The following is a 72089-nucleotide window of genomic DNA, read 5'->3' as shown; positions in this document are numbered from 1 at the left end:
ATTTTTAACGAGCTTGACACAAGACAAGGAACTATGCTCTAAAAACCTTGATTCATTTTTTAACGAGCTTGACACAAGACAAGGAACTATGCTCTAAAATCCTTGATTCATTTTTTAACGAGCTTGAAAAGACAAGGAACTATGCTCATGACTTCTCTCTACAATCTACCTATATAACCTATGACTCCTTGTTTCATTTTTTAACGAGCTTGACACAAGACAAGGAACTATGCTCATGACTCCTTGTTTCATTTTTTTAACGAGGTTGAGACGGGAACAAACTATCCTCGCTCACTGATTCATTTTTTAACGAGGTTGACACAGGAAAAGAACTGTCCTCAAACCTTATTCATTTTTTAACGAGGTTGACTCAGTAACAGGAACTATCCTCTAACCAACTGATTCATTTTTTAACGAGGTTGACACAGGAAAAGAACTGTCCTCATGGCAGCCTATTTCATTTTTTAATGAGGTTGATACAGGAAAAAACTATCCTTGCAACTCACTGATCATGGCTTCCAACTGGAAGAAAGACATGTCAATGGACACACCTTGATCATGGCTTCCAAGAGGTCTTCATCAGAAGGAAGAATAGTTCTCTGGAAGGAAAACATGTCAAGGGACTCAAAAGGGATAAGAACATCACATTCAAGTAATCCCATAGAGTTTTCCATGTCAATTACCGGATCTAAATCAAAGGAAGATGAGCAAACAGTGAGAGGCTCACTTACATCGGTAACTGAAAACATGGGACCAGTTGCCACATAATTAACCCATGGTGGGGTAGATACCACTTTAGAATTAAGAACATTTAGGGGTGTCATATTATTTGTAGTTGAAACAGGACTAGGGAACGAAAGCTGGTCTATAGTCACAATATTTCCATTGTGAGAGAAAGACATCACACGAAAGAGTGTCGATACGACAGCTTTCATTGCATAAACATAGTCTCATCCAAGGAGTAAATTGAAATCCAAGGGACCTCGAACTACCATAAGATCAATATAAATAGTTTTACCTTCCAAGGTAATAGAAAACTTAGGAAGGATCCCTAAAGGTTCACTAATGGTTCTGTTAAAAGCTTTCAGATTCTGCGTAACAGGCGCAAACTGAGGGGAACCCAAAGCTTTCCAAGCAGTTGAGGATAAAATACTAACAGAAGCACCTTCATCTACCTGTGTGCGGTGCATGTCCCTACCACCAACCTTGGCAATGATTTGGAAAGGGATGGAGGAAGGAAGACGAGGTTCTGTCAGTCTATTCCAATCAAAGGAAAAGACCTCAGTACTGGGAGGGGGTTCTGTAGAAATAGGTGAAATGCCCCCCGGCGTAGAAGAATCTGATGTAACAAAAGGAACCTGAGCGGTATGAAGTTCACTCTCTAAAGGGAAAGTGGGATCGACCGAATGTGAAATTGAATCGACCACTTGATCAACTAATGGATCATCAACATGAGTGACATGAGTTTCACTCTCCAATGGAAGAGTGTGATTGAGTGTACTTGAAATTAGATCAATCACTCTGTCAGTTGACGGTAGGTTGGGAGAAAGTTTACAGTAACTAGTTGGAAATTCTTGTTGTGGAACAGTAAGGTTTTCCAACAATTTTGAGGCTTCATCCATGTGAGGGAAAATGTGAGTTTGATGACTCCCTTTGCATAACTTACAAGGAAACCTAACTTTACCCTTTTTCCCAGGAACCTAACTATCACTGGTTGATGGATCAATGGAAAGTTGATGAGATTTTTCTGACCATACTTCCAAGACCTTTGGAATACCGGGACAATTGATAAGGAAGTGGTCACCCTTACAAAGCTTGCGAGGGTATTTGGGTTTACGATGCATGTCGGAGTTTTCCTCAACACAACTAACACTTACAGTCGTGGTTGGTTGGTTGACTTCTTTCTTATCTTGCTTCTTCTTCTTCTTCTTCTTCTTCTTCCCTTTCTTCTTCTTCTTAGCCACCTGGTTACTAGCATCAAGGCTTTTACCAAGCGAAGAGGAAGAAATGGAGGAAGAAAAATTAGGCGAAGAAGGTAAAGGGTCAACAGAAGGTTGGTGATGTTGAGATGGTGAACTCTGTTGAGGTGAAGCATTCAGTTGAGGTGGAACAATTGGAGTATTTGGGGCCAACGAAGTTGAAAATAGCCATATCGGTAAACCTATTGTAAATCCAGGTAATGACAAAGTAGCCATATAAGGAGGACCAACATTTCCAAAATAAGGAAAGGTACTAGGATTCTCGTTAAGAGGGGTTCCTTGGTCGGTAAATTCCGAAACACTTGCCATTATATTCAACTTCAGTGAATTTAAAACTAAAATTAACAATTAAAAATTCACACCTAACAATTAAATTTCACAGTTCACACCTATGGTCTCTAAAAGTAAAAACAAACAAATTAACACGCGCTATCAAATCTAGGAGTCAAACCACACACAAACAGTAGCTTTCTGTACTGAAAATACTAGTTGGTGATGAAATCCAACGTCGCAGAATTCAATACAGAAATGGCAGTTGGAACAATTACCCCGACAACCTACTTAATGAATAGACTGGCACAAGTTTCTCCACTAAACCGTCTCGAGTGAAGAGAACCCCCCAGAAAATCCAAGTGAGTCTAGCCGACGTCTGCTCCAGGTACAGTGGGATCTTCCCACCACTGTCACCTTAGGAAGAATCCTATAGAATATGGTCACTAAGGTTACCAATGGAAACAAATATACCTGGGGGAACAGTCTACGATCTGATACGCATGCAAGGGCAGAGTAACAAGCTCAATCCCCTTGAAAGCTCCTTGACATAATCCAAGGTTTACCAACAAGTGACCCTAGGCTCCTCGACAATGGTCAATCCGAGGTTTACCGTTTTTAATACGTGAATATCTTCTATTGTTCCCAATGAGGAAGGATTGATTCCCACACTGGTTCAGATATGATCTCATGCTTCTCCTTTAAGAGGAGCTTTCCTAGAGCATAGATGTAACAATTGGATTTTTCTCCTATCGCAAGATATAGATACTTGTTTGTTTTACTGTCTTGGAGTGTTAACTAAAACTTATTCCAAGACACTAGCCTAAGCTAGATTGGTGGAAAGAGCCCTAAAAATGTAAAAATTACTAGATGAATTTTAATTAAGCGATGTGTTATTTAGGCTATTATTACTCAAAAAGGTAAATGGATATGAAACCAATGGTGTTATGACCCGACTCAAAACTGAATGCAATTGAATATGATAATGTAATCTTTTCAATTTGATGAATCCTAACTAAAGTAAGGATAGAGTTTCCATTCACTTCCAACAGTGCAAAAAATTGATCACTAAGAGAAATTATAAAAAATTCTCTAATGCACTAATTTCATCAAGAAAAACTAATGCAAACCAATTCCAAAATAGTTTTTATTTTTATTTTTGTGTGGTAAAACAAGCATAAAAATATGTAAATTCAAATCAAAGAAAGCTAATCTAAATCTACGATTGATTTTTCAGAATGTAAACTATGCAAGTGTAATCTATGCACAATTCACTTGAAAAGTATGCAAATGTAATCTATGCACATTTTTCATTCATATTCTGAAAATGAGAATTCTCAAACACAAGATGATTCTAATGTAATCTAAGGACCAATCAAGTGCAAGTCAAGAAAATTGGGTGAGAGATCCAAAGATCAAAAAATAAAAACACTCAAAGGCGATTAACGCTCATACACAATTTAGCCCCCCCCCGGCGAATTAGGGGGAATTTTTTTTTGCAAAAACAAAAGAAAAAAGATGCAAAATTGTGAAAAGACTGAGACAAACCTCCAAGTAATGACCAAAGGAAATCAAATTAAGAATTTCTCAAAAAAGAGACTCAAAACACCCAATTGATCGAATATTTTTGTAAAATGAATTTCAGGCACAGGGTGTGAAATTATAATAGAGTCATAGGGTTTTCTGCCCTATTTTTTGTAATGTGCCAGCTGGATAGACCTACCCATGGTTCGGGGACCATCGGATTGTATAAATAGAGCAAGGCTCTAAGTTGTAAAACATATCAATATCAAGATCAAAACGGAAGTTTGAGTCTAAGTATAGAGTGTGTCTTTGGGTTGTAGAGTAGGAGAAGGCTCTGGAGCTGAGTGCACAGAGGCCTAGTAGTCCGCAGCTGAGTGTGCGAACCCTTGCAGCTAAGTGTGCAGGGCAGGATGATTCTATAACAGTTGGAAGAATCAATAAGAGAAAGTTTACCATATTTATGTGCATCTTTTCCTATTTCAATATATGTTTGGGTATAATTTGCAAATATACTGTTTATATGATGTGCGAGCTTATTTGAATGTTTTGCATAGCTAATTATAACATAAGGCATCCAAATACGCGAAGGTATTTAACTGGTATAAGAAGATAAGTAAGGCTGCATGTAATAGCCCCGAGTGTGGCTCTAGCAGCGCGGAAGCTCCACAGTCCCTGGTTAGGGTTGTGCGAAGGAAGTATATCAGGGCGTAAGGGATAGAGAAGCATGCGAAGTGACTTGCGAGCAGGGACACCCAGTGAGACCAGTCAAACCCCTCAGAAATCTCAAGGGTGCGGAAACCTGGTTCTATCACCCTCCCATACTACTTTGGGTGAGACCTCAGTCCGCGCTCCACGGACTGTTGCCGAAAGGGCCAGTAGTACGGGATTTTCTTGGCTAAATTAAATCCAAACCTGGGTTAGGCCCCAATAAGCCGAAAAATGGTTCTGTTGTCGGGACCGAGATCTACATAAGAGATGTCTGATGTTGTATCACTGGAATTCAACAAAGAAAGAAATTGAAGATTGGTTGGACAAGAAGATTCTCTAGTTCGTGGTGTAGGAAAACAGGAATTAGCGGCTATCAAAAGAAAAGTGGTTAGACTACTACTTATATATAGAAATCCACGAAATTTTCTTTGCATCCTTCCCCATTGAGTTGTATGAGTGGATCGCAAAGCTAGTAGATAGCCAAGGAAGGTGTAAACTCAACAAACCGATTGTGTGGACCCCAGAATTGGTGCGCAGACTGGAAGCATCAGAGGATAAGATTGCGCATGCTGTCAATCATTGGCTCGATCGAATCATGGGAGGATTCATCATCGAATTCGCAGTAGATACTTCAGTTAGTTATAGTGAGGCAGAATGACGCTTCCTCAAAGGACCACAAGGTAAGTACATTAAATCTTTAAACACTTGGATTAAAATAGTATTGTGTGAAAAGCGGGTTATACGAATAAATTGATGTTTGGGGATACGCGAAGTGGGAAAATCTACAAAAACGAGGGTAGCGTAGACCCAGAAACTCGCCCCTTGATTTCACCTCCATGAGGGGGCAAAGAAGAGCTCGCAAAAGTCTTGCCAAGAAGTGCGATCAATCTGATAAGACAAAGAATTCTGTGCATACCAACTCCACCTACGCCACCTCCAGTTTCACCATTTTCAACCCATCTTTGCCCATACCAACCCCGCCACCACCACAAAGCAATATGGCAAGCGCAATAAAGCTACCAGTGTTCAAGGGAGTAGCAAATGAAGATTCAGACCAATTTTGGTTCGTGATAAAAGCTGTATGGGAAGCACAGGGAGTCACAGATGACAATATAAAGAAGGCAATGTTGGTCAGCGCTATGCAGGATTGCGCGCTAACCTGGTACATTAAGCATTCCAATGACAATCCGAATGCAGGGATCACAGATATCCAAGTGGCACTAAGTAAAGAATTTAGCAGGCCGAAGTTAGAGGCACAGTCAATCATTGGGTTCAATGAAATCACAATGCTACCAGGTGAAACCCCGTGGGAGTTAGATCAGAGACTGAAGTGAAAAATTCATGAAACAAACATGACATTAATAGATGGGCAACACCATGAATGGTTTGTAGCATTGTTATTTCCGCATCTACGAAACCCGTTGTCGCAACAAAGGCTAACCACTTAGGCCGAGGCCTTGGAGATAAGAATGAGATTGCACGATACCTCGATACAAGATCCTAACCTGGGAGTTCAGTAGATTCACGCGTAGTTGAAAAACTTGTTCCTGGAAATGCAGAGTTTGAAACAAGATAGGACAACCCACCCAGAGGTGCGCGATGAGGTATGGTGCATCAAATGCAAGGGTTAGGGGCATGACAAAGACCATTGCCCGGTGTTTGAGAACTACCTTGTGGGAGGAGGGCTAATGCCACTAAGACCGGAGGCACAAGCAGGATCGAGCGCGGTGCTTACATTATGGTGTACGATTTATCAGATAGGAGGAAAGCATGCTACAAATAATTTCCATCTATTACAAAAGTACAAAAAGAATTCACAACAGTTGTTCTGCAATTTCTGTAGGTCCGTAAGACATGATGAGCGCACCTGTAGGAGTTATGAGATGATGATGGCATGGACCCCTACGTACAGGGTTCAGGCCTAAACGTGGCCCCTTGACTAGAACGTAGGAATAGCGCGGACCGGATTTCAGGGGCACGAACGAGGCCGAGGTGGATGGGGACCAGGAAGAGGTCACAGACAACTAATATCTTACAATTGCGGAGGGACAGGGCATTATGCCTGCGATTGTACAAATCCAACGCAACCATCATGTTTGTACTGTACATTGTTTGATCATGAGACAGAGGACTGTCCCACACTGATAGCAAGGTTGCACAACAAGGGAGCACTCCAACCTCGCCCGACCCAGAACCTGCAAATGATGAGGTCTGAGCCGCGTGAGGAAGACCCTTACGTAAATATTGGGCTCCGGAGTGGAATTACGACAGGGGATGACAGAGGCAAGCAATCTAAAGAAAGTACCTGGGTTCGCAAGGCTACATCAAAGGAACCGTAATTTGATTTGGAGCGTGCTAAGGAGACTTTCATGGAAGCTAAGAAGAGCTTCGTTGAGGCCTCCACTTCAAGAACTAAAGACAGAATGGAGCCATAAATGGACTGATCGATGCTCACTATGTTCTTGGAGACATGCATGAAGCTGTTGCGCGACAACAAGGCAGTAAAGGGACTGCAAGAACTCATAACTAGATGTTCTCGGACCGCGTCAGGAGAATCGCGCCTAGTACAGAAGCTCGGGAAACACACGACGCGAACATGAAGAGAGATGAGATTAACCACGGAGATTGGGGAATATGAGATGGACCAAGTGATTCAGGATCTAGGATTGGACGTGAATGTCCTACCAAAATAGACATGGGAGCGCATGGGCAGGCCTGCGTTTCAATGGTCTCCTATCCAGCTGCAAATGGTGAATCAACAAAAGATCCTACCTATGGGGAGATTGCAGGGAATCACAGTAGATGTGGAAGGAGCAAGCGCTCTAGTAGATTTCAGAGTAATAGAGATTGTTGATGACATCAATCCCTACCCCGCGCTATTGGGAATAGATTGGGCCATTGACATGAAGGGAGTGATAAATCTGAAGAAGCGCAAGATGATCTTTACGAAAAAGTCAAGATGACCCTGCAGAAGGATCGTGCTACAAGGAGCCAGTGCGCAACTACGACAACGATGATGATCTAAACTGCATCTACAAAATAACCACACGAGAGCAAGACTGGGTAAACCCAACCATGGATGGCTGACTCTCTTGGGAGCGTGAAAGCTCCTGCACATCAAATTCTAACGAGGAGATAGAACGATGGAGGAACTAGTTACATGAGGTAACGATGCTCAAGTGTAACATGATGACGAGATCATTGCGCTGCGTAGCGACAAAGGTAAGAGATATGCCTAAGTATGATGGGTTAAGCGAGGTGGATGACTTCCTAAACAAATTTGGAAAAGAAGTACCAGAACAACAGTGTTTCGATGCTCTAAAATGGGTACTGTGCACTATGCCCACAAGATGGTGGGGTATGCACCAACGAAGTTTTAAGGACTGGCACAAATGCATAAGGATGATGCGCATACGGTTTGGGAAGCCACCAATGCGATTAACAGACAAGATTGTCGTACAAACCGGCCCGCGCACCCACCTATCCAGGTGGATACATACATATGGTGCAGTAGGAGACACGATCAGTAAGCAGGTGCGGGTAAGGCAATGGCGTGAACAACCCCTCCGGTTGGAACCACAGAGTATGGAAAGACCGAGTGCGCCGAAGGACATCCACACAGAAGCCTTTAACAAAGTATGTCAAGCATTGAACAGGGTCCACAACGCGAAGCGAACTGACTAGGACCTGTGCATACCAATAGTTCTATGGGCTTATAGGACCGCGTGCAAGAACCTGACAGCGCAAGCACCCCCATGGCTGGAGTATGAGACACCATCTGTAATCCCCATAGAGCATGAAATACCTAGTCCACGCATGGCAACAATAGTAGATATGACAATTCATGGAACCTTGAAATAAGGGATCGCACAGCCGAGATAAGTAGAACGCTTGGGACTTGAGGAAAAAATCCAATAGGGCAACTTTAGGCTCCAAGAACTTGTGAAGGAAAGGGTGTGATTAAGGAAGAAAATCACTCTAGTAGAAGTGGGATTCAAGAAGCTGGAGGACGAGATAAAGGAAGAGTTTCTTGATAAGAAGACTAGGGTGAAAAAACAAGGTGTGCGTGGTCACGCTGACCAGTTTGAGGCCTATTGCTGCAAATTGATCAGTCTGACGCCTTGGCTTGAACCACACATTACTAAGAGAATTGACCATGGTAGTGCACTGCATAGATTAACATGCGCGATATCGCCTATAACAATGAAAGATGGGTATTTCCTAGGGAATACGATGGATGACTGGATGAAACTTTACACAGGTGGTGCGACCACTTGAATATACGAGGGAAGTACAGTCTTAGTGCTCCAAGTAGTTGAAAGGAAGCGCGGGACTATAAACTACTATGCCTGGGAGCTATGAGATGTTGAAGCTGTGTGCCGAAACAAAGAGTCACAAGGTCTATGATCGCGCACGAGTCGCTGCACTACTGCATGGGCTGGCCATGGGATGCTCAACTTGAGGCCAAATGGAGCAGGCGATAGGCATTTAAGACGCGATTTATGGGCAACATTTTGGAAAATCTACCGCCAAGGGACCATTTATGAACCGAATTTGGTGGGAACGATCGAATTCAAATTCAAAAAGCACTATAAATTACAAGGGGCTACCCAACAAACAACCCTTGGTCATTTGCGAATTGAGCTATTGAGAAAAGCCCTGCTTGTTTTGTATCGAGCATTGATTGATCCCATGAGTTTGCGAGTGCTAAATCTACATACACACAATGGCAACAACTAAAGACATTAGGGAGATAACAGAAATAATCACCGAAATGGCCGCACAGGCCCTGATTGTGAGGGATGCCCCAGAAGGCGTCGGGATTGTGGCAGAAATCCAAAAATCACCACGCACGCCAAGACCCAAGAAGGAAAAACAAGCGATGGTTCCCGTACGTGTTTTCCCACGAAACCCGTTGCGCACCAAGTTGTCAATGGAGGACAAGGGGAAAGCCGTCACCATAGAGACCAATGAAGAAGAGGAAGACCTGGAGGACTTGATTATCGAAGAGGATGAGGATGAAGGCATGGGGGAGGAAGCTGAGCCTGTGCACCCCCCAACAAAGTTGTCCGCTTATATCCCCTCATGGAAAGGAAAGGCTAAAGTGCCTAAGGACCTTGATGAGACCAAAAGCTCGCTCCAGAGCCCGCTCCTCCCAGACAACATTATTTTTGAGGGCACACAACTAGGACGGGTGCCGAGCTTAAAATTAGAAGATTGGGACCTCATTGACCACGAGAAGTTCCCTCATCTTGCAACCGCAAACCTCATGAGGCCCAAGCAGAACACCACGGTGGGGGTTACAGAGTTAGAGCCACGAAAGTGATTACGCAGAGTGGAAAATGCTGGACTACTTAACCTGCTCTGGGTGCCGCATTTCCATCGTGCCCTAATAACCATTTTCGTCATTAGGTAGCTGCTCTACCTGGTGCATGATGGGTGTTTGTGGCTAGCGGAGCCCATCCCCATCATGGTAGACTTAGTTTACCAAATTTCCAGGCTTTCATGCAAAGGGGAGGACCCCAAAAACATCTCGGAAGGAAAAAGCAGTGATTTGGCCATTACAAAGGCCATGAAGAAGAAGTACAAGCTAACCAAGAAGAAGAGGGGCTATGCCATATCCCGCATCAACGATAAAGCAGTGAGAGTGGCGACCCAAATATTGGTCGGTAAGGTTATGCGCAAGTGCCGCGCAGACGAGGTACCCACGCCAGTGGTAGCACTTGCTGAAAAGTGCGTGGAGGGAGTCCAATTCAACTGGTCCGAGTTCCTCTGCAAGGACTTCTTGGAGAATTGCCACGAAGCTCAGGAACAGGGAAAAACGTTTCACTATGCATGGCTTCTGCTGTCCATAGTGCTCGTGGTAGGAGAATTACCCAAAGACAATCAATTCCCCATAATTGACAGGAATCTGTCGGATGCCATGAAGTATGCTTTGCTCTGGGCCACAAAGAATGCTGAAAGGATCTGTGACCATAAATATTCTGGGTGTTCATGGAGATGAACCTCAGAATGGGGTGTTTATAGAGAAGGGATCAACAATGACATGGCAACATATTAAAGACACTTTTGCAAAGGACTTTGAGGTAGACATAGAGGACCGGTAAGTTTATCTTAGCATCCGTCAGTCAGGGTTATACAAGGTTTCATGCAGGTATCCTTCCTTCCCATGTGTAGACATCATCAGCTAGATTGTCTCACATATGGATGAGAAGACCATGATATTGAGAAGTACCATCCGGTAAAAGCTTGTCACTTTCCGGGTAGAATATTTTCAATAGATGTATCACTTGCCCGAGCTAGTAAAGTGCATGGATTCACTCTTCTATGCCACCCACAAATTTGTGAACATAAGAGACATTATCAAACGATTGGTGAAAGAGGAAATGTATTGAAATTGAAAAATTACACAAATAAAGGTAATTTGCAAAAAAAAATCAGTAATAAGAGGATAAAAATGCAACATAATACAAAAGAAAATTGAGAACAAAGTTCACCCATTTTGGGATACATCCACAGGTCGAACTTCCATTGGTGATCACTTCATTAAAATGTTAAAATTTTAATTACATATGTTTATAAGCTTCAAACTGAAAATATGACACTTCCACACTGCTCAGAACAGTCAAAACCCCCCATTTAGGCTCTTCTTGAGCTAAAAAATGTTAAAAGTTTAGTAAAATATGCCCCTTACAAAATTATATCTACAAACCCCCTTCATTATCTCTTGGCCCTATCAATTGTGTAATAAAAACATAATAACCCGATTGGTTGGGTGCTTAGGTTAGTATTTCACAGGTTGGGGATTCAATCCTCCCCGCCTGCCATTCATTGCATTGTTTGTTTTAAAACGTGGCGGGCTTCGCTTCAACAACTCCACCCTTTTTGGGCCACCCACTAATGGTAGTGACAAAAGGGAGGGTGTGGAGGTGGTTTAACAAACTTCACCCCACCCATTGTGGTTAGCACGTGACCATTTAAGAACTTTGGCAGGGCTTATCAAGGGTTCGACCCACCAACCCACCACATTTTCCACCAACCATCCATTAATTATAACATAAAATAATGTTTCCATCCTTTGGTTAATGAGAACCACCTGTGGCTCAACGGTTGGGAAGCTGTTTCGTGCAATGGAGGTCCCGTGTTTGAATTCTCCAGAGGTTGGTTGGTCCATTAAACAAATTTTTGGTGTCAAAATATAATCCACTTGGCAGCCTCTCATAAGGACATGTGACACCCTCTAATCGGCCCACGTGGTGACTTATTATTGGTCCATCAAATAAATCATACACCCAATAACCGTGTGCCATGTTCCCTCACTCCATTGGTCCAATTACCATCCATACAACTCTATCAACAATTGATGTCATTACCAATTCAACATCCATATCCTACACAATCAACTTGCAACTTTGACGTTTTTACTATTTGGCCAAACCTTTAGAATGTGATAACTTGCTGATATTGTGTCATATTGATGTGATTGAAGCATCATTGGGATCAGAATGTGGAGCTATACAATTTGGCACTGGTTTTGGGATATTTTGAGCATTTTTTGGATCCCTTGGATCAAGTAATGGAGACAAAATACATATTAAATAATCGATGTATAATTTTCTCTTTATCAAAACATTGATGAGTTTGTCTTTTTTCCAGAAAACTAGTGTAAAGGTGAGACACTCTTGTCCAAGTCAACAATGAGTGTGTCCCTTAACAAAATGAATAAACATGAAAGCATGATACTCTCACTGATTAGGAAAATGTTCGAGGACTAAAATATCCAAGGATATTCAAAAATCACTCTAGAAACACAAGGCATGATTAGGATCATGGCTGGTATTGCACTGCTTAGGAAATGATAGTGTGGGTGCCTCTAAGCCCATTTTGAATTTTCTTTAACATGGGAACTTGTCATAACAAATTGGTGGCTATAACAATCCACTAAGATATGCATTAAACATTCCTCTCCACTATCATTGGTATTTAATGATATCACTCAATGATTTCCTAAGAATTCATTTCAAGCATAAAAGGAGTTATGTACATACATTTTCCTTGCCAAAAATGTTGAGTTCATGCTTCATCCTTGGCAATGTTCATGGAGATGTTTTCTCCTAGACTTTAAATTCGAATAGAGTTTAAATTCCAAATTACTAGTGAGGTATAAGTGCACGCAGAGGTCTAAAATTTGACCTTTCTCTCCCACAAAAGTTTGAACTAATCACAAAATAAAACCATAGAAGCTTTGACCCAGAAAATCCACACGTGTGAGCAACATAAGGTCAAATATCCACACGTGCGAGGTCTTCTCTCTCTCCTTTGACTTCCTACTTCTTCTCCATGTCTCGGCTTGCTATTTGGGAGGGAGAATAAATGCATATTTGTAGTCTTCTAGAGAGGTTCAAATAGGTGCCACTTAGGGGCTAGGTTGACTTGACCACTAGAAGGTCGACTTGGACTTCTTGTGGTGCCAAAAATAAACATTCAAAATTCAAATTTTCTTTTTGAGAAGGTCATTAAGAACATGAATTATTTTTCTTTTTGACAAATATATGAAAAAATAACTTTCTTTTGAGCATGAAGAACATTATTTACATAAATATTTAATGTTACAATTACATCAATGATACAAAAATTAATTGTGAAGGCCGACCATATCCACAAAATTCAACACTCCCTCTTAGCTAGGGAGGCATTCATAATGTCTGCCTAGACGCTCTCAAGTTGAGGAATTCTCTAAGGAAGGATCAAGATTAAGATAAACATCATAATCAATATCATTATCAGCAACATCAATCAAGTAGTCAATAACCCAGACTTATAGTCATGGTACTCTTGACATACATGCGTCAACTAGTATACATAGCCTTGGTTCACCATCAAATGACTAGTTCCCCTACATAGTCTAGGTGAAACTCCAAAGGCCTCATCTTAGTCTTGATGCCAAATAATCTCACTCTATGAAGAGATTTGAGCATGGTGTTGGGAGGCTCCTACTCACCTAAGTGACCTCTAAGACTATTCTTCTTATAGAAGAATACTATCCTCTATAGAGCATTGTCCAACAAAGGTCATAGAGACATAGGGGGAATGTTTTTCCATTGAACCATTCTCTAACAAAGGTCATAATGACATAGGGAGAATATCCATCCATTATGTTATCTAATATGTCAAACCATTCTCCAACCAAGGTCATAATGACACAAGGGGAATGTTGGACCATTCTACGAGCAAGGTCATAATGATATAAGAGAATGTTGGTACAAAATGCTAACTCATCAGCACTCTGTTGGGCATGGAATCCCCCCAAGACAGTTTTGATCGAATATTTTTGTAAAATGAATTTCAGGCACAGGGTGTGAAATTATAATAGAGTCATAGGGTTGTCCGCCCTATTTTTTGTGATGTGCGGGCTGGATAGACCTACCCATGGTTCAGGGACCATCGGATTGTATAAATAGAGCAAGGCTCTAAGTTGTAAAACATATCAATATCAAGATCAAAATGGAAGTTTGAGTCTAAGTATAGAGTGTGTCTTTGGGTCGTAGAGTAGGAGAAGGCTCTGCAGCTGAGTGCACAGAGACCTAGTAGTCCGCAGCTGAGTGTGCGAACCCCTGCAGCTAAGTGTGCAGGGCAGGATGATTCTATAACAGTTGGAAGAATCAATAAAGAGAAATTTTACCATATTTCTGTGCATCTTTTCCTATTTCAATATATGTTTGGGTATAATTTGCAAATATACTGTTTATATGATGTGCGAGCTTATTTGAATGTTTTGCATAACTAATTATAACATAAGGCGTCCAAATACGTGAAGGTATTTAACTGGTATAAGAAGATAAGTAAGGCCGCATGTAATAGCCCCGAGTGTGGCTCTAGCAGTGCGGAAGCTCCACAGTCCCTGGTTAGGGTTGTGCGAAGGAAGTATATCAGGGCGTAAGGGATAGAGAAGCATGCGAAGTGACTTGCAAGCAGGGACACCCAGTGAGACCAGTCAAACCCCTCAGAAATCTCAAGGGTGTGGAAACCTGGTTCTAGCACCTTCCCGTACTACTTTGGGTGAGACCTCAGTCCACGCTCCACGGACTGTTTCCGAAAGGGCTAGTAGTACCGGGATTTTCTTGGCTAAATTAACTCCAAACCTAGGTTAGGCCCCAATAAGCCGACAAATGGTTCTGTTGTCTGGACCGAGATCTACATAAGAGATGTCTGATGTCGTATCACTGGAATTCAACAAAGAAAGAAATTGAAGATTGGTTGGACAAGAAGATTCTCTAGTTCGTGGTGTAGGAAAACAGGGATTCGCGGCTATCAAAAGAAAAGTGGTTAGACTACTACTTATATATAGAAATCCACGAAATTTTCTTTGCATCCTTCCCCATTGAGTTGTATGAGTGGATCGCAAAGCTAGTAGATATCCAAGGAAGGTGTAAACTCGACAAACCGATTGTGTGGACCCCAGAATTGGTGCGCAGACTGGAAGCATCGGAGGATAAGATTGCACACGCTATCAATCATTGGCTCGATCGAATCATAGGAGGATTCATCACTGAATTCGCGGTAGATACTTCAGTTAGTTATAGTGAGGCAAAATGACACTTCCTCAAAGGACCACAAGGTAAGTACATTAAATCTTTAAACACTTGGATTAAAAAAGTACTGTGTGAAAAGCGGGTTATGCGAATAAATTGATGTTTGGGGATATGCGAAGTGGGAAAATCTATAAAAACGAGGGTAGCGTAGACCCAGAAACTCGCCCCTTGATTTCACCTCCACGAGGGGGCGAAGAAGAGCTCGCAAAAGTCTCGCCAAGAAGTGCGATCAATCTGATAAGACAAAGAATTCTGCGCATACCAACTCCACCTACACCACCTCCAGTTTCACCATTTTCACCCCCATATTTGCCCATACCAACCCCGCCACCACCACAAAGTAGTATGGCAAGCGCAATAAAGCTACCAGTGTTCAAGGGAGTAGCAAATGAAGATTCAGACCAATTTTGGTTCGTGATAAAAGCTATATGGGAAGCACAGGGAGTCACAGATGACAATATAAAGAAGGCAATGTTGGTCAGCGCTATGCAAGATTGTGCGCTAACCTGGTACATTAAGCATTCCAATGACAATCCGAATGCAGGGATCACAGATATCCAAGTGGCACTAAGTAAATAATTTAGCAGGCCGAAGTTAGAGGCACAGTCAATCATTGGGTTCAATGAAATCACAATGCTACCAGGTGAAACCCCGTGGGAGTTAGATCAGAGACTGAAGTGAAAAATTCATGAAGCAAACATGACATTAATAGATGGGAAACACTGCGAATGGTTTGTAGCATTGTTATTTCCGCATCTACGAAATGCGTTGTCGCAACAAAGGCTAACCACTCAGGCCGAGGCCTTGGAGGTCGTAATGAGATTGCACGAGACCCCGATACAAGATCCTAACCTAGGAGTTCAGTAGATTCATGCGTAGTTGAAAAACTTGTTCCTGGAAATGCAAAGTTTGAAACAAGATAGGACAACCCACCCAGAGGTGCACGATGAGGTATGGTGCATCAAATGCAAGGGTTGGGGCACGACAAAGACCATTGCTTGGTGTTTGAGAACTACCTTGCGGGAGGAGGGCTAATGCCACTAAGACCGGAGGCACAAGCAGGACCAAGCGCGGTGCTTACATTATGGTGCACGATTTATCAGATAGGAGGAAAGCATGCTACAAATAATTGCCATCTATTACAGAAGTACAAAAATAATTCACAACAGTTGTTCTACAATTTCTGTAGGTCCGTAAGACATGATGAGTGCACCTGTAGGAGTTAGGAGATGATGATGGACTGGACCCCTACGTATAGGGTTCAGTCCTAAATGTGGCCCCTTGACTAGGATGTAGGAATAGCGCGGACCGGATTTCAGGGGCATGGACGAGGCCAAGGTGGAGGGGGACTAGGAAGAGGTCGCAGACAACTAATATCTTACAATTGCAGAGGGCCAGGGCATTATGCTTGCGATTGTACAAATCCAACGCAACCATCATGTTTGTACTGTACATTGTTTGATCATGAGACAGAGGACTGTCCCACACTAATAGCAAGGTTGCACAATAAGGGAGCACTCCAACCTCCCCCAACCCAGAACCTGCAAATGATGAGGTCTGAGCTGCGTGAGGAAGACCCTTACGTAAATATTGGGCTTCAGAGTGGAATTACGACAGGGGATGACAGAGGCAAGAAATCTGAAGCAAGTACCTGGGTTCGCAAGGCTGCAACGAAGGAACCGTAATTTGATTTGGAGCATGCTAAGGAGACTTTCATGGAAGCTAAGAAGAGCTTCGCTGAGGCCTCCACTTCAAGAACTAAAGACATATTGGAGCCATAAATGGACCGATCGATGCTCACTATGTTCTTGGAGACATGCATGAAGTTGTTGCGCGACAGCAAGGCTGTAAAGGGACTACAAGAACTCATAACTAGATGTGCTCGGACCGTGTCAGGACAATCGCGCCTAGTCCGGAAGCTCGAGAAACACACGACGCGAATAGGAAGAGGGATGAGATTAACCACGGAGATTGGGGAATATGAGATGGACCAAGTGATTCAGGATCTAGGATTGGACGTGAATGTCCTACCAAAATAGACATGGGAGCGCATGGGCAGGCCTGCATTTCAATGGTCTCCTATCCAGCTGCAAATGGTGAATCAACAAAAGATCATACCTATGGGGAGATTGCAGGGAATCACAGTAGATGTGGAAGGAGCAAGCGCTCTAGTAGATTTCAAAGTAATAGAGATTGTTGATGACATCAATCCCTACCTCGCGCTACTGGGAATAGATTGAGCCACTGACATGAAGGGAGTGATAAATCTAAAAAAGCACAAGATGATCTTTGAGAAAAAGTCACTACGCGTAGTGGTACCCTTGGACCCTGCAGAAGGATCGTGCTACAAGGAGCCAGTGCGCGACTATGACAATGATGATGATCTAAACTGCATCTACAAAATAACCACACGAGAGCAAGACTGGGTAAACCCAACCGTGGATGACCGACTCTCTTGGGAGCGTGAAAGCTCCTGCACATCAAATTCTAACGAGGAGATAGAACGATGGAGGAACCAGTTATATGAGGTAACCATGCTCAAGTGTAACATGATGACGAGATCATTGCGTTGTGTAGCGACAAAGGTAAGAGCTCTGCCTAAGTATGATGGGTTAAGCGAGGTGGATGACTTCCTAAACAAATTTGGAAAAGAAGTACCAGAACAACAGCGTTTCGAAGCTCTGAAATGGGTACTGCGCACTACGCCCACAAGATGGTGGGGTATGCACCAACGAATTTTTGAGGACTGGAGAAAATGCAGAAGGATGATGCGCATACGTTTTGGGAAGCCACCAATGCGATTAACAAACAATATTGTCGTACAAACCGGCCTGTGCACCCACCTATTGAGGTGGATACATACATATGGTGCAGTAGGAGACACGATCAGTAAGCAGGTGCAGGTAAGGCAATGGCGTGAACAACCCCTCCGGTTGGAACCACAAAGTATGGAAAGACCGAGTGCGCCAAAGGACATCCACACAGAAGCCTTTAACAAAGTATGTGAAGCGTTGAACAGGGTCCACAATGCGAAGCAAACTGACTATGACCTGTGCATACCAATAGTTCTACAGGCTTATAGGACCGCGTGCAAGAACCTAACAGCGCAGGCACCCCCATGGCTGGAGTATGAGACAACAGCTGTAATCCCCATGGAGCATGAAATACCTAGTCCACGCATGGCAGCACTAGTAGATATGATGGTTCGTGGAACCTTGAAAGAAGGGATCGCACAGCCGAAAGAAGTAGAATGCTTGGGACTTGAGGAAGAAGTCCAATAGGGAAATTTTAGGCTCCAAGAACTTGAGAAGGAAAGGGTGTGATTAAGGAAGAAAAGCGCTCTAGTAGAAGTGGAATTCAAGAAGCTGGAGGACGAGATAAAGGAAGATTTTCTCGATAAGAAGACCAGGGTGACAAAACAAGGTGCGCATGGTCACGTTGACCAGTTTGAGGCCTATTGCCACAAATTGATCAATCTGATGCCTTGGCTTGAACCACACATTACTAAGAGAATTGACCATGGTAACGCACTGCAGAGAGTAACATGCGTGATACCGCCTATAACAATGAAAGATGGGTATTTCCTAGGGAATGCGATGGATGACAGGATGAAACTTTACACAGGTGGTGCGACCACCTGAATATACGAGGGAAGTACAGTCTTAGCGCTCCATGTAGTTGAAAGGAAGCGCGGGACTATAAACTACTATGCCTGGGAGCTACGAGATGTTGAAGCTGTGTGCTGAAACAAAGAGTCACAAGGTCTATGACCGCGCACGAGTGGCTGCACTACTGCGTGGGTTGGCCAGAAAGTGAACATTGAAGTCACTATTCACCATGGGATGCTCAACTTGAGGCCAAATGGAGCGGGCGATAGGCATTTAAGACGCGATTTATGGGCAAGATTTGGGAAAATCTACCGCCAAGGGACCATTTATGAACCGAATTTGGTGCGAATGATCGGATTCAAATTCAAAAATCGCTATAAATTACAATGGGCTACCCAGCAAACAACCCTTGGTCGTTTGCGAATTGAGCTATTGAGCAGAGCCCTGTTTGTTTTGTGTCGAGCGTTGATTGATCCCCTGAGTTTGCGAGTGCTAAATTTCTGGATGGACACAATGGCAACAACTAAAGACATTAGGGAGATAGCAGAAATAATCGCCGAAATGGCCGCACAGGCCCTGATTGTGAGGGATGCCCCAGAAGGCGTCGGGATTGTGGCAGAAATCCCGAAATCACCGCGCACGCCAAGACCCAAGAAGGAAAAACAAGCGATGGTTCTCGTACGTGTTTCCCCAAGAAACCCGCTACGCACCAAGCTGTCAATGGAGGACAAGGGGAAAGCCGTCACCATAGAGACCAATGAAGAAGAGGAAGACCTGGAGGACTTGATTATCGAAGAGAATGAGGATGAAGGCATGGGGGAGGAAGTTGAGCCTGTGCACCCCCCGAAAAAGTTGTCCGATTATATCCCCTCGTGGAAGGAAAGGCTAAAGTGCCCAAGGACCTTGACGAGACCAAAAGCTCGCTCCAGAGCCCGCTCCTCCCAGACAACATTATTTTTGAGGGCACATAACTAGGACGGGTGCTGAGCTTAAAATTAGAAGATTGGGACCTCATTGACCACGAGAAGTTCCCTCATCTTGCAACCGCAAATTTCATGAGGCCCAAGCAGAACACCATGGTGGGGGTTGCAGATTTAGAGCCACGAAAGTGGTTACATAGAGTGGAAAAGGTTGGACTACTTAACCTGCTCTGGGTGCCGCATTTCCATCGTGCCCCAATAACCATTTTCGTCATCAGGCAGCTGCTCTGCCTGGTGCATGATGGGTGTTTGTGGCTGGCGGAACCCATTCCCATCATGGTAGACTTAGTTCACCAAATTTCCAGGCTTTCATGCAAAGGGGAGGACCCCACAAACATCTCAGAAGGAAAAAGTAGTGATTTGGCCATTGCAAAGGCCATGAAGAAGAAGTACAAGCTGACCAAGAAGAAGAGGGGCTATGCCATATCCAGCATCAACGATAAAGCAATAAGAGTGGCGACCCAAATACTGGCCGGTAAGGTTATGTGCAAGTGTCGCGCGGACGAGGTACCCACGCCAGTGGTAGCACTTGCTGAAAAGTGCGTGGAGGGGGTCCAATTCAACTGGTCTAAGTTCCTCTGCAAGGAATTCTTGGAGAATTTCCACGAAGCTCAGGAACAGGGTAAAACGTTCCACTATGCATGGCTTCTGCTGTCCATAGTGCTCGTGGTAGGAGAATTACCCGAAGACAGTCAATTCCCCATAATTGACAAGAATCTGTCAGAGGCCACAAAGTATGCTTTGCTCTGGGCCACAAAGAATGCTGAAAGGATCCACGACAATAAATATTCTGGGTGTTCATGGAGATGAACCTCAGAATGTGGATCAACCGCAAGCCGCAGTTGTCGCCCACTGTCTACGACAACCTGCAGAGTTTTGCAAAATTTAAAGCAGACATCCATGGTATATACATCAGACCACGCAAAGACCCGACCAAACAATGGAGGAAGCTACCCTTTGTCACCACAGACGATGTCATCTTTAACATCTTGGAAATGTGGCTGCCAGAGTGGCACGCCCCTGACCTCGCGAAAATAGAGAAGTCGGCAACACAAAGGCAGAAAGAAGAAGCCAAACTGTGCATGGCCCAGTTGGCAGAGAAATGAAGGAAGGAGGCAGTAGCAGGCAAAGCATGGATGGCACTGGACGTTGCACAAACAGTAACTGAACTGGAAAAGGTAGCAACAACAGTAGCACAGGAGCCAGCCGTGAAGGCGTGCGAAGGCCAAAAGTCACCTTCTCATGGGCATGAAGCAGAGGAAGAAGGGGGAGGCGCAAACCAGCAAACCGTGTAAATACAGTTGAAGCGACTGCACCCGACCGAGCGGACAAGGTCGCGCAAGAAGGTTAAGGCATCAAAATTGTCTATGGACCCAATCACCCTTATCGAGGGTGATTTTCACGATATTGATGAAACAGTGTGTGATGTCACCTCCAAGGCCCTCCAGGATTTCATGCTGGAGATCCAGATTGTGTTGGGGGTCCTCAGGATGCAGCTGCAGGAGTTGCAGGTGCGCACTCCTCAGCAGGGAAAATTTTAAGGATGGAAATTTATTTTAAAGTTTCGAAACCTTGGCCAATATCATCGGTACATGACATGCAATTTGTAAAATGTTTGGCAATGTTTTTGTAAAAGTATTCAAGTTTCTATTAATTTAATATTTTCTCTATTTAAAATTGTGGCGATTTTTAAGGCAAAAGATTTTTATACTATAAAATTTGGGCGAATAAGATTTAGAAAAAATGTAAATTAACGATTCTTTTTTTCGAAAAAACATGGAAAATTAATCCATTTGTGAATATTAGCCCCTAAAATTTTCCCTGCTCCTCAGGTTGGTACCCTTTCAACCAGCCTCGCAGTTGGAAAAACGATAGCCGAACAGATGACGCGCGCCCAAGTGACGAATATCATCATGTTGCTAGAAGGGGCACTAGTGATAGCAAATGAGGCTGACAGGCCTACAATTAGCGCGATGAAGGGTCTCGACATCAACCTAGCTGTGCTCCCACTGGATACCTTATACGTTCTGCAAGATGGGATAACGACAGAATTGTGGGCTAGGGAGAGCCGCGCACTACAAGTCATCAGCAAGTAGAAAATAAATATGGAACAATTGAGCTTGCAGCGCGAAGAAGTGGTGTCATAGAATCGACAGCTGGAACAGGTAATAGATGACACTTGTCAAAGCATCCTCGAGTTGGCCATCCCAACGGACACTCCAGCAGAGGCGCGCATCCTCAGGTTAGCAGCAGCAGTACGAGAGGCGCGGGAGGAACTCACAAAGGTTCAGCTGGAGTTGAACCTCCAGATCACCGAGCTGCGGTTAAAGGCACATCCGTCCACCCCTCTGGAAGTCAGAGAATAGTGCGCTAGCGCTATTACAGCAGGATTGGATGAAATTGACAGTGTAGTGTAGGACTAAACCAGCGTGTTGGAAGAGTCATTGGAAGTCTTCATAAGTTTGCAGGAGGAGCCCAACATCTAGCGCTTAGAGACAGAGGCGCGAGAACTCCAACAATAGTTTTATAGTGTCAAAGGAACTACTTAGACGGTGGCCCTCACCCAGAGGCTCGCGTGGATGCAGCAAGCCAAAACACTGAAGGAACAGGTGGACGCGGCATGACTCAATGAAGTAGTACTAAAGGTGCGCGTTCAACCTTGGATCGATGAGGCCTTCACTATCACGACAGCAATTGAAGGCAAGCTCGCAAACATGCAGGGGGTACACATATAGATGTAGAGAAGCACTTCCGACAACGTGGTCCCAGAACAATGCATGCAGTAGATCCAGCGGGCAACAGCTCAATGCACTGTCGACCTGGCCGCAAGTTTGAGTAGATTTGGAGGGACTCCATGCAAAGATCTCTGTGTCAATAGAGTGACTCGAGGGCGAGTCATGATGTTTGTGTTGGGGGCCTGTTGGGCATGGAATCCCCCCAAGGCAGTTTTGACCGAATCTTTTTGTAAAAGCTCCGCGAATTGCGGACATGGGGCACGAAATTATAATAGAGTCATAGGGTTGTCCGCCCTAGTTTTTATAATGTAATGTCGGCTGGATAGACCTACCCATGGTACGTGGACCATGGGATTGTATAAATAGAGCAAGGCTCTAAGTTGTAAAACATATCAATATCAAGATCAACACGGAAGTTTGAGTCTAAGTATAGAGTATGTCTTTGGGTCGTAGAGTAGGAGAAGGTTTTTCAACTGAGTGCGCAGAGGCCTAGTAGTCCGCAGGCGAGTGTGTGAACCCATGTAACTGAGTGCGTGGGGCAAGATGAGTCTGTAATAGTTGGAAGAATCAATAAAGAGAAAGTTTACCATATTTCTATGCATCTTTTCCTGTTTCAATATATGTTTGGGTATAATTTGCAAATATACTGTTTATATGATGTGCAAGCTTATTTGAATGTTTTTCATAACTAATTATAACATAAGGTGTCCAAATAAGTGAAGGTAATTAACTGGTATAAGAAGATAAGTAAGGTTGCAAGTAATAGCCCCGAGTGTGGCTCTAGCAGCGCGGAAGCTCCATAGTCCCTGGTTAGGGCTATGTGAAGGCAATATATCGGGGCGTAAGGGACAGAGAAGAGCGCAAAGTGACCTATGAGTAGGGACACCCAGTGACACCAGTCCAACCCCTTAGACATCTCAAGGGTGCGGAAACCTAGTTCTAGCACCCTCCCATACTACTTCGAGTGAGACCTTAGTCCACGCTCTACATACTATTGCATTAAGGGCTAGTAGTACCGGGATTTGCTTGGCTAAATTAACTCCGAACTTGGGTCAGGCCCCAATAAGCCAACACACTCCCTCACAATAAGAGAGGCATTCTTCACAGGTCCAAGCTTCTCCATGAAGTACACAAACTTCATTCTGGATAGAGGCTTCGTAAGAAAATCAACTATCTGCTCATTAGTGGAGATATACTGGAGCTTCACTGCTCCCGTTTGCACCATGTCTCGGAATGAAGAGGTGCTTGATCCAATGTGCTTCGATATATCATCATGGTTGTCTCCTGTAAATGATAAATACAGTACCACAAACAATCTTTGAAGCTACACTGTCGTTGAGTTGCCAAATTGCCAGTATTTTCACCATCAAATTCTTTCCTTTGTGATCACCCCTTCAATCATTTATTTTAATTTTCATCACAATCCTTCATTATAAGCCTTGATAATTTAATAAGCATCAAGTAGTTAATTTTCATGCATTTCGTTTATTTTTAGTGAATTAAGAAAAAATTTGTTTGGTTTTACTAACGATAATTTTCTAAATTAATCTCTGTAGCTATCTCTGTGATCGAGGTAGTACCACCATTGTTGAAGAAAATATGGCATGTGGACTTAGTTTCTAAAAGCTCTAATATGGATTTTTGTTTGCCAAATTTCACCCAGCTTGTATGTGTGAACCTTCAGTAAGGGATTAAAGGAATACCTGACAATTTTGACTAGTCAACATCCAATCAATTTTGACCAGTCAAATTTCAATTTTGAGGAAGGTTGAAAGGGTGGGGTGACCATGTGTCCAGATAAAAAATGTATCATCAACAAAGCAATATCAATAAATGGGTTTTTGGAAGATCTAGCAAGGGCTAATTCTTTAAAATGTTACATAAAGATGCTGGCAATAGTAGGGAAAATGAAAACCCCATGGGTTTAGTCTATTCATAGCAGATCTCTTTAAAAGTAAAGAAGGTTGATGTAAGGAAAATGTTAATGAGGTTGAGACTTTTAGGGCCTATAAGGTTGGAGAGCATGTTAAGGGATTCAAAGATAGGGATCTTGGTGAATAGACAAAAACATTAAAACTAACCGTAATATCATTATCATCAAGTATAAGATGTTGATATTTTTCAATAAAATTAGAAGAAACTTTGATAACGGAGGGGAAACCCGTGCATCTCTTGAAGTAGCATAAGAACTATGAATGATCATTGAAATATACATTCACAAATTCATGTATTTAATTAACAAGAAATGTTGACATATGTAACCTCACAAGTGAAGTACATCTTGAAACTCTGGCATATTGAGTGTGACACCCATACTATACAACATTGAATAATGACATTCCCTACAACTTAGTTTCTTATGCAAGCAACCCTTGCAATATAGTAACTATATTCATAGAGCTCAAGTCTATACAACAAAGTTCACCAAGTCGTAAATTACTGTACAAACAATTGAATTCCAAGAAAGGGAACCATAACCTCATAATATGTACTTAAACTTTGTTGAGTAAATTTGTGAAGTTTTGGATTTTTCATGTAGATATGTGTATTAGTCTTAATTATTTGTAAATGGAAATGTTTGCTGATATATACGAAAACAACCCTCAATCTTAAAATATATCTCAAAGAAATAAAGGCTCCTAAATAATTTTATGATTTTCATATTCAAATATCTTTTAAATTTTATAACCTTAGCATTCAACTTAAATATAATCAAATTAAATACTATACAGATTGAGAAAATGAGAAAGTGAGACATAAATCATGAACTTATACTTCCCCATATCCAAATTTAAAAGCCAAGACACATCCTTATAATTTAGAGAAGTTGTTTATCAGCTCATCAAATGTATTATTATTATTATTATTAGAAATTTCTAATTTTTCATGACAACTGATTATTTAGAATAAACAATACAACAAAGGAGATTAACTATTCAGATTAACTGATCATTTGAAATCAAAGTCAATAAATATGTATTTCCTCTGTCACATAAAGGCATATTTAACCTAAAAATCAAGCAATGCAGTTGTAATGAAGAAAATAACTTCTACAACTTATTCAGACTATGAAGTTAATCATGTCGATTTCTCCAACCATCATTATATTACTTCAATAAATCATGTATTATGTAGTTGTTCGCCATTTCGACAATATTAATGGGTAGTCCTTTTACATTTGAAAGTTGGGCCTCGTGTAACTTCAACACAAAGAATATCAACACATGTTTTTTTATTAAAATAATCAAATAATGATAAATAAGAAAATGAAAAACTATAGTGAGCTTGTTCCATTTTAGATCCAAACAGGTCGCTAGAATGAGGACACGCATCTACATGAGATGATCATGCTTCTAAAGGACCTTTTCTAGAAGAACACGTACAGTTAACAAGCGACTATCACACTATTCAACATAACCTATAGTCTCTGCGACAACTCCATATTGGCATGGTTTTCCTGGTTTTTCCCCATCGAATTAGAAGCCCTTTGGTCTAACTCTCTAGGATCCCCCACTCCACCATTGGCAAGGATTGATTCAGTACTATTTTGGTTGGAAGTTCATATTACCATTTACAATTAAGGAAACACTGTCTCCATTTAGGTGCATGCATTTCAAAATTCCACACCTTTGGCCTTTGTTGATGGTGATTTTGCAATTCCTTATGTTGATTTTCATTTTTCCATCTCAAATAATCAGTTTTCATTGTTCAAATTTCCCTTGAACTTTCATGAATACAAACTACAACAAAAAAATATAACTTTGGGATCAACAAGAAGATGATAAGGGGCAACGGGCAAAAGTAAGTATAATGAGACACAATAAGATAAGGGAGACAAGCCAAATTAAATGGAGTATGAAAATAGACTGCCACTGATAATAAGGCATGGCATGTAGGTAGCTTTTGATTGGGATCATTATACCTCTTTAAGGAGCACAATGTGCAATCATTCCGGTGTTTCCAATGGAAACAATTGCACACCTAGAGATGAAGGTGAATCCACAGTGTAACCATAGTTTAGTTGAGACTTTTGGCCAACCCAAAATCATGGTGGATACTCATAAGAATTGAACTTGTGGTCAAATGTAATAGTACTTGATCATTTGAAATGCAAATGTATTATTATTGTGTTTTAAAAATTGAAATCAGTATTGATTATATTGAAAGAAAGTTGCAACCACAATGTGTAGTGGGCTTACAACTCAAAAAGAGAGACTCTAATACCAGGGATTCAAAAAGCCTCGAGATTTCAACAATACTACTTGCAAGCTGTGTAATTCTTACAATTATTTATACATCACCAAAAAGCTTATATATATAAACCTAACATACTGGCATGCCAACAAAACTATATGGCATAACATGAAGAAACCCAAATTTTAAAAGAAGACATGCCCATTGACGACTTCTTACTTGATGTTTGTGTAGAGATTGAGTTGCAAGACTACATTTTCATATACCATCTCTCCTTGGTTTTGTTGAATTGTTTCGTCATCTTTGAAAGCCGATAATCCTCGGAAATGATGACAAGGACTGGGAGATCCTAGTAGGACCTAAAACCAGTTCATAAAGCATGTTATGGTATGCAACAAATTTCTCAAGTTGGTTGCTTTGGTTGCTCACCATTGCAAAAAAATTATGCATTCGTAGTTGTATGAGGCTCCAGTTGGGAAGACATCCTACTGCCGTAGTGGGAAAATGCAACTTGTAAGTTCTCAATCTGACAACCATTAGTCCACTAAATCTGAAAAAGATCGCGAAATTTGCACAGGATGCATTAATTGGAGTGTCTATGGCCCTCTTTGTTGGGTGCAAGTGTGCAAAGGGGTTCAAAGCCAAAGACAATGAAAGAGACAAAAAAATTCCAAAATGAATGAAACAAAAGAGGAAACCAACAACTGAACTAGAGAGAAACAGAAAACGTGCCACTACATAGAACAAAAAACAGGCCTGGCCCAAAAAGTAGATTCTTATCCAAGTTAGAAGGCAGAGCGTGCAAAGACCTTACTATGCTTTCTTAACAAATACTTCAACATAAACCATTAAGAAAACCTCACCTTTGTTATGCGTGAATATCTCTTTAGGTTTAAAGACTCTCTCGTCACCATGATTGAAGAAATGAGGGGTTTACAATGAGAGGGGGTTGTATTATTGCCTCCCTCATGTGCTTTAATGCATTATGCCACTTGTCCTTCTTCACTGTCGAGTGGCCAATTCTAATGTTTCGCTGGAAGGTTGGAAACAATTGTTGGGAGAGAAACAAAAGTAGGAATCCTCCCATTTAGACTCAAAAGTAGTGATTTGGCCATTGCAAAGGCCATGAAGAAGAAGTACAAGCTGACCAAGAAGAAGAGGGGCTATGCCATATCCAACATCAACGATAAAGCAGTAAGAGTGGCGACCCAAATACTGGCCGGTAAGGTTATGCGCAAGTGTCGCGCGGACGAGGTACCCACGCCAGTGGTAGCACTTGCTGAAAAGTGCGTGGAGGGGGTCCAATTCAACTGGTCTGAGTTCCTATGCAAGGAATTCTTGGAGAATTGCCACGAAGCTCAGGAACAGGGCAAAACGTTCCACTATGCATGGCTTCTGCTGTCCATAGTGCTCGTGGCAGGAGAATTACCCAAAGACAGTCAATTCCCCATAATTGACAAGAATCTGTCGGAGGCCACGAAGTATGCTTTGCTCTGGGCCACAAAGAATGCTGAAAGGATCCGCGACAATAAATATTCTGGGTGTTCATGGAGATGAACCTCAAAATGGGGATCAACCGCAAGCCACAGTTGTCGCCCACTGTCTACGACAACCTGCAGAGTTTTGCGGAATTTAAAGCAGACATCCATGGTATATACATCAGAGCACGCAAAGACCCGACCAAACAATGGAGGAAGCTACCCTTTGTCACCACAGACGATGTCATCTTTAACATATTGGAAATGTGGCTGCTAGAGTGGCACGCCCCTGACCTCGCGAAAATAGAGAAGTCGGCAACACAAAGGCAGAAAGAAGAAGCCAAACTGTGCATGGCCCAGTTGGCAGAGAAATGAAGGAAGGAGGCAATAGCAGGCGAAGCATGGATGGCACAGGACGTTGCACAAATAGTAACTGAAATGGAAAAGGTAGCAACAATAGTAGCACAGGAGCCAGCCGTGAAGGCGTGTGAAGGACAAAAGTCGCCTTCTCATGGGCATGAAGCAGAGGAAGAAGGGGGAGGCGCAAACCAGCAAACCGTGTAAATACAGTTGAAGCGAATGCACCAGACCGAGCGGACAAGGTCGCGCAAGAAGTTTAAGGCATCAAAATTGTCTATGGACCCAATCACCCTTATCGAGGGTGATTTTCACGATATCGATGAAACATTGCGTGATGTCACCTCCAAGGCCCTCCAGGATTTCATGCTGGAGATCCAGATTGTGTTGGAGGTCCTCAGGATGCAGCTGCAGGAGTTGCAGGTGCGCACTCCTCAGCAGGGAAAATTTTAAGGATGGAAATTTATTTTAAAGTTTCGAAACCTTGGCCAATATCATCGGTACATGACATGCAATTTGTAAAATGTTTGGCAATGTTTTTGTAAAAGTATTCAAGTTTCTATTAATTTAATATAATCTCTATTTAAAATTGTGGCGATTTTTAAGGTAAAAGATTTTTATACTATAAAATTTGGGCGAATAAGATTTAGAAAAAATGTAAATTAACGATTCTTTTTTTCGAAAAAACATGGAAAATTAACCCATTTGTGAATATTAGCCCCTAAAATTTTCCCTCCTCCTCAGGTTGGTACCCTTTCAACCAGCCTCGCAGTTGGAACAACGACAGCCGAACAGATGACGCGCGCCCAAGTGACGAATATCATCATGTTGCTAGAAGGGGCACTAGTGATAGCAAATGAGGCTGACAGGCCTACAATTAGCGCGATGAAGGGTCTCGACATCAACCTGGCTGTGCTCCCACTGGATACCTTATACGTTCTGCAAGATGGGATAACGACATAATTGTGGGCTAGGGAGAGCCGCGCACTACAAGTCATCAGCAAGTAGAAAATAAATATGGAACAATTGAGCTTGCAGCGCGACGAAGTGGTGTCATAGAATCGACAGCTGGAACAGGTAATAGATGACGCTTGTCAAAGCATCCTGGAATTTGCCATCCCAACGGACACTCCAGCAGAGGCGCGCATCCTCAGGTTAGCAGCAGCAGTACGAGAGGCGCGGGAGGAACTGACAAAGGTTCAGCTGGAGTTGAACCTACAGATCACCGAGCTGCGGTTAAAGGCATAGCCGTCCACCCCTCTAGAAGTCAGAGAATAGCGCGCTAGCGCTATTACAGCAGGATTGGATGAAATTGACAGTGTAGTGTAGGACTACACCAGCGTGTTGGAAGAGTCATTGGAAGTCTTCATAAGTTTGCAGGAGGATCCCAACATCTAGCGCTTAGAGACAGAGGCGCGAGAACTCTAACAATAGTTTTATAGTGTCAAAGGAACTACTTAGACGGTGGCCCTCACCCAGAGGCTCTCGTGGATGCAGCAAGCCAAAACACTGAAGGAACAGGTGGACGCGGCATGACTCAATGAAGTAGTACTAAAGGTGCGCGTTCAACCTTGGATCGATGAGGCCTTCACTGTCACGACAACAATTGAAGGCAAGCTCGCAAACATGCAGGGGGTACACATATAGATGTAGAGAAGCACTTCCGACAACGTGGTCCCAGAACAACGCATGCAGCAGATCCAGCGGGCAACAGCTGAGTTCACTGCCGACCTGGCCGCAAGTTTGAGTAGATTTGGAGGGACTCCATGCAAAGATCTCTATGTCAATAGAGTGACTCGAGGGCGAGTCATGATGTTTGTGTTGGGGGCCTGTTGGGTATGGAATCCCCCCAAGACAGTTTTGACCGAATCTTTTTTTAAAAGCTCCGCGAATTGCGGACATGGGGCACGAAATTATAATAGAGTCATAGGGTTGTCCACCCTAGTTTTTATAATGTAATGTCGGCTGGATAGACCTACCCATGGTACGTGGACCATGGGATTGTATAAATAGAGCGAGGCTGTAAGTTGTAAAACATATCAATATCAAGATCAACACGGAAGTTTGAGTCTAAGTATAGAGTATGTCTTTGGGTCGTAGAGTAGGAGAAGGTTTTGCAACTGAGTGCGCAGAGGCCTAGTAGTCCGCAGGTGAGTGTGCGGACCCATGTAACTGAGTGCGTGGGGCAAGATGAGTCTGTAATAGTTGGAAGAATCAATAAAGAGAAAGTTTACCATATTTCTATGCATCTTTTCCTGTTTCAATATATGTTTGGGTATAATTTGCAAATATACTGTTTATATGATGTGCAAGCTTATTTGAATGTTTTTCATAACTAATTATAACATAAGGTGTCCAAATACGTGAAGGTAATTAACTGGTATAAGAAGATAAGTAAGGTTGCAGGTAATAGCCCCGAGTGTGGCTCTAGCAGCGCGGAAGCTCCATAGTCCCTGGTTAGGGCTATGTGAAGGCAATATATCGGGGCATAAGGGACAAAGAAGAGCGCGAAGTGACCTATGAGTAGGGACACCCAGTGAGACCAGTCCAACCCCTTAGACATCTCAAGGGTGTGGAAACCTAGTTCTAGCACCCTCCCATACTACTTCGAGTGAGACCTTAGTCCACGCTCTACAGGCTATTGCATTAAGGGCTAGTAGTACCGGGATTTGCTTGGCTAAATTAACTTCGAACTTGGGTCAGGCCCCAATAAGCCAACACACTCCCTCACAATAAGAGAGGCATTCTTCACAGGTCCAAGCTTCTCCACGAAGTACACAAACTTCATTCTGGATAGAGGCTTCGTAAGAAAATCAACTATCTGCTCATTACTGGAGATATACTGGAGCTTCACTGCTCCCGTTTGCACCATGTCTTGGAATGAAGAGGTGCTTGATCCAATGTGATTCGATATATCATCATGGTTGTCTCCTGTAATTGATAAATACAGTACCACAAACAACCTTTGAAGCTACACTGTTGTTGAGTTGCCAAATTGCCATTATTTTCACCATCAAATTCTTTCCTTTGTGATCACCCCTTCAATCATTTATTTTCATTTTCATCACAATCCTTCATAATAAGCCTTGATAATTTAATAAGCATCAAGTAGTTAATTTTCATGCATTTCGTTTATTTTTAATGAATTAAGAAAAAATTTGTTTGGTTTTACTAACGATAGTTTTCTAAATTAATCTCTGTAGCTATCTCTGTGATCGAGGTAGTGCCACCATTGTTGAAGAAAATATGGCATGTGGACTTAGTTTCTAAAAGCTCTAATATGGATTTTTGTTTGTCAAATTCCACTCAGCTTGTATGTGTGAACCTTCAGTAAGAGATTAAAGGAATACCTGACAATTTTGACTAGTCAACATCCAATCAATTTTGACCAGTCAAATTTCAATTTTGAGGAAGGTTGAAAGGGTGGGGTGACCATGTGTCCAGATAAAAAATGTATCATCAACAAAGCAATATCAATAAATGGGTTTTTGGAAGATCTAGCAAGGGCTAATTCTTTAAAATGTTCCATAAAGATGCTGGCAATAGTAGGGAAAATGAAAACCCCATGGGTTTAGTCTATTCATAGCAGATCTCTTTAAAAGTAAAGAAGGTTGATGTAAGGAAAATGTTAATGAGGTTGAGACTTTTAGGGCCTATAAGGTTGGAGACAATGGTAAGGGATTCAAGGATAGGGATCTTGGTGAATAGACAAAAACATTAAAACTAACCGTAATATCATTATCATCAAGTATAAGATGTTGATATTTTTCAATAAAATTAGAAGAAACTTTGATAACGGAGGGGAAACCCGTGCATCTCTTGAAGTAGCATAAGAACTATGAATGATCATTGAAATATACATTCACAAATTCATGTATTTAATTAACAAGAAATGTTGACATATGTAACCTCACAAGTGAAGTACATCTTGAAACTCTGGCATATCTAGTGTGACACCTATACTATACAACATTGAATAATGACATTCCCTACAACTTAGTTTCTTATGCAAGCAACCCTTGCAATATAGTAACTATATTCATAGAGCTCAAGTCTATACAACAAAGTTCACCAAGTCGTAAATTACTGTACAAACCAATTGAATTCCAAGAAAGGGAACCATAGCCTCATAATATGTACTTAAACTTTGTTGAGTAAATTTGTGAAGTTTTGGATTTTTCATGTAGATATGTGTATTAGTCTTAATTATTTGTAAATGGAAATGTTTGCTGATATATACGAAAACAACCCTCAATCTTAAAATATATCTCAAAGAAATAAAGGCTCCTAAATAATTTTATGGTTTTCATATTCAAATATCTTTTAAATTTTATAACCTTAGCATTCAACTTAAATATAATCAAATTAAATACTATACAGATTGAGAAAGTGAGAAAGTGAGACATAAATCATGAACTTATACTTCCCCATATCCAAATTTAAAAGCCAAGACACATCCTTATAATTTAGAGAAGTTGTTTATCAGCTCATCAAATCTATTATTATTATTATTATTAGAAATTTCTAATTTTTCATGACAACTGATTATTTAGAATAAACAATACAACAAAGGAGATGAACTATTCAGATCAACTGATCATTTGAAACCAAAGTCAATAAATATGTATTTCCTCTGTCACATAAAGGCATATTTAACCTAAAAATCAAGCAATGCAGTTGTAATGAAGAAAATAACTTCTACAACTTATTCAGACTATGAAGTTAATCATGTCGATTTCTCCAACCATCATTATATTACTTCAATAAATCATGTATTATGTAGTTGTTCGCCATTTCGACAATATTAATGGGTAGTCCTTTTACATTTGAAAGTTGGGCCTCGTGTAACTTCAACACAAAGAATATCAACACATGTTTTTTTATTAAAATAATCAAATAATGATAAAGAAGAAAATGAAAAACTATAGTGAGCTTGTTCCATTTTAGATCCAAACAGGTCGCTAGAATGAGGACACGCATCTACATGAGATGATCATGCTTCTAAAGGACCTTTTCTAGAAGAACACGTACAGTTAACAAGCGACTATCACACTATTCAACATAACCTATAGTCTCTGCGACAACTCCATACTGGCATGGTTTTCCTGGTTTTTCCCCATCGAATTAGAAGCCCTTTGGTCTAACTCTCTAGGATCCCCCACTCCACCATTGGCAAGGATTGATTCAGTACTATTTTGGTTGGAAGTTCATATTACCATTTACAATTAAGGAAACACTGTCTCCATTTAGGTGCATGCATTTCAAAATGCCACACCTTTGGCCTTTGTTGATGGTGATTTTGCAATTCCTTATGTTGATTTTCATTTTTCCATCTCAAATAATCAGTTTTCATTGTTCAAATTTCCCTTGAACTTTCATGAATACAAACTACAACAACAAAATATAACTTTGGGATCAACAAGAAGATGATAAGGGGCAATGGGCAAAAGTAAGTATAATGAGACACAATAAGATAAGGGAGACAAGCCAAATTAAATGGAGTATGAAAATAGACTGCCACTGATAATAAGGCATGGCATGTAGGTAGCTTTTGATTGGGATCATTATACCTCTTTAAGGAGCACAATGTGCAATCATTCTGGTGTTGCCAATGGAAACAATTGCACACCTAGAGATGAAGGCGAATCCACAGTGTAACCATAGTTTAGTTGAGACTTTTGGCCAACCCAAAATCATGGTGGATACTCATAAGAATTGAACTTGTGGTCAAATGTAATAGTACTTGATCATTTGAAATGCAAATGTATTATTATTGTGTTTTAAAAATTGAAATCAGTATTGATTATATTGAAAGAAAGTTGCAACCACAATGTGTAGTGGGCTTACAACTCAAAAAGAGAGACTCTAATACCAGGGATTCAAAAAGCCTCGAGATTTCAACAATACTACTTGCAAGCTGTGTAATTCTTACAATTATTTATACATCACCAAAAAGCTTATATATATAAACCTAATATACTGGCATGTCAACAAAACTATATGGCATAACATGAAAAAACCCAAATTTTAAAAGAAGACATGCCCATTGACGACTTCTTACTTGATGTTTGTGTAGAGATTGAGTTGCAAGACTGCATTTTCATATACCATCTCTCCTTGGTTTTGTTGAATTGTTTCGTCATCTTTGAAAGCCAATAATCCTCGGAAATGATGACAAGGACTGGGAGATCCTATTAGGACCTAAAACCAGTTCATAAAGCATGTTATGGTATGCAACAAATTTCTCAAGTTGGTTGCTTTGGTTGCTCACCATTGCAGAAAAATTATGCATTCGTAGTTGTATGAGGTTCCAGTTGGGAAGACATCCTACTGCCGTAGTGGGAAAATGCAACTTGTAAGTTCTCAATCTGACAACCATTAGTCCACTAAATCTGAAAAAGATCGCGAAATTTGCACAGGATGCATTAATTGGAGTGTCTATGGCCCTCTTTGTTGGGTGCAAGTGTGCAAAGGGGTTCAAAGCCAAAGACAATGAAAGAGACAAAAAAAGTCCAAAATGAATGAAACAAAAGAGGAAACCACCAACTGAACTAGAGAGAAACAGAGAACGTGCCACTACATAGAACAAAAAACAGGCCTAGCCCAAAAAGTAGATTCTTATCCAAGTTAGAAGGCAGAGCGTGCAAAGACCTTACTATGCTTTCTTAACAAATACTTCAACATAAACCATTAAGAAAACCTCACCTTTGTTATGCGTGAATATCTCTTTAGGTTTAAAGACTCTCTCGTCGCCATGATTGAAGAAATGAGGGGTTTACAATGAGAGGGGGTTGTATTATTTCCTCCCTCATGTGCTTTAATGCAGTATGCCACTTGTCCTTCTTCACTGTCGAGTGCATGCCAATTCTAATGTTTCGCTGGAAGGTTGGAAACAATTGGTGGGAGAGATACAAAAGTAGGAATCCTCCCATTTAGACTCAACATTCCACAATTTAGAAAAACTCTTTTGTTTTCCATTGAGTTTCCCAGGGTATTGAAGATCCGAAGCACTTGGAAGAACCCTATAGAACCCTCAGTTCTTAGGATCATCCCAGAGAGACTCGTGTTATGAGAAAATTATGGTAGGATTTGACATTTGGAAATTTGTAAATGTATTTCTTATCTTAATTTCTGGATATATCAAGGATGGAGAGGGTTTAAAAATAAATCCAAGTAAAATTTTTATTTTGTTGCTTAAAAAGTTTGAGAAAAAGAGTTCAAGACCTATATAGATCTATACTACTCTGTTGTATGCATGTTATAGTAATTAATGATTTTTTTCCTAAATCATCATTATATAATTTTAACATATATATATTTTCCAAAAAAACTCGCAGGCTCTTTACCCTTCTTTATAATATTTAGATGGAGAGTGGCTCAACTCGTAGCCATAACGATGATTAATTGATGATAAAAATATGTGAAGTCGGCGGATTGCGAAAACCTCTCAACTTTATATTTATTATTCATATATAATGAAATGATATTTTTAAGTCCAAGACACAAATAGTGTAAGTAATTAAAGTTGAGTCTGGAATCATTAACCACCTCAAACTCAAAATCAAAAGCTCGCTCGCGCTCAACTCTGTGTTGCTTCCGGCAAACGACGCGACCTCGTTTACCTCTCCTTGGGCCGTAATCTGCGTCTCAATCGGTTCGGCCTCCGAATCGTTGTACGGTGCTATACAGTGGTTTTTTGGCACTGTGGGTCAATCCCCTAAGTTTGGGGCAATCCTGCTCTAAGTTGTTTGTATAGCCCTGAGGTTACCAGTAAGTTGTCGGGCTTTTCGTTGGTTTTCTGTTGTTTATCTCCATGGCGACTTTTGGCAACCCCGAAAATGCTCTCAAGAGGGCCGAAGGTAACTGTTGTTATTTATGTAGATATAGATTTAGTTGTGCATGTAGGTTGTTTGGACATAAGTAGAATTAGTGGTATCATTTTTTTTTTCAGATTTGAGTTGGAATATTGTACCAAGGTAACTATAAAAAAATATGTAAGCAGAGAAGAAATTTGTGTGAAACTTAACTTTTGAGTAACTAACTTTGTTGATGTTATTGTATGCAGAATTGGAGAATGTTGGGCGGAAAGAGGCGGCATTAGAAGCTCTTCATGACTTGATAACGTCAAAACGACATAGATATTCATGGCAAAAACCTCTTGAAACAATAATGTTCAAATATGTGGAACTTTGCTTGGAACTGAGGCGTGGCAGGTTTGCAAAGGATGGGCTTATTCAGTATCGTAATGTATGCAAGCAAGTTAATGTGAGTTCATTGCAGGAGGTTATAAAGTATTTCCTGCATCTGTCTACTGAGAAGGCTGGTGGAGCAGTAGAGGCTTCTGGCCGGATGGACTTGGATCATGTGGAGGACTTAGAGGCAGAGAAGAGGCCAGAGGACTTGATGCTCAGTTGTGTGAGTGTCAGTGGAGAGAAAGAGCAGGAGCTTGTTACACCCTGGCTTAAGTTTCTGTGGGAAACGTATAGGACTGTGCTCGAAGTACTTCGCAACAATTCGAAGGTGGAAGCGTTATACGCTGTAAGTCTACTTGTAGTTTCCTTTTCTTTTACCAATTTGGATGCATTGTCAAGCTGGATTGACCGTTGCCTATCTGGTTTTAGAAGCTTAAGTACTGGTTTTTTCTGGTTATGGCAAATGTGGCAGAATTTTGTTCTATAATATCATTAATTAATTACAACAGAGACTTGTCTGTCCTCCTAATTAAGATGACCTGTTACCGGGTATAGCAGCTGCTGCGCCGGTATATGTATATTGGATTAGTTTTAATGCGTAATACAAATTTTACAAAGATATTTTTGGATTTGGGTGGCTGACTACAATATTCGTAATTGGATGGATGGATGGATGCACAGATGACTGCACAGCGAGCCTTCCGTTTCTGTTTGCAATATAAGCGGACAACAGAGTTCCGCCGGCTTTGTGAAATAATTCGTAATCACCTGGTCAATTTGACTAAGTACAGGGATCAAAAAGACATGCCTGATCTCAATCTACCTGAGACTTTGCAGCTTTACCTTGATACAAGGTTTGAGCAACTGAAGGTTGCAACCGAGCTTGAGCTCTGGCAGGTTGGTGAACTTTTAACTAGTTTTAAACTTGTCATTTTCATGCTTTGCCTTGTAGTGTTAGATTAATGACAGACAAGACATGACATGACATGGTTGGATGGATGTGCAGGAAGCTTTTCGGTCGATAGAAGATATTCATGGTGTTATGTGCATGGTTAAGAAGACTCCCAAGCCCCAAATGATGGCGATTTACTATTCAAAGCTAACAAAGATATTTTGGATATCAGAAAGTCATTTGTATCATGGTTATGCATGGTACAAGCTGTTTATCCTTCAAAAAAGATACAATAAAAACTTGACCCACAAGGATTTGCAGCTGATGGCATCATCTGTCTTGTTGGCCGCCATTTCTGTTATGCCCTACGATCACAAGCATGGAGGTCACCATTCTGAACTGAAAAATGACGAGGAGAGGAGTTTAAGAATGGCCAGGCTTTTGGGATTTAGTTTGGATCCTAAAACGGACAACAAAGAAACGGTAGGATCCTAGTTTAGTTTAAATTAGATGGTGTCCAAAGATTTCTAGTTGTAGCTGCTGAGATGCTTGCTTATTTATGTATGTACCTACAGTTCTTCCATTTTCTCTACTGATATATAAAATCTCTTTCTTTTTGTTTGTTTTTTCAGTTGTCACGCTCGGCCCTTATTTCTGAATTGGTGAGCATAACAAGTTCAAAAGTTATTATTGAAATTATTGAAATTGAAATTGAAATGCCTCTTTTAAAAGATTTCTCTCTTCTCTCTGCTGCAGCATGCAGTACATTTCTTTTTCGTCTTGAGTACATGCTACACGATTTTTTTGTGGGTAACCGGTCTCTTTATTGTGTGTCAGGTTTCCAAAGGTGTCATGACATATGTTCCGCAAACTGTCAAAGATTTGTATCATCTACTGGAAATTGATTTCCACCCTTTGGATCTCGCTGACAAAGTTCAGCCTTTGCTAGGCAAGCTCTCTGAACTTAGTGACAAATTGTCTTCAGCTTCGCCTGTCCCAGAAGTGCAGCTGGAGCAATACATTCCTGCTTTAGAAAGGCTAACTACTTTGAGAGTGTTACAACAGGTGATTGTTCAATTTAGTACCTACTTTCATTGTTTCAATATGAACTGTTTACTGCTTTTTACTGTGATTTGTATTTGTGAACACTAAATTTACAACTTTTGGCATTGATGGGAGTAATTCTTCCTCTTCCTCTTAATTCATGCTTTTGTATTACGGTGGCAATTCGATCTGTTTCTCTCTGTGTTAAAGTGTCTACAGTTCTGATTTGTCTACTAAAATGTAAATGTAAATGTAGAGAGAGAGAGAGAGTTTTCTAATCTAGAAGAAGCGATTTTAAATTAGGTTAACCCTTGATTAATGTTGCAGGTATCACAAGTGTATCAAACCATGAAAATCACAGCCCTTTCGAGGATGATACCATTTTCTGATTTTGCTGACGTGGAGAAGCTGAGTGTGGATGCTGCCAAGTGCAATTTCTTACAGTTGAAAATTGACCATTTAAAAGGCATTGTCCAATTTGGCAGTCAGGTGAAGTAGTATTTGGTATTTTTGAAAATTTTCATTATTTAGAACACAAAAGGCTAATTAATGCGTCTATGTTCATGCATAATTCGAGATTTATTGCTCTTAGTAATTCTAGGATATAGTTGTAATTTAGTTGGTGGATTTAATATTGGTGCAGGACCTTGAGTCGTGGGACAAGATTCGGAATCATTTAACTATTCTTGCGAAGCGCTTAAACAAGGGTAGGAGCCTTATACATGAAGGTATTGAGAAAGTCGCCAAAGCTCCTCAACATGATGACTTGCCTGTATTGCTTCAAGATATAGAGAAAGAGCATAGCAGGCTACTTGCACGCAAAGTATTGATTGAGAGGCGCAAGGAGGAGCATGAGCGGCAGATGCGTGAAATGGTATGTTCCAGATTTGCAGCAGCTAATTTTTTTTAGCTGTTTGAGTGTGTGTTGATTGTTGGACTAGTGTGTGTGTATCGGGATGGATAAATAACTTACTTTGCTTTTTTCACTGTTATGGTATGGTATTGTGAAGGAACGAGAAGAAGAGTCCAAGAAATTGAAGCAACAAAGAATAATTGAAGAAGCGGAAGAGAAGAGACGTGCGTTTGAGTATCAAAAGAGAAAGGAGGAGAGAATTAGGAGGGAGATTGAAGAGAAGGAATCGGAAGAAGCCAATTCTTTAATGCTTCAACAAGCTGAGAGAAGGAAAGGGAAGAAGCCCAAAAATCCTGCTGCTATTGCAATTGCTATTGAAGGGGTATGTATGCATGCAGTATTAATTATGTATTATGGAGTATTTGCGTACTTATATGGTTCTCTTAATTATGCCATGCCTTAATGTAAATGTTAGTGGCAGAGAAGAGGAGGAATTCTATGCATCGCATGAAATGTTAGTTTTCTCTATGGCAGAGGAAAGATACACTTACGTCATTATTCTTTCTTCTCATTATTCTCCCACAGGAAAAGGTCACAAAACAGATGGTCATGGAACAGGCTATGCAAGAGCTACTTAATAAAAGGCAGGAAATGGAGCGCAAATTCCACAAACTAGAAAAAGCTAGGGATTACTTGGAGAGGGCCAAAAGAGAAGAAGAAGCCCCTCTGATTGAAGCGGCCTATCAAAAACACTTGGTAGATGATGAAATTTTCTTCCAACATCGACAACAGGTGAGCAATGCATGATCTTGACTTTCCCAGTCCAACATTAATATTACCAAGTTTGAGAATATTGGATTATTTAAAACTGAATTGCTTCTGCAATTTTTAGACTTTTAATCTGCACGGGTTCGGTGGGGCTCTTTTTAATATAATACAAGTTTGTGCAATGACAGCAAGGAATTGAAGAGAGAAGACAACAACACGTTGCAGATGTTGCGCAGAAGAATAGGCTTATACGAATGTTGAGCGACGAGGTAGTGTTTTGCATTTTTTAAATTTCCTACCCATCATGGCAGGAAGTGAGCTATTTTATGCTTTTTCCAGTGCGACGCACGGACGGACGGACTTATTTGGGTTTGTTTTGTTTTGATAACGCAGAATGTCTTTCACAATCAAGTAGTCAGCCGTCGTGAGGGAGAGTTTGAGAGACTGAAGAGAGAAAGAGAAGAGAGGGTTTCAGAGGTCCGAGCAATTAGGAAGCAGGAAAGAGAGATGCGCAGAAAAATGGAACATTACCGAAGGCAGGAGGCGGCGAGGTTGATCAAATTGAAGGAAGAGGAAGTAGGCCGCAAGCGTGAGGGTAAGATTGGGATTCAAGCTGCCATATGCTATTTCTATATAGTTAGATTGTGCTTAACTTGTAAGTGTGTTATGGTTTTTTATTTGTTTCCGTCTATGATCAACTACTGTTCATATATATGTGTGTGTTACAGAGGAGGAAAGTAAACGCAAACAGGATGCAGAACGGAAAGCCAAGCTGGATGAGATTGCTGAAAAACAGAAGCAGCGAGAAAGAGAACTGGAGGAGAAGGAGAGGCTACGAAGAGAAGATTTGATCAAGGAGGAACAAATAGGTTCAAAGGCCGCCTCACAGCCAACGGCAAACAAATTTGTTCCCCGAGCTCTGCGCAAGGCGGTTGAATCAGCTGGCAGTACTGAAGCAGATAATGAGAGGTGGCGCCGTGGAGATAATCGCCAAAGCCACGTTCATGCAGGCAGAGATGGCCACCCCATTCCTACACTACGTGAAGCAGATGCGCCCGCTCAAGCTAGGGATAAGTATGCCCCTCCATCCCGTAAATATGAGCCACCTACAAAACGGACACAGACACAGACACAGGGTAAATATGAACGTCCTCCAGTGGTTTCTGGAAGGCTTGAGCCACCACCAGGAGGACGGGATGCCCAGCAGGGACAGGGACAGGGTCCCCCACTTGGGCGTTATGGTCAACGACCAAAGTATGGTGCATTTGGATCTGGTAATACTAGGGACGAACGTGATCGTGATAGTGATCGTTGGGGAGCTAGTCGTGGTAATACTAGGGATGAACGTGATCGTGATGACCACCGTGGTAATACTAGGGACGAACGTGATCGAGATCGTTGGGGCGCTGGTCCTGACCATCGTGAAGGGCAACGTGATGGGGACCGATCGGCTATCGCTGCTGATAATTGGAGGCGTCCTTCAAAACTAAACCAACCTGACAGTCACAAGTGAAATATGCTGCTACCACAGCCCCTTAACCCACTCACAAGTGACATATGCTGCCCCCTCATCATGAATATAGATATGGATTTAGTTTCATAAACAGATGTGTGTGATATCTATTGAATCTGAATTTGATCGCCATTAAATGTATTGAAGTAACATAGTAAGTTTCTAACTTTATGTGTTTTAAGTTGGTGAATATAATGTTCTATTAATGTTTGTGTGGAGTCAACCAAGAATTTTACTGGTTGCACAACCATGTCATGATTAATTTATTTTTTCAAATTGTAAATTATGTTTAACTGTTAAAAGTCATATAAATGAATTTAAAAGTTTACCATTATGGATCATTTTAAGTGACATAAACAGATGTGTGTGATATCTATTGAATATGAATTTGATCGCCATTAAATGTATTGAAGGAACATAGTAAGTCTCTAACTTTATGTGTTTTAAGTTGGTGAATATAATGTTCCATTAATGTTTGTGTGGAGTCAACAAAGAATTTTATTGGTTGCATGTCATGATTAATTCATTTTTCCAAATTGTAAATTATGCTTAATCGTTAGAAGTCATATAAATGAATTTAAAAGTTCACATCATAGATCATTTTAAAAATAATTCTAAAATTAGGCTCAGAGTGTATGTCACATCCAGCTTCTCAACCCAATTAGAGGGATAGCACAAGATTTGAACCCAAGACTTCCGATCGGTAAGACTTCATTTCTACAACCATTTCCAATTGAGCAACCCCAAGCAAACAATATATTTATATATTTAAAAATTAATAATTTTATTAATAAAAATTGCAGATCTAATTTATTAGAGTGAAAAATTTTGTGATCCATGTAAATAAATGTCTTTCCGATTAATCACATCATTAAGATTTGGTCAACATTTCGAACCAACTAACTTTTAGATCTAATTTACTAAAATTGTTTCACTCCATAAATTAAAAAGAACTTTTTATAATTAAATAAAGAGGATATTTAATTTTTTAAATTCTTTTGAATGGAAATATGTGTTCCTTTGTGTGTCTTAGTTAAATCTTATGGTACTTGAGCGTGCGCGCACACACACATATGAGAAATTATAATGCTCATATTTTTTCTCACACAAATGAGAAATTATAATGCTCATATTTTTTCTCAGCCAAATACCATATAGTGAGAAAAATTTATAGGTAATTTTCCCTCATTATAACGATGGTACTCAAAGTAACCCACATTCCCCAAAGACTTTGGTCTTTGAGGCTTTGCCTATATAAATTTGAAACTTTGTTTACACAAGGCTTACAAAAATATACTTATTAAATGGTCAACATGTCATTTGCATCAATTGGGCATAGATGGAGAGGATAATAACCTTTCCTTGAAACCACCTAAAATAAACCGAGTTGACATTATATTGCCATAATTTCTAAATTCATTGTAATTATATTGAAATAACATTAACATATAATAACATTAATACTAATAGTTATGGTGATATAACATGTTAATGAGAAGAATACTATTTTTTTTTGTGATCAAATAACTTGGACATAAAATTACCAAGATGATTTTAATTTTGATTGATTAAAATATCATTAATATTTTGTATATTAATGATGCGAAATACCAAAATACTATATCTTCTGAATTTACAATTTAAAAATATTAGACACATACATGGCGGAGGCGGAATATGAATGTTAAACATTGAGTTGCATATATTATTTTCATGATATACATTTATGGTACATTGGAGTGACCGTTGGATTTCATATTCCAAGGTCTCTTGGACTTTGGTGGTTGTTCACATTCCACACCAACCCATAGAGTATTAGGTGTCCAACATCCCCCCCCTTAATTTGAAGGGTTATGTATGAGTCCAAGAAGAGAGCTATAATACAAAATGTGCAAAAACATGCATGTCAGCACTAGGCTGAATGTGCTCTCTGAAATGTTGGTATAAAGGGGTCGTTTAAGGATGAACACCAACACTGGAATGCTTAGTGCAGCTCCTGGAACTCTTCCAAATCTGGCATGAAGCTAAGGTCTTCTACTAGAGGAAGTGCTCCTCATGTTTTGAAGAGGGAAGGGAGGCCTCACACCACATAAAAAGGAAGAACCTCAACCTGAAAAGGGAGGTCTCAACCTGTGATGGTTTAAGGATGACCAACAACTTTGGAATGCTTAATGCAATTCCTGGAACTCTTCTAAAACTGGAAAAATCTGAAGTCTTCTGCTAGAGGAAGTGTCCCTAATGCTTTTGAAGAGATGTCTTAACCCTGCATAGATGGTTTAAGGATGATTGTTAAACACACATGGGCAGCAAGAGAAATATGAAAGATAAAACATGAGAGTACAATTTTTATTAACATATGATATACATTTATAGTACATAGTTTGACCATTGGGTTTCACATCCCAAGGTCTCTTGGACTCCTCTTTTCCATTCGGCTTCCACACTAACCCATTGAGGATTTGGTGTCCAACATTCCCCCCCTTAATCCGAAGGGTTATGTATGAGTCCAAGAAGAGAGCTATAATACAAAATGTGCAAAAATGCATGGCAGCACTAGGCTGAATGTGCTCTCTGAAATGTTGGTATAAAGGGCAGTGGTTTAAGGATGACCACCAACACTGGAACGCTTAGTGCAGTTCCCGGAACTCCTCTAAAACTGGCAAGAAGCTGAAGTCTTCTGCTAGATCAAGTGCTCCTATTGTTTTGAAGAGGGAAACCTTCAACCAATAAAGGGAGGTCTCACCCCGCATAAAAGGGAGCACTTCAACCTGAAAAGGGAAGGCTCGACCTGTGATGGTTTAAGGATGACCAACAACTCTGGAGTCTTCTGCTAGAGGAAGTGTTCTCAATTTTGTTCCTGGAATTCTTCCAAAACTGGCAAGAAGCTGAAGTCTTCTGCTAAAGGAAGTGTCCCAGATTTCCAACTGAAGGCATGCTCAAGGGCATCTTTGTCTCTGGCTACAACTCTGAAACTGGTGTGGCAGGGTGTGGCTCAGGCTCGCTTGATGTGACTTTGAAGCTTGTAGATGACCATCATTTCCCCCCCTGTCATATACAAGGTGAGATGATGGACAAAACTCAACTGCAAGACTGTTCAATACTCTCGAAGAAATTCTGACATGTGTTTGGAATATCTTCTTGGCTGTTGATGCCCATTGCCAAGAAGCGATCCATCCAAGATGAATCTTTGTTGTTGCAGGGTGTTTGTTGTTGAAGCATCTGTTTGAAGAATGACTTGTTTTATGACAGTGCTTACATGGATGAAGATCAAAACAATGATCTTTCAAATGGTCAACTCGGTCACAATGTCGGCATTTCATGATCTGTTGTTGTTGTTGTTGCTGTGGAAGAGGAGCAGAATCTGGAACAGCTGGAGGTGAACTGTCATGAGGACCAGTTCCGTGTTTGTTGTGGACAAGCTGTTCCCAAGGTCTGATGATGGGCTTGGGAAGTGCAGATTGAGTTTCTGCATCTGCATGTACAACTGCTACTTTATTTGAATGAACTGTAACATTATTGACTTGTTGCTGATGGGTGGTTGTCTCAATGTTCTGAACAAAAACAGGTTCAGAATGATGTCTATTTTGATGTAGCTCTTCTTGCTGTAGCTGTGATTCAAGCTGCAAAAAATCAATTTTCTCTTGTGCATTTTGTAGACAGACCTGAATGTCTGTGAGAGAAACTTTGCTGACTTTTAATATATCATGATTAGTAGACAATATGAGAGTTTTGAGGAACTCTAATACTTCACTGATTCTAGCCATTTTTTTTCTTCAATGTCAGATTTACACCTTAAAAACTAATCACAACTACTACTCAGTGCAGAAAAGTAATACCCACTCACAGTACACAGTAATATCCTTTATAAATGTGCAGCAAATGAATCAAGGAATCAATGCATATATATGTAGACAGAGACTATAATGAGTTTTAATACCACAACTTGGGTAGCAACAACTGCAAACTTGCTTGGATCCTTCAAATACTCCTTCACTTTCAAATCAGAAATGATGGCTATCAAAACTTCAACAATTATAACACAATTCTCTGATCTTGCCACTTTCCACTTTCTGGCAATGAAGATAAGCAATGAGAGTAAATTCCAGCAAGGACTTTCAGACCCAGAATGCTGCTCAAACACTTGCTCAGGTCATAGGCATTGAAATGAGTCTCTAGCACGTTGAACCAACAGTGATAGACCTCCTTATATGTCCAAATACTTAGCAAACTGTACAGTGCTGGTCCTCTGGCTTATATTAGTCAACAGTACAGTACCAATTTCAATGTAGCAAATGACTTGCTACTTTAATGTACTTCTCAAATTATTCAAACTACTCACACTGTGAAAAAGAGAGTCAATCTTTGACTTTCTTTGCAAATGAAATTTGTCGACAGTCTTAGTAGAGCCTGGTTTGTGTCATCAAGATACTAAATATAATCAATTGCAAGGAAGCTAGATCGAACCCTGCAAACTGATTTCTCATAGCTGAACTAAAGCTTCAAGAGAATCAAGTATCTTCACCCAGTGTTAGAATCGGGAAAATTCTGAAACGATCAACAATGTATCTTTAACGCAGTGATTTGTCAAGCCCCTTTTTGGAAGGTCAAAACTCAATAATTCTTCAAATTTAACATTTGTTTGCAAAGTAATGGCATCATTGGTTTCAAATCCTCAACTAGCAATGGCCCCTGGATTTGTCCCCTTTGCAAATGCAACACAAGGAATACAATTTAGATGCAGATCACCTATGGATATAATGAGTATTTCAGCCTCCAATTTGACTCCTTAATAAATTTGGCATAGGCCTTCCATTTGGAACTGGTGGGATGATTGTTGGGTTGGATTCTGTACGCCAAGTGGAAGCGAGGTATCCAGCTTTGTTATTCAAATAGCAACTTACAGCGTATGTTGAAAAAATATATGGGATTATCCGTGACAATCTTAAGAAGGAAATATCTGTGTTGCTTGGCCTATGTATCCAAGTCCCAAGAACACCAAGAGCAAGCGCAGTTAAGATATCTCGATCCCAAGAAAATGCAAACACACAGCAAGCATCCAACAATCATTGGTAAAGCATTATCAAGAGCCTAACCAATCTTCTCCAAACTATGTGTGGAAATTATGTCCCATCTATTCTTGTTCGTAAGGTATTTACCTAGACATTTACATATATCAATGCACAACTTTTCAACAGCCTCCTTTTACGGCGTGAATGTTGCTCATTTAGCAATGGAGAATATGTAAAAGCAGGGTTGGCTGAACTAGAAATTTGGTGTTGTGAAGCAAAGGAAGAGTATGCAGGCTCAGCCTGGGATGCACTCAAGCATATTAGACAAGCAGTGGGATTTTTGGTTATACATCAAAAGCAAAAGAAATATTTGGATGAAATTTCCCACGATCTTTGTTCGGTTTTAAGCATACAACAATTTCAGTACCATGTACTGGGACGATGAATATGGCACACACAATGTGTCTCCAGATGTTATTGCAAGCATGAAAATGTTGATGGCAGAAGATTCAAACGATGCTCATGGAAATTTGTTCTTGTTGGATGATGATTTGAGTATACCATTCTCTGTGGATGACATCTCAAAGTCTATGCAAGAAACATATCTGTTATATATCAATCTACCGTCTCAGCTTCTTGAGAATTCAGCTTTTCATTTCTTGTTGCCATGTACTCTGTAATACAGAAGGCTACATTTTCATCTCTTGATCAATGGCGTTATCAGCTCATGAGCAGCTATTCCCTTGCAACATACAATTGGATTTTTATCCAGATCTTGTCTCAGAGCAGTAGAGTACACGACAGAGGAGAATAGTTGCACCCACTCCGCACAATTAAATTTGAAAACACAACTCAATCCTCAGGTAATGTGACAAATAATACATCCCTTATTGTCTGAGCCCAGGTCACTGGATTCAAAGTCTAGAGTGCTAAGAGTACTGCATTATGGAGAACATCGAATTATACAGGCACACGAAAACCGCGTATATATAACAGAGTTTATGTAAAGCAGTGTTTTAACACATAGCATTTCTATAAAACAGCGTTTCACATAGCATTTCTGTAAACCGCGTATTCAATGGACTCCACGCTCGCCGCATACCATGTCATCTCCACGCATGCGTATAACAGCGTTCAGGTATTATAACCACAATAATATGCGTATAACAGTGTTCAGGTATTATAACCACAATAATATGCGTATAACAACGTTCAAATACCAAAACGATTTCTAATGCATACTCCAGCAATCACCAGACAGGATTTGAATGTTTAGTGGTGAGGATTCCACGCTCACCGCACCAAGCGCCTCGCCCAAACTCAGAGATACAAACTAAAGACAGCATCGCACGAAGAACAGGCAGAGGAACGTTTCAACCTGGAGCAGCGATTCATTCAGGTGAATGCACAACACTTCTGAAACGTTTATGAAACCATGACCATTTCCATGTCAGGACAACTTGGACAGCGCTGGCAGTGTCAGGCAGAGGAGCGTTTCATCGTTCAAGTGAATGTGGCAGATAGGGCACAGGTCTGTATAAAAGGAATATGGCAGACAGGGGTCAGAGATGTCAGTCAACAGTGGATTTCAGGCACCAGACGCCAGCAGGTATTAACAGGTTGTAGCTAAAATTTAGCTGAAGAAATATTCATGAGAAAATATTCATGAAGTTCATGGCAAAAATAAACTGCACAGAAAGGCCATAAAACAAATGGCTCAGCTTAATTATGCAGGCCAAGAATATGCCTGCTCTGATACCATGTTAAACACACATGGGTAGCAAGAGAAATATGAAAGATAAAACATGAGAGTACAATTTTTATTAACATATGATATACATTTATAGTACATAGTTTGACCGTTGGGTTTCACATCCCAAGGTCTCTTAGACTCCTTTTGTCCATTCGGCTTCCACACTAACCCATTGAGGATTAGGTGTCCAACAATGATCATCAACCGAAGGCATGCTGAGGGGTATATTTGTCTCTGGCTACAACTTTGAATCTAGTATGGCAAGTTGTGGTTTAGGCTCGCTTAATCTGGCTTTGAAGCTTGTAGATGACCATCATTCCCCCCCTGTCAGGGACAAGGTGAGAAGATGGAGAAAACTCAACTGCAAGACCTTTTAATATTCTAGAAGAAATTCTGACATATGACTGAAATATCTTTTTGTCTGATGAAGCCCATTACCAAGAAGCGATCCATCCTAGATGATTTTTTGTCCTTGCGGGAGGCTTGTTTTTGAAGCATGTATTTGAGGAATGATTGGCTTTATGAAAATGCTTACATGGATGAAGATCAAAATAGTGATTTTTCACATGGTCAACTCTGTCACAATGTTGGCTATTCACAATCTGTTGTTGTTGTTGTGGAAGAGGAGAAGAATTTGGAACAACTGAAGGTGAAATGTCATGACGAAATCCATCACTCTGAAACTGGATGGGCTTTGAGTAATCTGGAATGTGAAAGGAAACCTCCTTATCATATCAAGACTTGGTATGTGCTTGTTATGGACAAGGTCTTCCCAAGGTCTAATGATTGGCTTTGGAAGTGCAGGCTGACTTTCTGCTTTTGCATGCAAATGTTCTCTTACACTAGGGGCAAAATGTGAATCAACCTACTGCTTATGGGAGTCTGCTTCAATGTTCTGAATAGAAATGGGTTCAAAATGATGAATCAAGTGTTGTAATTCTTCTTGCTGCAGTTGAGATTCAAGTTGCAAAAAATCAATATGTTCTTGTGCATTTTGCAGACAAGTATAAATCTATGAAAGAGAGACTTTTCTAATTTTAACTATGTCATCATTAGTAGATTGTATCAGTTTTTTTAGGAAATCTAATACTTCATAAATTTTGGCAATTTTCTCCAGTTCAAGTAACAAAATAGGAAATATGGTCTAACTAATAAAGGTGGTAATACTAGGGACGAACATGATCATGATTGTTGGGGATCTGGTCCTCACCACCATGAAGGTCAACGTGATGGAGACCGATCGGCTGTGGCTGCTGATAATTGGAGGTGTCCTTCGAAACCAAACCAACCTAACAGTCACAAGTGAAATAAGCTGCTACCACAGCCCCACAACCCCCTCACAAGTGACATATGTTGCCCCCTCATGATGAATACAGATATGCATTTAGTGTCAAACAAACAATCATTAACAATCTATAAATAACATTCCATTCCAGACTCCACTATGGGTACCAAATTGCGGTGACTGTGCATGTGCCTATAAAACAAGACAGTTAAAGTGTAATATTATTTAACAATTTTATTTCAATGATATCACTAATTTCAGTATATTGTTTCATGGTGATTTATGATGTCAGGTATAAAGACAAGTATAAATAGCTATGATTCCAAAATACTATACATTTTTTAAATTAAAATTATATATATATATATATATATTAAATTTTTATTAATTTATTTTATTTTTATTATTTATTTATTTATTTATTTATTATTATTATTATTTTCTTTTTTTTCTGAATTTGTCTACTCCTATATTGATACAAAATAAATTTATAGAGAGGCCACGGCCTCGAGAAGTCTAGCCCAGAGATGCGGCATGCTCACATTGCAAAGTCGAACACTGTCCAAAAAGACCTACTGAAGACTGACCAGAAGGGCTTCTAGGAACATGACCATGACTAGTACATAGAAACAGAAAAACACCATTATCGTAACTGAAACTGAAGACTGACCAGAGGTAATTCAGCAACCAAAACAAGATGACTAGGCTCAGGCAAGAAAACAGAGAAGCGCTGCCCAAATCAAAACTGAAGTCAGACCTCAAAAACAGCTGTGACTGAAATCGAGACCAAAACACATAGCCAGAAAAATGCCGCCCACGCAGGGGAAACCGGCTATTTGACTTTGGAACAAAGGACTGAGCATGAGAACTGTTTAGCATATCATGGCGATAAAACAGGAGGGAATTGAGCACCTTCGAGCCATGGAGAAACAAAAACCATTGAACGCAGACCTGATTAAGCTTCATGAGAGGTGGAGGGATGCTCTTCAATGATGCAGCACCCATAATTGTAAAGGTCTTCGTCCTCAGAGAGATGGCCCTATTTGATTGAAGAACCACCACCAGTAGGGACGCTCGGACCAGCCTAATTATCTATGATTTGGGTTGCAATGCACTTACTCGGATCTGAAGCCTTACTATGCTTGTTATAAATCTGAGTAGTGCCATGCCTATCTTCCGCTCTCGTCTCCAGAGTCACCCCAGAAGTCACGACAACCTAACTAGAAGTAACCTCTCAAAGCTCAATGGTGACAGAGGCTAAGAAGGAGACATTACTGAGAGTACAAGGGAACTGAAGATGAGCTGTATTAGGTGGAGAATTGAGAGAGAGCGCTGCCGAATTAAGCTGCCCATGACCCTGTCCACGACCACTCCTGGTAACAGGATATCGTTCAGAGCAGAAGTCCAAGGAGAATGACGAGGAATCCGTCGTGGAGGAGGAGGCTTGGCGGATAACTTGCCCCCGGGAACTTCCCCTCCTGCAACTCATTCTCTGGCGCAATTTGGGCATAGTGGGAAGAGCAGGAGGTTCAGAACTGGATGCAATACTGTGGAGGCAGAAGGGGCCTAAAAGTAGCTTAGCTTCAGCACCCAAAGCGGCAGTGGGAGGGACAGAGGATGAGCTGCTATTGAAATTGCAGAAAGGGTTGTGAGAAACCTGGAGGCCTAGCAATAAATCCACCCAACGATTCATTTGTGCTTCTCCTTTGCGATAGCAAGGGAGTGACGTGAGCACAGAGGAGAAGCGCAAATGAATCTAGATAGGGGCGTCATGATAGAAGAATGAACAAGCTGGTAAGGAGGGACAGGCTGCATTAATGCAGCATTGAAGTTGAGAGAAGAGGAATTAAAGACCGTAATTGCGCGAGGCCGAGTGGCGGTGGTAATAAGCCACACGCCAACCCATTTAGTTGCCCACGTACCGATCAAACCATTAAACACATGGATCTGGGATAATATAAATTTAAAAATTAAAGTAAATTATAAAAAACGTTTAAAAGTATTACAAAAATTAAAGCTATATTTGAATTAATACACTAAATAAAATTATAAAATTCACTTATATATTTAACCAAAAAAAACTACAAAATTAATTTATATAAACCTACTTTAAATAGCACATCAAATAAAACTATAGACCTACTTTAAATAGCACATCAAATAAAACTATAGAATTCACTTAACTATAGAACCTCCTCTTAATGGTATCTCAAGTAAAATTGGTGAATTTCTTTTTAGTTTATATGTAATCTGTGTCATGTGATAAATGACGTCAACTTAGGCTATTTGATACTCCATTAAGATCTAGCGTATCGGTTACACTTTTGGGAGAGTTTTCTGGCACTCTTTAGGTTGTTTGATACTCCATTAAGATCTAGCATATCGATTACACTTTTTGGTGGGTTTTCTGGCACTCTTTATGCTGTTTGATACTCCATTAAGATCTAGCATATCAGTTACACTTTTTGGTGCCAAAATAGAAGCCATTTGGTGGCCTCTCATAGGGCCATGGGGCACCCTTTGATTGGCCCATGTGGTGACCTATGATTGGTCCACCAAATCAACCATATGCCAAATAATCGTGCACCGTGTCACATCATGCAATTTGTCCACTTGCCACCCATACAAACCTATCAACTGATGATGTCAACACCACGTCAACGTACGAACTGCCACATCAACATCCATACCTTACATAGTCAACTTGCAACTTTGGATTTTTTATTGTTTGGCCAAAACTTCAGAATGTGTTAAATTGCTCATATGGTGTTAGATTGAGGCGATTAAATCATCGTTGGAATAATAACGATGAAATCTATTATTTGGCATTGGTTTTAAGAGATTTTGATCATTTTGATTTTTGGGCATTTTCTAGATCGCTGGATCACTCCTCCCCACTAGAAGCTTTTGGTCCACCAAAAGTTTGTTTTTACTCAACAAGTAAGTGAGGGTACAACTCCCTCAGTTTTCCGATCTCTATCCACCTTTCTTTACTTGGATTGGTACCTTTGAGCCCCACATGAAGATACTCCACATTGCATCTGCGTGAAGTTCTTATTCTCCTATCAAGAATAACGTATTCGTGCAAATCATTCAAATATTCAGGAGAAAAATATTCTATATATGGAACTTGAAAATTATATTCTTGATCAATTATCATAGGAGGCTCATACAATCTCAAGTTTTCCACATTCACAACAAAATAAATTTGCATGTAAGGTGGAAAATCTAATCGAAAAGCATTGTTACCAATCTTCAAGATTTTGAAAGGACCATATCTCTGATTGGTTTGAGACTTTTACCTTGACCTTGCATTCTTTCCTTATTGATGTTGTAACACCCTCCTCCCACATATACCCAAGTAACTGAGCAACCAGGGTAAACATATGACGAAGATTTACTGTAACACCCTCCTGCCACATCTACCCAAGTAATCGACCAACCGGGTTAAACATGCAACAAGAGGCTACTATGGTTGGATTCGACCTCCTATGTAACCTTAAGGAAGTGGAATCGCTGAAAATACAACAACCAAACCTTCCACGTCAGCTACGGGGCCCCTGAGAACCATGCCAACACTTTGGGAAGCTTTCTGCTTGGTCCCACTGAAATTTATGATCAATTGCCCTCTGGACGTTCTCATGCTATTGGCATGCCAACATCTAGGGACCAATTTTTCTAGTTTTGTGCTAGAATCCCCAAGATTTAAGCCACTTTTTCCAGCCCAGAGCCCAATCACTACCCAGAATGGAATGATATCTTAAGAGCAGTAAAATAATAGGGAAACAATGAAGTAGAAGCAATTAGTTAAACAAGCCCTTAACCATACCCCTACTAGCCATGACAGACATTTCATCAAACATATCGCAAACATGTAATCTACAGGTGTAAATAACATAATTAAGCATAGGGATCTCATACTTATCTGAGAATCTCTAAGAGCCATTGTTCCCTCATGTCTTTTGCTGCATTATCATTTATTAGGTGATAGTTACATTTCCCATTCATTTACAAGTAAAACATACTGAGAGCCATACACAGTTGTTGTCATAAAACATACATATAACCAACACACTAACAATAGAAATACCATAAATATATCAGCCATAAAATCCACATATAAGCCAATACATTTACACATGAAAACCAAGGGAATGAATTTCTCATTAATGAATGCAAAAACCAACTGAAGATGGGATTACCACGTTCCACCCGACCATAGATTGGTTGAGCCAAGTCTTTCTTCAGCCAATCACCCCCGTGCCATATTCCAAGCATGAATGTGGGACTCATAACCAACCGAAAAGAACCAAACAAGCATAGATGATACTAGAGTTTTCCACCTACACCATGAGGAATTTGAGTACCTCCTAGTCTCTTAGGATTTACTGTAATCCATAGTCCGATCTAGGGATCACTAGGCCCTACATCAAGACAAAATATCCAGGCCTTACCCATACATACCATCCCAAGGTTACTAGGCCCAACGGAGATCAATCCACCTCTTGGCTTTACTGTATATCCTACCATTCACCGACAAGGATTCCTAGGCCCACCGAGGCACACAATCTTGGCTTTACTGCAACCCACAGTCTGGTTCAGGGGTTACTAGGCCAGTGGCTTTACCGTGATCCACAGTCTAGTTCAGGGACCACTAGGCCATGTGTTTTTCAATTTGGAGATCCACCCCACTCATCTTTGAATCCATTCGACAATCTAGCTCAAACGAAGTATGAGAACCCATCTCATCAAGGTTATCAAGAAATGGCAAGGCTAGGTTGAAAACACTGTCACACTTGGTAAAACACATGCCATGACAGAAAACAACCACATGAAACACCATGCATGGAAAATCTAGTAAGGAAAATATACATGCAAATCGATACCTGCAATGAATCCTGTTGTAGTTGCTTGATCCTGCCTTTCCCTGCTTAATCTTTGCTTCCTCTTTCCTTATTTTCCTTTCTTGCTCCAATGCCAAAGTGCTACAAGAAAAATAAGTGTCAAGAGTGAGTGAGAGAGAGAATAATGAGATAGCTCCAAAAATGAACTGACAAAAAGGTTCCTAACTGTGAAAAGAGATTTATCTGCTTTTATGGGGTGAGAATGTACAATATATTCAATTCCTTTCTTGAACAAGTGATGTTTATTATATTCCCTGAAAAATATCGCTTTCTAGGGCTACCCCTGACCATCCCACATGTATCTAGTTTTACCACATCACCTTATCCTTAAATTGAAAAGTTATTGCAAATGGTAACATACACTATTTAGTCACTCACAATTTATGGTTTCTTCTCATCCAAATTAAAGTATAAGGTTTATGATGCTCTATGGTTTTGAATCCCAATTTCATAACCACTTCTTTTGAAATTAGGTTAGCTTGAGATCCACTATCTAGTAATGTGTTGATATTTGTATGTTTCATAACAACCCTTATATGAAATAACTTGCGTCTAGAACTATTAGAATCATTACCTTCATCATATTTACCAGTCATAATCAATGATATGATATGTGCCTTGTCGCCTGAATTTGACCCTAAGTCCATTTTCAATGTTGCCGCAACCTTTTACTTCCCTTTTATGGTCCACTTTGGTTCCATTTCAGGATGCAATTGCCAATAGTGGTCTTCGTCATGTCCCTCTTTCTTGCAATGTTTACAAGAGATATTTTCAACCTCCATCTTAGTATAGTTTGCTTTCCTCACTTTTCCTTTTCCCTTGCTCTCCTTTTTGGTTGTCGATTCTGATGATACCCGAAATCCTAAATTACCTGCTTCAATGTAAGTTTCTTGTACTTCCACTTGATCCAGGTTAGTAGGACTGAACATAAATACAGTATTACAAATATACTCAAGTAATCCTCCTATGTATTTCATTAGAGTTTCTTGAGTATACAAAGGAATATCTAACATCAATGCCTTCATACGAAACTCGTCTATATATTCCTACATTGAATGACCTTTCCTAACTTTTAATCCTTGCCATTCTATTAAATCTTTTTCCTTATATCCCAATGGATAGAATTGCATTCTAAGTGCAGTCATATATATATATATATATATATATATATATATATATATATATATATATATATATATATATATATATATATATATATATATATATATATATATATATATATATATATATAATGGTGACCAAAAAATTGGTTACACCAACATGGAAAACATAGCCTTGTATTTTAATATGGCTCACTATAGATATTGTATGGTTTCCACAATGGTTAAACATTTCATTAGTTTTAATACATGGCACACATATCATTTTTATGTTATACCATATAACATATATGGTAACCAAATATTGGACCGGTGGTAATGCATATCTCACCAACATAACATATAGTTCGAATTTAAATGATGGAAATACCAAACTAACCCATGGCATAAGTTGTTAACATGTGGCTGGACTTTCTCCTGACGATTTCGTTATTTAGCAGTGGTGACCTGTATTGAAACTCGTGGCTTAACTGCATACCATATATATCATAACCCTCGGTGCATGATGTGGCATGAACTGTGGAGGTGGTGAACGTTGTTATATGCGCTCAGATCTATGTTTGGAGGTTCGTTAAAACAAATCTTGGATTTGACGGGGCTGCCAAATATGGGGGCCTCCGCTAACCCTACCCCATTTACACTTGTACAAACAATACATAAATAATAATGTGCCAATGTTTAATAAAACATATGCATAGACCATTTGTAAGGTTTTGTGATAATGCAACGAAGGTCATGGGTTCGACTCCGACCCATTCCATTTGACCTTTGACTTGTACCTGCGCTGACTGCCATGTGTCGCTTTGAGAATATACCACCTGTCATGATGTGACACTGCCACTTGGCCTGCAAAGACTCATTTTTTTACCTATTTGCCACAAACTTCAAAGTGCATTTTCTCTTTCATACGAAGATCATTGTAGTATTGTGTCTTGTTAGGCTATCAAGTTGTCTCTACCCTAGTTTGTCTCACATGGGTACAAATGGAAAATGTAATATTCTTTGTAATTATGTTATAAGTGAAATTCCAAGTGTCAATATTGGAATATGAAAATTCATCATGTAATGTAATGTGTTATTTTGTGAAGAAGTTGAAGAGTCATGAGGGTAGTCCAAAGGTCACAAGGGGGAGTTGAAGAGTCACCCCCTCTTATTATAAATAGAATCTCATAACTCATGTAAGAGGCTTTTGGGAGCCAAGATTTTGGCTAGGTTTAGGTTTATAAAGAGCTTGGGAGTATTGTGAAGAGCCTTGGCGTCTCCATAGTGTAGAGCGAGTATACTTATTTGGTGGAGCAGGTGTGTCTAACTGTGTAATGTTTCACTTTTGGGGCTAGTGGTTGTACTATACTACTCTAGACTATACTACTCTGTTGTATACACATTATAATAATTAATGGTGTTTTTTTCTAAATTATCATCATATAATTTTAACAAATATAGTGAGCTATTTTATGTTTTTTCTAGTGCGATGGACGGATGGACGGACAAACTTATTTGGGTTTGTTTTGATAACGCAGAATGTCTTTCACAATCAAGTAGCCAAACATCGTGAGGGAGAGTTTGAGAGACTGAAGAGAGAAAGAGAAGGGAGGGTTGCAGAGGTCTGAGCAATTAGGAAGTAGGAAAGAGAGATGTGTAGAAAAATGGAATATTATCGAAGGCAGGAGGCGACAAGGTTGATCAAATTGAAGGAAGAGGAAGAAGGCTGCAAGCGTGAGGGTAAGATTGAGATTCAAGCTGCCATATGCTATTTCTATATACTTAGATTGTGCTTAACTTGTAAGTGTGTTATGCTTTTTTATTTGTTTATTTCTATGATCAACTCTTCATATATATATATATATATATATATATATATATATATATCTATATATGCGTGTGTTACAAAGGAGGAAAGAAAATGCAAACAGGGTGCAGAACGGAAAGCCAAGCTAGATGAGATTGCTGAAAAATAGAAGTAGCCAGAAAGAGAACTGGAGGAGAAGGAGAGGCTACAAAGAGAAGATTTGATCAAGGAGGAACAAATAGGTTCAAAGGCTGCCTCACAGCTAACGATAAACAAATTTGTTCCCCGAGCTCTGCACAAGGCAGTTGAATCAACTCATAGTACTGAAGCAGATAATGAGAGGTGACGTCGTGGAGATCATCGTCAAAGCCACGTTCATGCAGGCAGAGATGGCCACCCCATTCCTACACTACGTGAAGCAGATGCACCCGATCAAGCTAGGGATAAGTATGCCCCTCCATCCTGTAAATATGAGCCACCTACAAAACGGACATAGACACGGACACAGGGTAAATATGAACGTCCTCCAGTGGTTTCTGGAAGGCTTGAGCCACCACCAGGAGGACGGGATGCCCAACAGTGACAGGGACAGGGTACCCCACTTGGGAATTATGGGCAACGACCAAAGTATGGTGGATTTGAATCTGGTAATACTAGGGACAAACGTGACCATTATCGTGATCGTGATCGTCTGGGAGCTGGTCCTGATCACCGTGGTAATACCAAGGATGAACATGATCGTGATGACCAACGTGGTAATACTAGGGACAAACATGATCGTGATTGTTGGGGAGCTGGTCCTGACCACTGTGAAGGGCAATGTGATGGAGACCGATTGGCTATGGCTGCTAATAATTGGAGGCGTCCTTTAAAACCAAACCAACCTGACAGTCACAAGTGACATATGATGCCCCCTCATGATGAATACAGATATGCATTTAGCGTCATATACATATGTGTGTTATATCTATTGAATCTAAATTTGATCACCATTAAATGTAGCGAAGGAAAATAGTACGCCTCTAACCTTATGTGATATCTATGTTTTAAGTTGGTGAATATTTATGCATGAAACGTTGATGCATGCGGAACAATGATGGTATAATGCTTCTAATTGTATAAGAGTTATGTCAGTACCACTTATGACTATGCCTTGAGGACTATGATCATGATTCATGGGCATGCTAGCTATAGTAAACTGAAGATAATGTTCCATTAATGCTTGTGCGGAGTCAACAAAGAATTTTATTGGTTGCATGCCATGATTAATTCCTTTCTCCAAATTGTAAATAATGCTTAAGGGTTAGAAGTCATATAAATGAATCTAAAGGTTCACATCATGGATCTAGTAAAGCATAGAAGGAGCATGTAGTATTATGGTTCATTACATTTGATGTTGGATTATTAAGAATATGAGTATAGTTGCATGAATCATATTTGTTCATGTAATGATAGAATAATATTAATAATGGTTGAATATTAACTTAACTGAAGAAAATTTTAAAGAATGAGAGCCTAGTAAATAATTCTCAAATTAGGCTCAAAGTGTATGTTACATCTAGCTTCGTACCCAAGACTTCCGGTTCGGTGAGACTTCAATTCCACAACCATTTCCAATTGAGCTACCCCAAGCGGACAATATATTTATATATTTAAAAAAATAATAATTTTATTAATAAAAATTGCAGATCTAATTTATTAGAGTGAAAAATTTTGTGATCCATATTGTAAATAAATGTCTTTCGGATTAATCACATCATTAGGATTTGGTCAAAATTTTGAACCAACTAACTTTTAGATCAAATTTACTAAAATTGTTTCACTCCATAAATTAAAAAGAACTTTTTATAATTAAATAAAGAGGATATTTAATTTTTTAAATTCTTTTGAATGGAAATATGTGTTCCTTTGTGTCTCTTAGTTAAATCTTATGGTACTTGAGCACGCACGCACACACACACACATATATGAGAAATTATAATGCTCATATTTTTCTCAGCCAAATACCATATAGTGAGAAAAATTTATAGGTAATTTTCCCTCATTATAACGATGTTACTCAAAGTGTTTTTGTCATAAAGAGGATTCCCCTCGTGCTGCTTTCTGAAGGAGTTTACGTAGCCCTATCCAGTGATCGCAACAATAAGCTCGCAACTACTTGCAGCTGCCCCTCAGTGGCCTCCTGTTGTTGGGGACTGAGCACCATGGACGCTTTAGAGGATGGGGAGCCTCTCTCAGATCAACAACAAGAAAATGAAGGAGAAGAAAAAGATTTTGCCTCTCTCATTTCTGCAATGGGCCCGACAAAGAAGATACCATCAATCACCAAGTTTGTTAAAATATTGGAAGACATTCCTAAAATCTCACTCCCTCCTGTCCTTCCCCGTAGAGCAACACTTTCTCTGGTGGAGCATGGATTAGTGGGGAAGTTTACGGGGTTATGGCCATCACCCAAAACTATGCAAAAATGGGTAGAAAGGAACTGGACTGCATCAATAGATGGAAAAATCTCAATAAGGTTTTGTGGAAGATGTTACTACACCTTTCACTTTGAAACCAAGGAGGATCGAGATTTGATTTTCAAGAATAGACCTTTTTTATGGGTACAAGGGGTTTGTATCTAAATAGATGGACGTCAGATTTCGACCCAGAAAATGAATGTACCCAATGTCGTCCCCATCTAGGTTAGATTGCCACACCTTCCCCTTCACTGTTGGGGGGATGATTCAATCAAAGTCATAGGAAATGCAGTTGGGAAATATATAGACAGGTGTGAGCCAAAGGAAAATATGCATGCATGCGTCAGAATCTGTGTAGAAGTGAATCTTGGGAAAGGGCTACCAGAAGCTATCAAAATCAAAGTGGACCAGTGGACGCACATACAACAGCCAGATTATGAACAAATCCCTTCAAATGCAAGGTATGTCACGGATATGGTCATTTTTCAAATAGATGTACAAAAAAAAAGAAAATGAAAATGAACAGAGGGAAGATCCGGAAAAAAAATCAGAACGGGTTGAAAGAAAGAAGACATTCCACAAACAACCAAATCTATCTTCCTCATAGCCCTCCACATCCTCTGATCTCCATCCCCCATCACCCAAAGAAGACAATAATCCTCTTGCTAGCCTTAATCCTTTTGAGCCTCTGGATCCTTCAGCTCCCCCAACCCCTGGACGAAGATCCAAATCCCCACAACATAACCCCAATCCCCTTTCATCCCCTCTCTCTCACACCCCTCCACCCCCCTCCCCCTTAGTAGACAAAATTCTAACCAGAAAATAGTCAAAGGAAGCACCCCAAAATGTAGAATATCATAAAAGCACAGGAATAAAGACAAAAAAAGAACTCAGGGATGAAGCAACAACAAAGGAAATAGCATTAGGAACGCAACAACCTATGGAAACCTTCTTAGGAAAGAGTACAGGAAATAATGAAAAAATCCAACAAAGAGGGAAAGGAGCCATGCACCACCCAACAAGTAAATAATGATAGTGATCTCTTGGAATTGCAGAGGAATGGGATCATCCGTTAAAGAAAATGCCACAAGAGACATCTTGGCAAAAGAAAACCTAGAAATCCCTATGATTCAGGAGATAAAAACAAACATCCAAAAAACTGAAATATAAAAAAAAGTTCAGAAATTATGAAGGGGAAGCAATACGAACAATAGGAGCATCTAGAGGTATTTGCATAATATGGAAAAAAGGAACTTGGTAATTAATAAAATACAAAAAGGACCAGCATTGGATCCAAACGGATCTAATGCAAATCAGTACAAAAGAGAGGTACAATGGTATAAACATATATGCCCCAAATCACTACAAAGAAAAAGAGTAATGTTGGACCACCATAAAAGAAATACTAAAAGAAATATAAGCTGGGAAAATAATTCTAGGAGGAGATTTAAATTTGGTAAGAAGTATAGAAGAAAAGTTTGGAGGAACATACCACACAGACCCATCCAGGGATATTCTAGAAGAAATAATGGAACAACACAATTTAATAGACATCCCACCAAGCAACGGGAAATACACTTGGAGCAATAAAAGAGTGGGAAAAAACACCATAAAAAAACGCTGGATAGGATTCTGATACAAGAAAACATAGTAGCAATGCACAACTCCATAAAATCAAAAATTTTACACACCACAACATCTGACCATAAACCGGTGACAATAGTCAAAGGAAAAATGGAAAACCAGGGACCCCTCTTGTTTAGATATAGCTCAATTTGGGACAACAACACGGAAATTAGCGAATTAGTCAAGGAAGCATGGGAGCCAAGAGTAACAGGACCACCTCAGTATATTTGGGAAACAAAATTAAAAACTGCAAGAACCAAATTAAAGAAATGGGCAAGAGCAAATGAAATTAAAAAGAAAAAAGAAAAAAGAGTTACAGCAGAAAATGGAAAGCATGCAAATTGAAAAAGAAAATAGAGAAGAAGGCAAGCAAGATTATCTAAGAGAGAAGGAAATCTTCTGGGAAATATATAGGGAGAATAGGAAAGAAGAAGAAGAGGCAATATTGAAATCTAGAAATTTGTGGCTCAAGGCAGGGGACAAAAACACTTCTTTTTTCCACAACACAATGAAAATAAGAAGATCAAGAAACCAAATAGAAAAAATTCAAGTCGAAAGCCAAGTGGTCAAAGGTGCAGAGGAACTAAAAAAAGCAACCTATCAGCACTTTTAAAACTTACTCTTAGCCAATGAAGAAATGGCTAAGAGTGAAGATTTCTTAAAGCACACAAAAAAAAATTAAGAAAAGAACAAAATGCTGCAATGTGCAAGGACCCCACAGAAGAAGAGATAGTGGTGGCCATATGGAGCCTGCATCCAGACAAAGCCCCAGGGCCAGATGGTTTCACAATAGCATTCTACAGATCTCATTGGTATACCATTAGAAAGGATTTCTTAAGAATGGTGAAAAATGTTTTCAAAAAAAAAATAGGAGGTAACACAAAATCTTCCTACCTTGCCCTAATCCCAAAGGAAGCAAACCCCTCAACTTTCAACAGGTTTCACCCTATCTCTCTTTGCAATTCATCTTATTGATAATAACAAAAATAATTGCAAATAGAATCAAGGCAGTACTTCCAATAATCATATCTGAAAACCAAGGAGGATTCATGCCCAACAGGCAAATCATAGATAATGTAATTATTGTACAGGAAGTTATACACTCTAGTATGCTAAGGCAAGAGAAAGGCCTCATAATCAAGCTAGATATGGCTAATGCATTTGACAGGGTCAATCATCCATATATAATGGCTGTCCTCCAGAAACTTTGTTTCTCAAGAGATATAATGGAAGTCATACAGGGATGCATTTCTACTCCTTGGATTGCCCCCCTCATAAATGGAAGGCCTAGTGACTTCTTTCAAAGCACAAGAGGCCTTAGGCAAGGTTGTCCTCTCTCTCCCTTCCTATATATTATAACGGCGGAAACCTTAGTAGGGCTTTGGAAAATCAAAGAAAGGGAAGAAACATTACACGGATCAGAATAGAAAAAGGAGTAAAAACAATAAACCACTCTCTTTGCTGATCACACATTGCTGCTAGGAGGGGCTTCAACAATAATAGCAAGGAGGTTCAAAAAATCCCTGGATGATTTTTTACAGGTTTCAGGTGGGCTATTAAACAATACAAAATGCAAGATATATGGATGGAATACCCCCCCCAGAACTATGAAAAGGATCTCACAAATCTTAGACATCCCTATACAGGAAAAATGGACACACTTCTTCCATCTAGGACTTCCAATCTCAAAAGAGAACATGAAGACAGAAACATGGACTAAACAAATTGAAAAATGAAAAACAAAATACAAAGCTGGGATATGATGTGGCTGAATATGGAAGGAAGGGTAATACTAATCAAAGCACTCCTTGCAACACTACCCATATACCAATATGAAATAATCATGGCCCCAGCAAGTGCCCACAAACAAATGGAGTTAATCTTAAGAAGTTTTTTGTGGCAGGGGGGGAGCAAGAAAACAAAAAATTTAGCCTGGTCAGGTGGGAGCAAGTAGTACTACCTTATGAACAAGGAGGACTATCACTATGGATACCTGGGCTCATGAATGCAACACTAAGAATGAAAATAGTATGGAGACTAATTACAGGAAAAGAGAGTTGGTGGAAAAAGACTCTTTTATCAAAATATATGGATGGCACCAGGGAAAGATTGCTTAATGGAAATATCCCAATAAGACAATGTACCCAAGTCTGGAAGCTGGTTAATAAAACAATTCCATTAATGAGTAGATATATTTCTAAAATCCCAGGAAATGGAAAAACAATTTCAATTTGGGAGTACAGAATCATGGGAAAAGAACCACTTCAGTCTCATCCAGAAATTGAAGACATACAAGAGTGGATGAAAGGTAAAGGTTTCAATACTTTACACTCAATCTTTCTATGGAACCAAAAGGAGTGGCAAGGCAAGACTGGAAAATCGCCCGACAGATCTGGAAGGGCAATGGAGCAAAATCAGGGAGCACTTAAAAGGGGTAGCGCCAATCGACCATGATGAGGAAGATGAATATATCTCGGACCCAAGCGGTGGACATTATACAGTTAGGACTGGATATAAAATCCTTCAAGAACAACCAAATCAACAAGAGTGGGATTCTTGGAAAATAGCATGGAAATCAGAAAGTTTGCCTAAGATAAAAATGTTCATCTGGACTCTTTTAAAAGGGAGAATATTGACCAGTGAAAACTTAAGAAAAAAAGTCTTTCAAGGTCCAACACGATGCCCATTATGCATGCAGGCTGAAGAAAACATATAACACCTTTTCCAAGAATGTATCTTTGCTAAAGAATGTTGGCATCAGCTGATAAGTCCTTTGGAAATAAGAATAAATTTCGACAAGTCCTTGCTGGATTTCCTTCAAACCTTTGAGAAGGCCTACCCATACACAACAAAGAAAAAAGCCACAATTCAAAGAATATGGAAATGCATTCCAGTGGTTCTATGTGGCAAATTTGGTTGACACGAAACAAGTGCATTTTCAAAAATCAAATCCCGAGGATAGGGAAGACCCTTTCAAAAACATGGGGTCTAACTTCTGAAAAACTCAATTTCAAAGGAACAGCTCCAACAGACTATAACACTCTTCAACAGGAAGAGCGAGATTGGCTCAGCAAAGCCATAATAAATAATAATGGGCAAAAAGGATAGAGGAAGACAAGCTCAGGAATTATATGGAAAATAAGAACGAGTGAAGAGGAACTGACAAATTGGAGGAAAAATCAGAATAGATATTGTCTATACTTTGATGAGGCTTCAATGCATAATCCGAGAAAGGTAGGGGCAGGGGGAATAATCCTTGATCCTGATAGGAAAGAAAATGTCACTTATGAATGGGGATTGGGACAAACCTCAAATAATAAGGCAGAAGCTTACAACTTGTTGATGGGAACAAGAATAATAAAAAAAAGAGAAATCCAAAATCCTATCATAATAGGAGACTCAACCATAATAATAGAGGCAATGGCAAGAAACAAAAAACCAAGCAATGAGTTCATGAATAGAATCTTTAGAAGAATCGGGAAGAAATTGGAAGGCTCTGGTGATGTAATCTACAGACATGTCTTGAGAATCCACAATCAACAAGAAGATTACTTTGCAAACCAGGCAGTGAAAAAAATGAAGGTCTTGTTCAGGAAAACCAGGAGGAATACCACAACTCTGCTCCTTAATAACCAACAAAAACCACAAGTATAAAGCTAACCAATTCCAAAGGAAAAATCACAATGATAAAAGCAATCAATAAAAAAACAACAGCTATAAAACAACAAAGGACTCATCACTACAGCAACAACAAGGAAATCACAGGAAAGCAAAGGAAAAATCATGAAACTTCAGACTCTTGTATGAGAAACAGTAGGAATGAAGATTGTGATCCTAGTCACAAGAACTACGCTGCAATCTATCTCATTGAAGGTAGGTTTCAGACTGAGATAAAGCACTATAAGAATAGAGGCTACATTCACAAAAATTGCAACAGCAATTTCAGTGAGGAAATCTCTATTTTCCATGTTATTATAGTGATACTTTGGTTTCAAAGACCCTCCCTATCATTTCTAATAGCTAGCAGTGTTTCCTTTGCTCAGCGTGTAGACTTCATTTTAAGCCCCCACCCTTCTACTTACCTAGCTTGCTCACTTCGTATCTCTTCTCTCCCTTCACTCCCTCCTCTCAGCGAATGCAATTCCCTTCTGAGCATCCACGCCCTCCTTCTGCCCCTCTCTTTATATCAGCCCCCCTGACTAATATAATCAGTCTTTGGCCCTCCTTCAAGTCCGTAATTCGCAGGGACTTTAGCTCTTTCGATTTACAAAGGAAAAACCCATCCGAGCGCTTTATCTAGACTTCAAAAAATTACTCATTTGCAACTATTATTATCATCGGGCCCGCACTCTAAAGCCTTTTCCAAAGCGCTGCCCCCTCCTTTCTCCAATCTCCGATCAAATCAGGATCATTAATCGGGTGCTCGATCCGACAGTCATTGATCAGCCTGTCTAATCAAATCTACGCGCCTCTTCCCCACCGTTGATCTATAATCATTGGATTGGACGGCTCCGACCAATTTCGGGCGGACAACAAGCACGGAGATTACCTGCCTGAAAAGTGGTTTTCTCTCTCTCCTCTAATGCTACGTGTCGCTCGGTCAGTGGTATCAGGCGACCCCTCCCTTTTACCACTTATGGTTTATAACATGCCCAAAATACCATCTCAGCTTTTATTCCTGCCTTTCTTCTCGGTTAACATGCGCACTTGTTCCCGCTCGACGACTGTAGATCTCAACCATCGACGGTTGAGACAACTCCTCCAGTCTCCTCCCTAATCAACGCCTCTAGTCAATCTCCACAATTCATCCCCTGATCCCAATCTTTGCGGTTTAATCTTGGCTGCTACTCTTCGGACATCCTCGTCTGTTGAAAGGAATGTGGCCAACATCAGCAAAAGAAGAAGCATCTCATGCAACACAAAATCAAAGAAGCACAACAAAATTTGGAGCAGAGAGCAGAGACAAAGGAAGAACAAGCAAACAAACCACATGGAATTCAACCCACTAAATGAGAGAACTTGGACAATTATGACAAGAAGAGTTAGTCAAATCAGGAGCAATCAGTCCACAAGCCTTGAAAAACTGTCAGAGAGCCCATGACATGCAAATTTCTCTTTCTAGTAGGTCAGTTTGTTAGGTAGTACTCTAGAATACACATAAAAATACATGAAGTCCTGAACACAAGCCTAGGAGAAGAGACTGCGTTCCTATCTCATGGCTTAGATGTTTTTCATGGTATAGTCTTTTGTAATAGGAGCATGCTCCATCAAAGCTTTTGGTAATATACAAACTACCCGACCTTGTTAAAAAACAAACGATAGTACTCAAAGTAACCCACATTCCCCAAAGGCTTTGGGCTTTGAGGCTTTGCCTATATAAATTTGAGACTTTGTTTACACAAGGTTTACAAAAATATACTTATTAAATGCTCAACATGCCATTTGCATGAATTGAGCATAGATGGAGAGGATAATAACCTTTCCTTGAAACCACCCAAACTAAACCGAGTTGACATTATATTGCCATAATTTCTAAATTCATTGTAATTATATTGAAATAAAAGTAACATATAATAACATTAATACTAATATTTATGGTGATATAACATGTTAATGAGAAGAAAAATATTTTTTTTTGTGATCAAATAACTTGGACAGAAAATTACCAAGATGATTTAACTTTTATTGATTAAAATATCATTAATATTTTGTATATTAATGATGTGAAATACCAAAGTACTATATCTTCCGAATTTACAATTTAAAAATGTTAGACACATACATGGAGGAGGCAGAATATGAATGTTAAACATTGAGTTGCATATATTATTTTCATGATTTACATTTATAGTACATTGGAGTGACCGTTGGATTCCATATTCCAAGGTCTCTTGGACTCTGGTGGCTGTTCACATTCCACACCAACCCATAGAAGATTAAGTGTCAAACATTCCCCCCCTTAATCTGAAGGGTTATGTATGAGTCCAAGAAGAGAGCTATAATACAAAATGTGCAAAAACATGCATGTCAACGCTAGGCCGAATGTGCTCTTTGAAATGTTGGTATAAGGGGGTGGTTTAAGGATGACCACCAACACTGGAACGCTTAGTGCAATTCCTGGAACTCTTCCAAATCTTGCATGAAGCTGAGGTCTTCTACTAGAGGAAGTGCTCTTCATGTTTTGAAGAGGGAAACCTTCAACCTTGAAATGGAGGCCTCACACCACATAAAAAGGGAGAACCTCAACCTGAAAAGGGAGGTCTCAGTCTGTAATGGTTTAAGGATGACCAACAACTCTGGAATGCTTAATGCAATTCCTTGAACTCTTTTAAAACTGGAAAAAGTTGAAGTCTTCTGCTAGAGGAAGTGTCCCTAATTCTTTTGAAGATATGTGTTAACCCTGCATAGATGGTTTAAGGATAATCATCAACCGAAAGCATTCTCAGGGGTATATTTGCCTCTGGCTACAACTCTGAATCTAGCATGGCAAGTTGTGGCTCAAGCTCACTTAATGTGGCTTTGAAGCTTGTAGGTGACCATCATTCCCCCCTGTCAGGGACAAGGTGAGAAGATGGAGAAAACTCAACTGCAAGACTTTTTAATATTCTAGAAGAAATTCTGACATATGACTGAAATATCTTCTTGGCTGATGAAGTCCATTACCAAGAAACGCTCCATCCAAGATGATTTTTTGTCCTTGCGGGACGCTTGTTTTTGAAGCATCTATTTGAAGAATGACTAGCTTTATGACAATGCTTACATGGATGAAGATCAAAGTAGTGATATTTCACATGGCCAACTCTGTCACAATGTTGGCATTTCACAATCTGTTGTTATTGTTGTGGAAGAGGAGAAGAATTTGGAACAACTGAAGGTTAAATGTCATGACGAAATCCAGCACTCTGAAATTAGATGGGCTTTGAGTAATCTGGAATGTGAAAGGAAACCTCCTTATCATATCCAAGACTTGGTTTGTGCTTGTTATGGATAAGGTCTTCCCAAGGTTTGATGATTGGCTTAGGAAGTGCACGCTGAATTTCTGCTTTTGCATGCAAATTTTCTCTTGCACTAGGGGCAAAATGTGAATCAACCTGCTGCTTATGGGAGTCTGCTTCAATGTTCTAAATAGAAATGGGTTCAAAATGATGACTCCAGTTCTATAATTCTTCTTGCTGCAGTTGAGATTCAAGTTGAAAAAAATCAATATGTTCTTGTGCATTTTGCAGACAAGTCTAAATCTATGAAAAAGAGACTTTTCTAATTTTAACTATCATCCGTAATAGATTATATTAGATTTTTTAAGAAATCTAATATTTTGTAAATTTTGGCCATTTTCTCCTGTTAAAGTAACAAAATAGGAAATATGGTGTAACTAATAAAGGAGACTATCTAGCTATTTATCAAAACAATAGAGTCAATTGTAGTGCTGGACTATTTTCCCCCAATTTATAATTTAACGTTCTTCCATTCTGGACTGTGCTTAGTGGAGTGGAAGCCTTCAGTTGTTTTCTTTACCAAATTGAAATGATTTCAGCAATAGTAGTATGTCTATCATGAGAGAACAATTTCCCTAGTTATCCTTCGTATGAAACAATCTCATACCCTTTCGAAATAACTGCCATAATTTTCTTTGGCATGGAGATAGACTGTAATCGCAAGAATCAACATTTCTAGACAAAATAAACCTGTGTCTTTATTGAATTTCTAGTTTATTTCCCTTACTTATTGTATCTTATCTTCTAATGAAATTGTCAATGCTCGTTTTCCTTTCTTACCAGATCTTTTGCTTCTTGTTTTAGCATTTTTGTCATGAATTTCATAAAATCTTAACTTCACACATTAATACCAAACCTTTTAAAACACCCAAATGTGCTAAATAAAATTCCTTTCAACACACATAAGAATTGAACGTAGTCATACTATTCAACGCAGAACAGACTTGGAGGCACCAGACTTGGGCTCGCATCCGACCAAAACGACCCTATTGTCGATGCGACGAACCAAGAGATATCTCAATTCAGATTTCACCAACGCATATAATCATACTACATATCATGACAAAAGATTCCACTCTAGACGTTAAAATATCACAGAACTCGATCGTTTCAGAATCTGTCGACTAAAAAACTTCAAATTCGGCTTTAGATTTGACTTCAGAGTCTTCTTTATGAGTGTGGCTTAGGGCGTAGGGTTGAGAAAATTTTAGGAGTTAATATTTGCAGGTGGTTTAATTTTCCATGTGTTTTCCAAAAAAAAGTCACCATTTTCCATTTTTTTAAAAATGATTTGCTCAATTTTATAACAAAAAACTATTTTACCTTTAAAATTGTCATAAATCTATATTATTCATACAAAATCAATATAAATTTAAATATTTTTACAAAAATATTGCTAAACATTTTACAATTTACATATTAAAAACTAGTAATATTCGTCAAGATTTCTAAACTTTAGAATAAACTTTCATCCTTAAAATTCCTAAAATAAGATCACTACACTGAGATAAGCACCACCTTTCAACACGTTTCTAACCATTCCTCCATGGCTTCGACTTCATATATTTGTTAGAAATCATCCACGACCTTCACGTAGGGAATGGATAGCATAGGAGTATTGAAAATGAAGTAGATGTATCACAAATGAACGGGATGTACCAGTGTACATTAAATGTTTAACGAACCCATAAACCGAAGCTTGAACGCACTGCAACTATAGATATGCCAATTACAATGTTCTTACACCAGCATTCTTATACGAGGGTGTAGAAAGGTATGTTGTGGGAGAGTGAAGAGGGTGGAGTTATTAACACGGAGGGAGGCACTGTATAAACTGATAGTGAGGTGAGATATCACTGAGGAGTGGCTGCGTAGGTGTGAGGGACCACGTATGCAGAGGGGAGTCGACTGTGTACCATTCAATTGTGGTGGAGAGGAGCGTCAGAGGAGAGGTAGCGTTTGGAATGGGAGATGGGAACAATCAAACTGGGAGCGGGAAATGAGAGAGGGCTCAGCTAGCTCGGCATACATGATTTATTGACTGTCGAGGAGGCCTTTGGCGAGCCTATCGGATGCCTTGAGCGAGCTCAGCCCCCGCAGTAGTTCAACTCCTACTCACCTCCTACTGTGATCGGTTCTCGTACAATAGTCTCTGTAACGCATAGAAAGCAAAGAATAAATTGCTCAACAGAGCATGGAAGATTCGTTACTATGGAAGAGTCGTTACCATTTGGCGGAGTTATGAACCCACAATGCATTAAGAACAGAGTTAAAAATGCATGTATTGAAACATGTCAGACCTGCGTTATATAAAAAAAATGTCTGGTATGTTGACCATGAGGTATGTTGACCATGAATTATGTTATCCGGGCCTGAAAACATAGTACGCAACTACTAAACGAGGGATGAGGCCGTGAGGTATATCCCGTGTGGAGTAAGGAGGATAGATGAATATAAAAGATGTAGAAAGATGAGTGTTTACATATAGAAGATTCCTAAATGCACATGTGAGCAACCACAATTATTTAGGAAAAATAATGTCCCTCTTAATGCACAGAGAATACGCATCTGCTTCAACGCAGAGGTCAAGAGAAAAATTTCAGGGAATTAACTGCAAACTACAGAGTTTCTGTAAGTAGGTTTGGTGAGTAAAGGAAATGCTTTTGACACTAAACAGAGATGGCAAAAATGACCTGCACAGAGAGGTCAAAAAACCAGTGGATAAAATATGAGTAGGGCGGGAGATCATCCACTGATATCATTTTAGACACATACATGGTGAAGCACATATGAATGTTAAACATTGAATTGCATATATTATTGATATGATATACATTTATAGTACATTGGAATGACCGTTGGATTCCATATTCCAAGATCTATTGGATACCAGTGATTGTTCACATTCCACACTAACCCATAGAGAATTAGAGAATTAGATGTCCAACAAAAAATTAAAGCAAATTGAAAAAAACTAAATTATTAAAAAATAAAAAGTTACATATTATCCTAAAAAAATATACCATTACTATTTTAAAATTTTTAAATACTTATATAAAACATTTATGTAAAACTACAAAAATAAAATTAAATAGTAAACCAAATAAAACTACAAAATTAACTGATATAAACCTCTTCTAAATAGTATCTCAACGCAAACGAGTGAATATTGTCTCCCACTTCAAACTGCCCAGCTTGGTGCTATTTATGAGTTTTCTATTGATTTGTGTCGTACATGAGAAAATTTCAAAGACATAAACGAACTGTTGCCCTCTTGGCATTGCATTGCACCCTTCACAAATAGGAAGTTTCTTTGCCTCTATTAGAGATTTTAGCAATCATGGTGAATTGACGCAATGGGATAAGATTAAGATCAAGATTAAATTCTATTCTTCGTCGAATCATGTGAATGGGACATATACTAAGTTCTTTTTGAAAAATGAATTGGCAGCGTTGTTTAA

At 39.9% G+C, this 72089-nt stretch overlaps 1 protein-coding gene and 1 pseudogene across 1 annotated transcript; both read left to right on the top strand.

Annotated features, from left to right (window-relative positions):
* Nucleotides 1-36238: 36238 nt before the first annotated feature.
* On the top strand, nucleotides 36239-41687 carry LOC149156927 (eukaryotic translation initiation factor 3 subunit A-like). The gene is made up of 13 exons (XM_089444914.1): nucleotides 36239-36284; nucleotides 36491-36963; nucleotides 37299-37514; nucleotides 37624-37992; nucleotides 38142-38171; nucleotides 38347-38574; nucleotides 38881-39042; nucleotides 39197-39427; nucleotides 39564-39788; nucleotides 39992-40198; nucleotides 40363-40443; nucleotides 40568-40769; nucleotides 40903-41687. The coding sequence occupies exons 1-13, from the start codon at nucleotides 36239-36241 to the stop codon at nucleotides 41685-41687; spliced, it is 3255 nt and encodes a 1084-aa protein (XP_089301040.1).
* Nucleotides 41688-48131: 6444 nt separating this feature from the next.
* Nucleotides 48132-58449, top strand: LOC149156926 (uncharacterized; annotated as a pseudogene).
* Nucleotides 58450-72089: the final 13640 nt, after the last annotated feature.

The sequence above is a fragment of the Pinus tabuliformis genome, chromosome 9 (genome assembly GCF_031772625.1).
Source record: "Pinus tabuliformis cultivar Carrire ecotype Pingquan chromosome 9, CPIR1, whole genome shotgun sequence".
Lineage (NCBI taxonomy): Eukaryota > Viridiplantae > Streptophyta > Pinopsida > Pinales > Pinaceae > Pinus > Pinus tabuliformis.
This window is presented reverse-complemented; position numbering and strand designations above follow the sequence as displayed.

Coding starts and splice junctions, on each gene's coding strand:
- LOC149156927 (XM_089444914.1), top strand. CDS start 36,239: ATGGCGACTTTTGGCAACCCCGAAAATGCTCTCAAGAGGGCCGAAG. Junction 38,575..38,880: donor CTTTGAGAGTGTTACAACAG/GTGATTGTTCAA, acceptor TTAATGTTGCAG/GTATCACAAGTGTATCAAAC. Junction 40,444..40,567: donor TACGAATGTTGAGCGACGAG/GTAGTGTTTTGC, acceptor TTGATAACGCAG/AATGTCTTTCACAATCAAGT.